The sequence below is a fragment of the Barbus barbus genome (genome assembly GCF_936440315.1).
Source record: "Barbus barbus genome assembly, chromosome: 26".
Classification (NCBI taxonomy): Eukaryota; Metazoa; Chordata; class Actinopteri; order Cypriniformes; family Cyprinidae; genus Barbus; species Barbus barbus.
Window position 1 is genome coordinate 29,307,784 of NC_136754.1, and position 68,103 is coordinate 29,375,886.

At 40.3% G+C, this 68,103-nt stretch overlaps 1 protein-coding gene across 1 annotated transcript; it reads right to left on the reverse strand.

The window, feature by feature from the left end:
• Window positions 1–8,201: 8,201 nt before the first annotated feature.
• Window positions 8,202–55,024, reverse strand: LOC306846020 (desmoglein-2-like protein). The gene is made up of 15 exons (XM_079379078.1): window positions 54,947–55,024; window positions 53,945–54,067; window positions 44,419–44,574; window positions 43,278–43,416; window positions 33,794–33,954; window positions 32,940–33,074; window positions 30,547–30,732; window positions 22,252–22,517; window positions 22,022–22,164; window positions 21,142–21,363; window positions 19,097–19,318; window positions 16,349–16,476; window positions 12,796–13,089; window positions 10,755–11,617; window positions 8,202–8,925 (listed from the first exon to the last, which is right to left on the reverse strand). The coding sequence occupies exons 1-15, from the start codon at window positions 54,992–54,994 to the stop codon at window positions 8,841–8,843; spliced, it is 3,171 nt and encodes a 1,056-aa protein (XP_079235204.1). The 5' UTR covers window positions 54,995–55,024; the 3' UTR covers window positions 8,202–8,840.
• Between the last annotated feature and the right edge of the window lie 13,079 nt (window positions 55,025–68,103).

The window sequence follows — 68,103 nt, forward strand, 5'->3', positions numbered from 1 at the left end:
AGCCTGTAGACAATAATATCCTTTTTGACAACACAACTTCCATCTCTGAACGCAATTACTTCTTGGAACTGTTGATTGAAAGAAACGATGGCAATCTGAGCCTGATATTTTCTAATCTAATATGGTTCTTGTTCCTCCAGGGAAGCTTTAAACTCCTTTAGTTTTGCATCTACAGTAGATACAACAATGTTGTTAGTCTGTTTAAAAACCTCCTTCCTTTTATGGCTCAATACTGTCATCTGCTTCAAGTACCGAGCAACTGCAGCTCTCATCTACTTCCGTTCTGAGAAGTAATTGATATTCCGACTAATGGCTTTCTGGGGAATATGGGGGATGTGTGTCAGCTTCCACACAAACCACTGAAGACACAAAGCTCTCTCAACTGGCAATCATCTTACACTGCATGCAGCTGCTTTACGACCATCATGATGCAGGACGACTGACTGTGTGACGAAGCCGAATGCAGTTTGATGCCTCTAAAATTAACTGTGGTATAACTATCGGGGGGTGTGTACTTTCTAGTTTTGGTTATTGGGGGGGTTACAAGTGTGAGTATCCCCTAGAACAATTTTTTTAACTTTATATCTTTATTATTAGCATTATAGTTATCTTTGTCTTGGGGTACACACACACAGACAGCTGCTTATTACTCATTTATCCATGTTTCTTTATCGCTCTGACGTGACTTTTGGCCACTAAAAGCTCCACAGATATATTTGCATACCATGACGATATATAAATGATATAGAAAACGTCCAATCGATTTACACTTTATATCATCGCCAACATATATATTGTTGTGTTGGCATAGCAACCAGTAATGCTTAAAGTTTAATGAACACATTTGACTTGCTAGGTGATAAAAAACAAAAAACAAACTATCAAGACCGACTAGTGCTAATGGTGTTTCTCTTGCTAGTGCTCTTTTTTCCCTTCATGCTAAGTGCTAATCTGAATGCTGTTCCATTTTAACCTTAATCAAGTACAACCGGCCGTGAAATCCTCACCTTATCTTATACTGCCTTCACAGGCAATCAATTTTTTATTCTTTGTAAATATGAATTTTCTTGGAAATTGGACATGACTGCCTTTGTCATATTTTCTACAGGGAAACCAAATATATATTTTATATACATGTATTTGAAATACTGCCCACCCCTGTTTGTAAGCTATTAGAGACCCACCACATTAAGAAAAGTGTATCAATTGTACAATCAATTATCAGTCAAGCTTATAGCTTAAGCAAACTTGGAATCTAAGTAACAGAGGAAACATTAACATAAAAGGCACAGACTGAGCAACTCGTTCAACTAATTTCTTGGCATTTCAAGACTAGACTGCTGCAGTGCTCTTTTGGCTGCCAGCACGACTTTGCCGATGATTCAGAAAGCAGTCTTGTATTCAATCAGACAGAGAGAGCTGGCAACTGAATCCAAGGCTTTGACACTGGCCATAGAAATACATCACCCTTTAATTAACCTGGAACAACAGAAAAAGTCCTGCTGCAGAAATCTTTGGTATCTTAAGCTTGCTCACCACTTCCCTCTCCTGTTTCTGGAGGTCATAGATCATCTTCAGTTCTTCCTTCAGCTGTGTCTTCCTGTCCTCCAGCATCTCCACAGTCTCCTGCGTGTTACGGCACAAGGCTTTGACCGTCTGAAGGGTCTCCTGTTCCATGTGCACCTCATCCTGCAGACCCTGAGGATACATTCATAAGCATATGTTAACTTGATGTCCTTGCAGCTCTTTGCAAACTTAAAGCAAGTCTAACTAAAACTCGGATACACCCAGAATCTTGTTAAAAACCAGCTTATATTTTTCCTCATCAGACCTGGCTGAAAAGTGCAAAACCAGTCTGAGCTGTTGTGCAACCCATCTGCATTTGGCACAATTTTATGACCCGCTGTTTTGCTGCTTAATATTTTTGTGAACCTGAAATTTCAGAATTTTTTGATAAATAAGTTTAAAATAGCATTTATTAATTTTTTTTCCGAAATTTAGATTTACATGATCATCTGAAAGCCGAATAAATAATCTTTCCATTGATGTATGGTTTGTTAGGACAATATTTGGTCGAGATACAACTATTTGAAAATCTGGAATCTGAGGGTGCAAAAAAAACTAAATATTGAGAAAATCTCCTTTAAAGTTGTTCAAATGAAGTTCTTAGCAATGCATATTACTAATCCAAAATGAAGTTTTGATATATTTATGGTAGGAAATTTACAAAATATCTTCATGGAACATGATCTTTACTTAATATCCTAATGATTTTTGACAAAAGAAAAATGGATAATTTTGATACAATGTATTGTTGGCTATTGCTACAAATATACCCCAGCGACTTAAGACTGGTTTTGTTCTCCAGGGTCACATAAAGGTATTTTTAAAAATATAAGTACAATGTAAACAAATGCATGTACACAATAAGTGCATTGTACTAAATAATTAATTTAAATGTAAGTACACAGTAGTTAAGGCCACCTAATATAAAGTGGGACCTATTTAAAATGAGTAAAAACACTAAAACTGGTCTAAATTCTACGATGTATTGGTGTGTTTCTTTACTGAACCGAGGGCTTCAGACAAAATGGGCTTTTACTGCCAGACAAACAAACAAAACCACAATCAAACCACATCATTAGAGAGTGATGGGTGCTTTGGAGCATTGCAGATTGCAAACACAGTTGTATTTCACATTTAAAAGACTTCTTATTATTTCTGTAAGTTTCACCATTTACTGTAATGATAGGAGGTTTAGGTCATTTTACTATCTCTCTGGCTTGATCTTGTTCAACAAAATCAATGCATCTTTATTCAAGTCATTTTAAAGTTAAAATGTTATTTTTAATAGCCAGATTCACCATACACAATCCCAGTCACAATTTTTGATCACTCCAGATTAGAAAATCACTATGATGCAGCCAAACACAATGATTAGATCACATCCTCGAGTCTTTCCTTCATTTGTCACGTGAGCGTCCCATCATTAGTTTACACAAAAGCATGATGGGGCGTCACGATCCTGTCAATAATGACTAGAAATAAACTCGCTCGCAGTATTCTCACCATTTGTATGCAGAAGAAAATAATTTCTAATCATAGGTTGCACATCACAGCAGCTGAATGTTTCCATCCTAAATCAAACTGAGTGCTGCAGACATGACGTCAAGACTAATTCACCAAACCCTCAAGATGGGTTTTTATAATGGAGTTTTCAATTTATGAGTAAAACAAGGTCTGTGGTGAATACAAATTGACAATACTTGAATGTTTTGCTCTACAATGAAAATACATTTGTCTTTTGTCTGATTTTCATTCACTTTTTTGCTTCAAATCAAAGTTTGTAATGTTGTGATTCTCCTTGTAGCTGCGTGGGTTGGTTAATGGCTTACGATGCTTAAAGCCTTTTTTTAAAATTGCGATGGGAAAAATTAATGGGAAAACTGTTGGGCACTAACACATGTAATAGATTTATATATAGCTGATTTATATGAGAATCTGTACAATATATATATATATATATATATATATATATTTTTTTTTTTTTTTTTAACAATTCATGCACTAGGCCATATGGGAGGAGTACAAAAGCTAATTTTCTAGGTGCCTTTAGCCTCGTTGTACAATGCAATTACTACTATTGCATCTATTATCTCTATGCTATCACACATGTTGCTGATTTCCAACACACACACACACACAAGCACGCGCATAAACCGTGTTTTGAGAAAACCATATCACGGATAATAAAAGTAGGCTATAGAAACAAAAGGCCATGTCACACCAAACGTGATGCAACAATGCAAAAACAAATTGTGACAAATGACCAATTCACTCCAAGAATGAAAATAATACGGGCTGAAAAATCACTAGATAGGCTACAGTGGGACACACGATGTTCACAGCGAAAGGCAACACGACGTTCTGCTTTGATTGAAAAAATAAAATAAAATAAAAACTAGCGCTCATGGGTGCGGCCAGTTTTTCTGTGCATATGATCAAGCGTAGAAAATAACACAGTACCTTGATTTCATTAACATCTGAAGTGTTGACCTGAGCCTCGAGCTCCGTGTCCCTGAAACAGCATAAAACGTAAAGAAAATATATCATGAATAGTCTACATCTCAAAATGATGCAACCCGAAATGCCAATACTTCTGCAAGATTTCAGCACGATTCTCTCATTTGAGCGCATGCAAACACGAGATTACTGCAGAGATGTGTAGAGTGAAATTACGCAACCCATGTGTCAGATGATGACAGGATGATGAATCACTCCTCTACAGCGCATGCAAATCTTATGGCATTGCTTCAGCGCATGAATAACCTCGATGATGATTTTTGAAGGATGTCGGTTAAATGGCATTATGGCATGCAGCTACTTAGATGCGTAAAGATAAGGCTGCGCGCGATTGTGTACCTGGCCGCGGCTGCAGCGCGCGCTCGTGCCGGCCGCAGACAGTCCAGAATAAAGCGCAGCATATTCACGCGTGACACACGAGCGGGTTTACGCACAGCCTTCAGAAATGTGTCCCACTCTCTGTGAAATGCATGCTGTCAAATAACGATGCGCGAACAAGACGTTCTCAGTAAGTCGCTCTCCGCTCTCCTTCTGCGGCGGGAATCACGTGATCACGGACACTGAACCAGAACCGGCCCCACGGTCCTCGAGGAACAAACCGGCTCAACACACCGCCAGCGGTCAATAACATGCATACAATATGTGCGGTTGCAGTAGGAAAGATGCAAACTGCCCAAGAATACAAACAGTGTCGGTTAATGAGACACAGCCTGACTCGTTTAGTGAAGTGGAAAATAGGATCTGCCTGCCCTGGAGGGGATTTACTGATTTAATGTTTCTTCAAGACACTTTATTTGCTGACCGCTGGAAGTCGCTCTCGGACAGCAGGGCATCTTACTGTATTACAGGTTTTTCAGCTGCTTTTTTTTTTTTTCAAAACTTTACACACAAATCCAAGAATTGCACGCACAAAATGCAAAATGCCTCACATCTCTTACAAAATGAAGCACTGCATTTAAAATACCACAAACACATCTCAAAAGCAAGCATTTGTCTTACGGTGCAAACACATTTTGCCATAATATTATAGGCCTATTTTTGAATATATGATATACACACAGTAATTCAAAACCTAAAGCTCTTCTTTCATGAGCTATGTACATTTCTATAAATGATTGAAAGTAATTGGCAGAGAAATGTTGAAAAATTCACGGTAAACACAAAAGCAAGATTGAAACCAAACTTTTTTTTTTACTGTAAGCATTTGTGTTGTGAATGCAGTATTACCAGGCCGATCTCACAGCAATTCGTACATATTTTACGAGGTGGCTAATTCATATGACCTCACTCGTACAAATTCATACGATTTTTGCTAAGTCGTACGTATTTTATGAGTTGCCAATTCATATGAATTTGTAGTATTATTGGGATGATTCAGATCTGCAATCACGGCTGCTCATGGTGCGGTTAGCCAGAAATAAATACATTTCTGTAGCACTCTCTTCACTTTACAGAAGAAGAGGGCTCTGGGTTCGTAAAATAATTCTATAAACTCAGTTATGTTCAACCAGCTCTACGAAGAGATTACTTCATCCTTCTCTTTGACTGGAATTAAACACAAAAGGAATCCTTTAATTCTCTTCTAGCCTGATGAAATGTGTGAAATTTAAATGAATAAGAAGAAAGAGAAACAAATAAAAAGGCACTTCAGAAAGTTAATAACTTTCTGTTTTTCTCTAGAGATTCAGCTTCATGCTAAGGCTAACCTTGTTCGTCCTATAGTGGCAAAACGAACTAAAGACTTAACAACTCAAATGTGTTCCAGTGTAAGGCATGATAATAACAGAAGAATGTTCAGGTAACTAGCTACTCTTTGTACAGTTGAACAGCTTGTCTTTTATAAATGGTGATTTTTAATAATATTGTTCTATAGGTGATGTTTCAATGTTAAATTCTTTCTCTGATCCCAGACACAATTAGGCTACAAGTAAAAATGATTCCCTCCAAACATCGCTTACTCAGAGACGCTTGTCATTTGATCACTATAAACAGAGAAAAGCAAATCAAAGGTTTTTCTACTTATATTCTTGAATTACACCAGGTAAAACATTATTCTGTCTGGATGTTTAACGCTCAGAAAAAAAGGTAGCTACAAAAGCTGTCACTCCGGTGGTACCCTTTAAAAAGGTAATATGAACCATTATAATGCACTTGAGGTTCTAATATGTACCTTTAATGAGTTAATATATGCATTAATATTTAGGGGTAAATTCAGAGGTACCGCCACTGACAACTTGTGTACCTTTTTACTGAGTGCTGGATTCAAACACAAGAGGGCAAGCAGAGCATCACATACTGCGCTCATCACTGAAAAATAAAAGACCCCCAAAACGTAATTTTGTTAGAATTTAAAAAAATACTATTAACAACAGTTCAAGTAAAAAATATTTATTGGATTCAAGCACCAGTGAATACACCAATGGTTTCAATTGTACGTGTTTATGCCTGTGTGTGTGTGTACCTACTTAACCATATTTTGGGGACAAATTTGATCTGACAGTATATCTTGATATGACAGTATAACCACTATACCTCAGTGATACAATACAATAAGGTGAAAGTCTTCTTTAAATATTATTTTCAATTGAGACAACTTTTAAGAAGACACTCCACCACTGCTTCGGGGCAAATGCAATTCATCATTTATACAGTGTCTGTCCCTTCTTTCACAGTTGACATTATATAGGCTAACCATTTTTTTGGTTTATTCTGGACAAATTAGATCTATTCCCATCCATAAATGTGTTTAAACAAATAAATGGAGTTCAAATGTGAACTGAATGATATTTACAGTAGACTATTAATTCACCAAAAACAGCTCATCAACAGCAGTAATAAAAAAAGTCCAATCTGGGTCATTTCGATCCATATAAAAATTCTGAAGATCAAAATCTTCACAAACATTCTGATGCCATTTTTACAGATCATTATATTTACATTTATTCATATAACAGATGCTTTTATCCAAAGTAACTTATAAATGAGCAAAAAACTTCACACTTAAAAAAAATAGCAAAAATATGTGCAGTGCCACAATGCCAAATATGTAAACCAGAGAAGCACACAGCTAAGAAGCAATGTAAATGCAAAACAGAACAGAGATAATAAGAATTTATTTATAGTTATTGATCAAGCGCTCATACAGGAGGTGTGCGTCATGGCTCAGAGGGTTTTTGTTGAAGGCTCAAAAATCATTCCACCATTTAATGTCACTTACTAGAAATGACTGTGGGAGTGTAAATTTTCTAATAAGTGACATTAAATCTGGTCACTGAGCCCAGAGAGCCTGTTAGACGGTCCAGAATCAGTCCAGAATGCAAGAGTCTTGAATTTGTTAAGGGAAGCTATAGATATCCAATGGAGAGAAACCACTGCTGAGGCTTAATTGTGAGGAAGGGCTTGAATATAATCCTTATAGGTCAAGAGCAAGTGGAGGTGGATTCGCAGATGTGGGATGAAGTCGATTATGACTTTACAAGACTGCTTACTAGGGATGCACCAATGTATCGGCCAATAATCGGTATCAGTAATCAAAACTCTTCTGCTGTCAGTCCTCTGTTGAGTGTGTCATGTGTTCACGCCTCTTGTGTCCATATTTGGTTTGTTTCCTGTCCTTGTGATGTGATTATTAGTTAATTCTTGTCCAGCTGTGTTCGTCTCATTATCTATGATTATCCTGTGTATTTATAGTCCTGTTCAGTTTGAGTTCGTCTGGTCTACTCGTTACTCCCCGGTGTTCCTGTCTGGGTCTGCTTTGCCTTGTCTTGCCCTGCCTTATTTGTAGTAAAGACTGTTATTTTGAGTTACATCCTCATCTGCGTGTTCCTCGTTCCTCCCTGCTGTGTGCATCGTGACATCTGCGCTATCAGAAATCCAATAAAAAGAGCCATGATCCGGACTAATTATATACTGTCAAACAAAAGAGCACAGAAAAACCTGTCGGCCTGTAAATGCCTCTAATGTAGACTGTAGGGCTGTCGATAAAAAAATAAAAAAAACACAATCCTATTTTTTTTTAAATAGCGTTTGTTACCAACCCCAGTTAGTCTAGAGGAAATAAGGCGTGTAACATTAAAATATTGAATGCGTACTGGAAAACATCACACACAAGCCAACCTAGTGTAAGAAAAATGATGATTTATTACAATGAAAATCAATATAACCAGGACACCTCAAAGTAATTGATTACATAAACAATTTATACAACCCCCACCCCAAAAAAAGGTTCACAAAAAGGAAAAAGAGAAAAGAACTAGACCGTGCCAAATCAAAAACAAAGTAAAACCAAAACCAATCCTACTAAAAAAAAAAAAAAAAAAAAAATCTCATCTAACTAAATTAACATTCAGCAAAGACAAAAACAAAAGATCTTCAGCGTCAAAGACGCCCTAAAAAACTACACTCACTAACCAAAACGAAAAATACAAAAAATGGCACAGGTCACTAAACTAGTGTCCTAGACATAATTGATAACTCAGTGTAGCACATGTATATCACGTGATATCTCAGCTGTTCTTTTCTCTTCCCCGTTTAATAACAGATCAACCCGCCAGAACAAAATAAACGGCGAAATACTCACAGAGAAAAGTCAGCCCAAATGAGCCTCAATTACCAAGCTCTCAAAGAACACATTTCTCAAAACACTATAACAGTACAGGTCAAGCAAACATGCATCACAAAAGGATCAAGTGCTCTAGCGTGCAAATCATCTCCCACTTCCCACGCAGGTGCACTCTTTAAAGGCACATGGCGCGCCCTCATTGGAGAAGCCGTGTTGTATCGTCACCCGGCATCTTGATGATGGACAGATGGATCAACCAATCAGATAGCCGCTTCGTCCTGCTAAAAATGAAAGTACAGGGAAAAAAAAAGAAAGAGGGAAAAAAAACAACTCCAAACAAATAACATAGGACGTAACAGTGTTGTTAATGCTAGTTCTATTTGACCCTATAATCACCCTTAGTTCAAGCCGGGGTTGCCATGTCCATGGTTTCTCCCTTCACCAAATATTATTTGTAGCATCTCTCATCCAATAATCACAAAAAGCTTTGTTACTTCTCATAAGAAATACAGTCTTAGCTCTCAAATAATGTCTATTACTGTATCGCAAAATTCAAACAATAAATCCAGTTTTTGCTTCAGTTAAAGCAGCAGTCTCTTCCACGTTAATTCAAGTTACAGCACAAAATAAACATGAATGAACATCAGAAGATAAAGTTCAACTTACTGAAATGTATCAGGTCTATGTAATCGCTCAATCAGCATTTCAACCACAGAAAGATGCTTACAAAACAGCTTGTGAACAATCTGCATTCATGGCCATAGCCAGGGTTTGAAAATTAGTGAGGTCTGGGGTGGGGTTAAGCTAATCTTACATCTACAAATACAGCTCATTATATACACTAAACACTTTAAAAGAGACAGAGATGTAGATGTTTGTGAAAGATGTTTTCTCTGTTTTGGAGGGATGAACAAATTAAATTATACCATAGTTATTGTGTACAAATTTGTGAATATTTTACTACAGGTTAGGGGTGGATCATTTTATCAGATATTTATTAATCATGCAACAATATACTACTATACTTTAATACTATATTGAATGAAATGGACTTCTTCATGGCTAGTGTTTGCATATAGTTCATTTAATTCTGTAACTTGATAACGACAGATAATATCATGATATTTTTTGTGTTTGCCTTACCGAATGTGCTATCCTGTCAGCAATAACCTGTCCGTGGGCTTTTTTGATTACTGTCAGTTTAACTGTCAATGATGCAGTGTTGCCAGATATTGCTATAAAAATGAATAAAAACAAAAAATAATAATAATAAACCAAAATTATTTCAAATCCTTTGCAAATAAGATAAGATAAAGATATCGCTGACCCTAAACTGAAACGTCCCACTTTATTAACTTTCTAAAGTGTCAAATTAAGAGTAAAAGAAAATTCTCTGAAGCCTTGTTCGCTCCGGCAGCATCTGGCAAAGATCATTTCATTCCGCTGACACTAAACATTCTCGCAAACTGTCTAAACTGAATTATACATGCAGACACTCTTATGAGGACTTTTAATTAGCAAACTAGTCATTCAGAGAACAAATGTTATTTTTGAATGTGCTGCATTTACCACAATTCATTAGTTAGCGATAAAAAACAGAGGGAGCCTATTTATTGATATTTATATATGTATATATACAAACATTTCAGTTTTTATTTGATTATATCTGAAAATAAACAGCAGTTGAATAAAACAGTTCAGGCTTTGTTGTAAATTTTAACGTCTTCTATTATAGCAATGTGCCAAATAATAGGGTTCCATGCCCAGTATTAGCTGCGAGAGATTTTTTCATTAAAATGTACACTATTTACTTTGTTAGCACACATTGCTTAAGGTCTTGAGGTGAGCAATTAGGCAAAGAATATTCTGAACCACCCCTTTAGTTTGCTGTGAGTAAAAGACGGAGAGGAGGAGCATTAAAATAAAACCCTGCCCTCTGTTCAGTATTCCGTTTCAGTTAGAAATATGTCACACTACTGAAGTAAAGTCGGCAGCAATTTCCAGTTCACCTGGACTTTAAGAAAACCAGGGCATAGGTATCAGCAGATGTTATTCTGAATAATCGGTTATCGGCTGAGAAATGTAGTATCGGTGCATCCCGAGTGCTTACAGACTCTGAGGAACCCTCATATCCAACGAAGCATAAACTTCTGTCTCTCTGGCCTCTCCTGCCATCACCCTTCTGGCTGGATACACCGCCCGTCTAACCTCATGAACCTCAGTGGACTGCATTATTTCAGTGTTAACCATCTGGGTGGATGGATGGAGTGCCTGTTTAACCCTTTGAGCCTCCATGGACTGCATTATTTCAGTGTTAACCATCTGCATCGCTCCTTGAGTTTGCAAAGACCGTTTTGGAGGCTGCTTCTCAACAAGAACTACACTCTGGTAGTGCTGCGTTTCGTGTTTGGCAGAAGCACCAGAGCCCTTCTTCTCCTCTATAAACCGGTTCTCCTGAAGGCCTAGGACTGGGCCGGACGTCACCAGCAGAGTAGGCTGGGCTTCCATCACATAAACAGGGGTGGTCGGGGAATAGTACAGTGTAGGCTGCTGGACTAACAGGATTTGGTTAGGAACCACTACTTTATCTTGGACATAGACTCCTGTTGAAGACATACTGCTGGTCTGCTGCGCTCCTGCGGTGTGAATGACGGCGGACGAACTTGCTTTCTGCTGAGACTGTAAATGACTAGCTGTCCCTAGTATGGTGACATCTTTGTGTGTGGCGGACAGGACCGGTTTGGAGGTCACAGGGACAGTCGTGCTGATTTCAGCCTCTATTGTAGAACCACTACAGATCTCAGCCAGAGTCTTGAACTTCAGATCAAGGTCATCAAGAAAAGAAAAGTCATTGTCTTCGTGTAAGAGACCGCAGATATCTTCAAATGAGCCCTTGTATGATTCCTGACCCTCGTAGTCGTAGATCTTTAGACTGTCTCCCTTGTCTTGCTTCTTAGCCACATGAATTGCTCTCTGTAGTAACACAGGAAATTATGTTGCATTTATTGATTTAGAAACCCTTGACCCATTCATATACACCAGTGACCCAAAAATACATAAAAAATATATTTTTAAAAAATATTTCTAACCGTACATACTGTATTACATAATTTTCTATTTGTGTTTTACTGGTTTTTTTTGTTTGTTTTTTTAAGTTTAAACGTCAAGTTTAAACATATCATTCTGGTCTTTAATCTTCATAATGCATTCAAAATCTGTCTATTTTCACATTACGTTTCCGTTTGGACCTGAACAATTGTTATAAATGGGTTATAAAATAGTCATAGTATTTTCCAATGAAAACCATATTGTACCTGATTAGCAACTTGTAATTAATGAGTGAATGTGGAAAAAAAAATCTGTTTTGAATGTTACCATGTTATTACTGCATTTACCTATATATATTATATAAACAGTATTACTGTGGATTAGAATTAATACAATTGAATTAAATTCCTTTGAATTTATAACTCATGATTGCTCAAAACATTCAAAAATAAATAAATAAATATTAGACTGAAAAGTATTCAAACAAAATAAATTAATTTTACTTCCATAAACTTTTACTTTCAGATGACAGAATTGTTCATGCTACAATGGTTCATCAATTGGCATAAATATTCATATACATATGCATGTGTACATATTTAAAATTCAGTTCCAAAAGTGTGTGAGATATGGGGAAAAACATATTTTACACTAATATAACTTCATACATAATTTTACAAAAAAAAAGATTTGACACCTAATGGTGCTCCATACATACCTGGGTCCAACATTACCTGCATATGAAACATGTAGCTTTTGTGTGTGTGTGTGTGTGTGTTGGAATGGTTATATATTTTAAGAGATAACTGTCAAAAAGTTTTGGTCGCTTACTAAAAGTTATGTATGATTTAGAAATATTTTTAATAATCCAGGTCAAAATGAACTTAAATGCATTATGAGAGTTAAAGCGTTCTGTTCTAGTGCTTTTTTATGGCATGGTATCCAAAAGCATGTTATGTGCACCTGGTATTTGGAGTCTTCCATATGCATTTTGCAATATTAATATTAATACACAGTCGATTCATTTATTTTGATTAATGATCGATTAATTGTTAGTTTGCATTTAGCTATGAAGACTTGTGCTGTGTAAAACTGATACTTACTTGAGAATAGTAGTTGCCTAAGAAAGCCTCAGACAGTGCAAGCCCATCAAATGTATAGTCTTCAAATCTGCCGCGTTCTTCTTTTCTTTGTCCATACCTGTACCGCCCGTCAATCTGACTCCTGTGGTGATGAAATGCACTGTCATGCTGGTTGTAGAACGAGGTCCAGTGTGAGCCTTCTGCTCCAACTCCACCATCCTTTACTCCACCCCACACCTGAGCTCCTCCTACAGCGCCCACATTACTGCGCTTGTTGTCCTCCAGCTCCTTTGTCATCTGTAAAACAGCCATATCCTGGGGGACAGAGTACAGCATGTTTTTATGTCTGCAGGGCCATAGACTAATGCTCAGTCAAGTGCAAAATACATGTAATCATCTTTGGAAAGTAAATAATTTTAGCAAATTACTTCAACTTGATAAGCAACTTCAACACCATACATTAAAGTTCAGCAGTAAGAATGATAGTTTGACCAATACAGATTTAAACAACATGCATGATAGAAATGAAAGACAATAAAACTACTACTATCTACTAAAAAAAATTAATGAATCAAGACTTTAGACCATCAGAACCAAAAAGCACATTAGTGATATTTTTTCCAGAACAGCATCTAGGGCCTGTTTCATAAAGCAATTTTACCAAATAAGCCAAGCTTATTTCAGTTAGTCTGACTTATTTTGAACCAAATCAACTGACAATAAGTCAGACTAACTGAAATAAGCTTGGTTTATTTGGTAAACTTGTTTTAAGAAACAGGCCCCTGGTCACACATGTGCAAGAATCCTTACATAAAGCCACCACAATGGAAGAAAATCTGAACATCAACAGAACGTCTGTGGAGGTAACCGAAGAAAACTCATGCTTCTTGAGCACCTTTTTATCCCCCAAAAGATTTACATCACCAACAGAAACTGTGTTTTGATTATAAAGTCTCTGAACACAGACATTTGTGACCCTGGACCAGTCTTAAGTCGCTGGGGTATATTTGTAGCAATAGCCAAAAATACATTGTATGGGTCAAAATTATCCACTTTTCTTTTATGCCAAAAATCATTAGGATATTAAGTAAAGATCATGTTCCATAAAGATATTTTGTAAATTTCTTACTGTAAATATATGAAAAGTTAATTTTTGATTAGTAATATGCAGACAAATATTGTCCTATCCTAACAAACCATACATCAATGGAAAGCTCATTTATTCAGCTTTCAGATCCAGGGTCACATTTGGTTAATTGTCCTTGCGATGAACCTCAACATTGCAGCTGAAAAATACCTATAGAAATTTGCTTTAAATATTTGAATAAAGACTATTTGCATAAATTTGTCTGAGTGCCATTTAATTAAAAAATATATATGTGTCAAAGACGAGACGTGTATTGAATTACATTTTATACAAAAGTGATTTTATATACATAGAAAACATTAAATTCAAGTAATGTTTCAGGGTCCCACTTTATATTAGGTGGCCTTAACTACTATATACTTACATTTAAATTAATAATTTGGTACAATGCACTTATTGTGTACATAAATGTTTTTACATTGTACTTATATTGTTAAAAATACCTATATGTAGTTACATCTGTCATTAATTTCTGTAATTACATTTATAATTACACTGTTGACCCATCCCTTACACCTTAACCCACTCTTAAACCCACCCATACCACCAAACCTGTCCCTAACCTCACCCGTATCCCACCTCAATAACAGCAAAAGTGTTTTACAATACAATATGAACACAATAAATACATTGTACTTATTTTTTGTTTCAAGTACATAGTAGTTAAGGCCACCTAATATAAAGTCTGACCTGTTTCAGTAATGTTTCAAATAACTTTAAAATAAAATGCATATACATACATAAGTGATTGTACTAAATGTTATGGTATTTTAAATTATTAAAACATCTTGCTGATAAATGGGTAAATGTGGTTTGAAGGACAGTGACAAAGATTAATGGAAAAAAGACTGATGCGGGAAAAAAATTAAAGCAGCATTAACCTTTAATAGTTTTGATACTTAAAAACTCATTTTTGTCTTGGTCCCATAAATAAATACACAGCCTATAGGCAGGTGTGTAATAATAGTTGTAGCAGTTTGTGTGCTTGACAGTGTAGTTTTCTGCAGCACTCTTTACTCGTCTAACACAAAAACACACAAGAAATGTAAACATAATATAATAAATAATAAATGAGTGTAATAATTATGTCACGAATCCGGTCTGTGGCCTTCCGCCCGATAGCCACCAGAGGTCGCCTCTCCATCATATTGACTCTCACACCACGCAGCACACTGAACTACAATTCCCATCATCCATTGCACTGACGACACATATACAGCTGATTGCACTAATCACGCTCACACCTGCGAACTATCACACAATCACACACTCTACTTAAACCATGGACTTCCGTATGCTGTTCACCCGTCTGTGTTTTGATCTCTCTTGTGTCTTGCCTGTGCCATTTGTTTACCAGTGTTTGCTCCTGCCTGTGTATTGTCCTGTGTTTTCTGTTAACCTTTCTGTGTGTATGTCTAGCTTTGAGTCTGGTCCTGCGTTTAACACTCTCCACATGTTAGCTGCCTCACCGAGCCATTCTGTGTTTTGTAAGTCTAAGTTTAGTTTGTTTTGTTTATAGTCTTGTTTCCTGTTTTCTGCCCGTGTTTCCTGGGTTAACCCTTTGCTTTGGACTCTGTTTGTACCCCTCTGGACTACTGCTCGTGTACCTGGATTATCTCTCTGCCTTGCCCCTTTGGACTCTGTTTGTATAATTAAAAGTTTGCACATGGATCCGCACGTCTCACGTCTTGTTCACATCATTACAAAATAATAAACAACAACAGTTAAAAGGGTCCAAGTTTAGAATTTGCCAAAACTGAAAATACAAATGCTGCTGATTCTGTCTGTTAAATATAAACAGAGTTAAAAAGTTTCTAAATTTTCAGTAACATTTGAAATATTTGATATTTTCCATGTGTCCTCAGAATGCTTGTGTTGTTTTGATGCTGTACTGACAAGATACAGGCTAATTAGTCGTTATGGGCCACGTCCAAAAACAAACTGATAAAGATTTAAATGCATCCAAATTCCTTAGAAAATATTTTGCCAGAGGCATTTCTAGATGATACACACCAAAATACATGTAGATCAGAAAAAGGATGACAATCATGTTCTGGCATAAATGTTACTATCAAGAAGGTTGTGTTAAACATTTAACCAACCGCTGGGTCAAAACAAACCAATAGCTGGGTTTGACCATATTTGACCCAGCGCTGGGTTGTATTTAACCCAGCATTTCTTAGAGTGTAATGTACACATTCTAGGTATCCACCATAATGACCAGCTATTAAAAATTCAAAAGTTTAGGCACTTTAGCTACTAAACTTTAGCTTCTAGACTGCTGCTCTTCAAAAACACTCTAAGAACACAATAGGCAAAGCCAAAAGAAGAAAGAAAGGGCCTCTGGAAGATGTGACATATAACATAATATCAGATTCTGAACTTCCAAATTTGTTAATTTCTGCCTTGTACTGTAGTGTCACATACCTTGTCTTCCCCCTGTCCTTCAGTGTTATATGCGATGAGATGCTCTCTAGTATCAAACGGTATGACCTTGAAATCTCCTGCAACTCCTGCGCCTCCACAAAGACAGAAGAGCAGCAGAAGCAGCAACACTGCAAACACAGTCAACATTCATTCAGCATAAACACCTTCCACAACCGCACACGATTCATATAAAGCCATGCAACAGCAGTCAACAGTAATTCAAACATACTAACATGCTTTACTTGTAATATGTAAACTGTATCGATATGTATATTTAGATTTCAAAATCCATAATCTTTACATGGAGGACCAGATCTGCATAATGAAGATAATACTATATATATTTCTCTGGGAAAAAATAATTATTTTAAATACATGTTGTAAACAATTTCAACCTTCATATACCAGAATGCATTTCAAAATTAATTTCAGGGGCAAGAAAATAAATTTTTAATCTTACAGCAGAATACATTTTGGCTGAAATTAGATTTTTAATATTCATTACTGTTAATTCATTTTTTAAATAAAATTCTTCAAATGTGTTACACTGTATGTTCACACGTTATAGAAAACAATTATTTTTTTCTTGTTTGGAAATATATTAAGGGCAAAATACATTTTAAATGCTTTTAAAAAAAATAAGTGACCCTGGAGTACAAAACCAGGCATAAGTCACTGGGGTATATTTGTAGCAATAGCCAAAAATACATTGTATAAAATACACTGTAAAATTATAGATTTTTCCTTTATGCCAAAAATCATTAGGATATTAAGTAAAGATCATGTTCCATGAAGATATTTAGTAAATTTCCTACCATAAATATATTCAAACTTATTTTTTGATTAGTGATATGCATTGCTAAGAACTTCATTTGAACAACTTTAAAGGCGATTTTTTTCTCAATATTTAGATTTTTTTGCACTCTCAGATTCCAGATTTTCAAATAGCTGTATCTCAGCCAAATATTATCCTATCATAACAAACCATACATCAATGGAAAGATTATTTTTTCAGCTTTCAGATGATGTATAAATCTCAATTTTAAAAAAAATGTACCCTTAATACTGGTTTTGTGCTCCAGGGTCACATATTTCAATAAATATATTTTCAAGAATATACAAAATGGCCAAAAATATATTGGTGAAAAATACATTCATGCAAATATATTTAAAATTATATTTTATAAAAAAAATGTTTGTTTTTTTGTTAGTTTTTTTTACAATTTTTTTGAAAATGTATTTTACAGTAAAATATATATTTATAATATACATTATAAATTATAAATGCAACACTTTTGTTTTTGCCCCCATTTTTCATGAGCTGAACTCAAAGATCTAAGACTTTTTCTATGTACACAAAAGGCCTATTTCTCTCAAATATTGTTCACAGATCTGTGTAAATCTGTGTTAGTGAGCACTTCTCCTTTGCAGAGACAATCCATCCTGACTCGAATTGAGGAGGGATGGCATCCCCCTGGTCGAAAAAAAAATTACAAAAAGCATCCCCTCTGTAAAACCACCATCCCCCACACCATCCACTTTGGATTATTAATTTTGTGTATTACGTAAAACTTACCATGCACATGAAACGTTAAAAATTCTCTACTTATGATCATTTACGAACTAATTAATGGCGATTGGCCAATCAGAACTTGGTACTATAACAAGCTGTGCACAAGTGGAAGCAATTTCTTTATTTTTCGCGCAAAATGGTTCAAGCGCAACTTTTGAAGTTTTTGAAGACAACAAGGTATGATTTTTCCTTGATTAGAATTTAAAGACATTCTCCTGACATAATGTATGTGTGACTGTGAGGGACTGAGAGACGATAGGAGAGCTGACATTATCCAACTTTGAAAGAAAAAAAAAACGCGTCTTGGGAGTCCAAAAAGCATTCACTGCACGATGAAGCCCATTAGAATTCAGTTAGAATGCCCTTATAATTCCAGCAATGAAACAAAAAATACCCATGTATGAGTTTTTACGTTTTTATATTCATTGCACAAGCAATATACTTTTCTGTATATCACTACATGTGCGTGAGGCCGCGAGCACAAATGTGCTATTAGTTTTATACAAAAGTGCATACCAACACAGTGTTTCATTCCATGAATGAATCAGTTTTTGAACGAATCGAGTGAGCCAGTGATTCAACGATCCATTCAGATGGTCTGTGTCCCAATATGCATACTATACTATGCATCCTAAATTTTATGTGATATTAGTAATTTTCAATACTATTTAGGGCGGAAGGTATGCACATTGGGACGCAGGGATGGTCTCACTTGTTTTGTTTCTATTGAATCCATTTTGAACAGATCATTTGATTTGAGTGATTCAGAAAGTCATTTATTAAAACAGGGACTTGCTGCCACCCACTGGTGGTTTTATTGTCATATTTATTTATCCATGATGGACATAAATCAGCCAAGGTGTCAGTACAAAAACTAATTCAGCAAAATATTTTTTAATTATCAATATTAAAATTCCTCTATTTCAGGCCCCAGAAGGAAAAAAAAAACTTATAAATAATAGTTCATTTAAATTGGCTGTTTTTTTTTCATGAAATAGAAACCTTTTTAAAAATTAGACACATTTTGTAATCATTGTGTAAATTTAACCAGTTACACTACTTTAAAGTATTGAAAAAGCATTTTAAGAACACACATTTGACTTTTTAATGCAAGCATTTCTATTTTGGTAAACAGCACATCCTGACAGAAAGAGAGCTTCAGTGTTTGCACTCACACAGGAGCAGCAGCAGTCCCAGCAGCATTAGAAGAACACCAGATGCTCCAAACGTGGAGGAGATCTTTTTGGGCAGGCAAACTTTAGCTGCGTCACACGTGCAGACGTCTATCTGAAGCTCCTGACCAGCGCAGATCTTCCCCTGCTGGTCCCACACGTCCACAAACACACGGTACATGCCAGGCCACAGTGTCCTCTGAGACCTAAATAGCGCCGTAGTGCCTGAAAATACGATTTTAAAGATGACATAAGACTGACACATGATGAATGACCTGTTTTCAAGACATAAATCCAATCCTAAAATCGAATAGAACTATTTTTTTTTTTGACTCAACTTGCTGTAGTAACTAATTGCACAGCCTCATTAACGTTGCCATCTTAAGCCCTATTTAAGGGGTAATGTGATAATTACCAGAGCTTCTCCAGGATTGTAATACTGTCTAAAACTGTGCATTCATGTGCTCAAAGATTAGTGTATTTCACTTTCAATAAAACATCCTGAAAAAAATAACCCCAGGCTGGTAAACAATCTAAGTGGTTGATGTTCAGCCTGTCAGACCTTTAATATCTCTGTGTCTCAACTGCTCCGATTGTTTGGAGCAGAAGTTTGTAAAAAAAAGACACCAGAAAATCAAATGGGGTATAAAAATATAGTAAAGCATTAAAACGTGAATATGTTTTAAGCAAAATGCATTAAAAAGTGCATTCTTATGCACTGGATGCTGAATCCAGTTACTTATTCACTAGTCTAACATGTTTCTAAACATGTATGTTACGGAAAATGCACAAAAATACTATTTTCAACTTTTACATGAAACATATATTTTCCGAAACATATTTTACTCTAAAACTGTGAGGAAATCAAAAAGCTGTTTTCCAAATTTGAGGTTGATATCTCAAAAAATGAACTTTCAGTATGATTTTGTTTGGACAAATTAAGTAAAAAAAGGGGTTAATTGTGCATGCAAGTCATGTCGAAAAGATCAAATTTATGAACTGAACACATGAATGCCACCACAAAATTGTGAGAAAACATGTCAGACATTTTTGTTGCAAATAAAAAAAATAATTATTTTGTTGTTGCTGTTATTGTTTGGGGCAGAAGTTGGTAAAAGAAAAGACACCAGAAAATTAAATGGGGTATAAAAATATAGAAAAGCATTAAAACATGAGTATGTTATAAGCAAAATGCATTAAAAGGGCATTCTTATGCTACGCTGATTTCTCTATATTACCTTTGTTTCTGTAACTAGGAATTACACAAGCTTCAGTCTGGATCCAGCCCTTACAAAGACCTGAGATGACCGAACACCTGAGAAGAGATGATGCCAAACCCCACAAGACCTAAGATTATGCCAACCCTCAAACAACATACAAAACTACCAAATTTTGCATTGCATGATATGACATTAACTAACTGCTTGATTTTTACTGTACATTTCTGCCATATGGACACCACTGATAAGCTATTACTAAATATAATGTAGAAACTTTAATTTTCTGTAAAGCTGCTTTGCAACGATTTGCATCGTGAAAAGCGCTACACAAATAAACTTTCAATGAATAGAATTATTATTATAATTAAATAAAAGTTTAATTTGCATTTGAAACATCTTTCCCTCGTGTCTGAGTTCACCTGGCTTTACAGCCAGTTACTTACTGATGCTTTCTATTACACCTAAATGCAATGCTTACGTGACACTTCCTTCATGCATCAGTATCTACAGCATTATTCTCCTGAAGTGATTATGAAGTGGTGTGTCTCGGTTAACAAGCTCAATTCTGTAGCAAAGTCCTAGTCCATTTTTCACTGTACCGTATTTTTATGGATCCTTGAGCTTCAAATATGGGACAAAACAGATATATGAGCCAAGCATGAATGTCAGTTATGCTTATTTCAAGTCTGTATTTCTCAGTCATTCTCTAATATCTCATGGCCATGACATATTATCACATCCCCATGAGTTCACATATCTTGGCTGAAACAGTCTATGACGTTTCCACAAGTTAATATGATGTGGCCACAAGAAGTTACAATTAATTACCGTTGAGAGGCTCGATGCTCCATGACTCCTTTGTGCTTATGGTGTTCACTTTGAAACCAAAGGGTGCTCCATTGGGGAACTGATCTTTGTCCACAGCCGTGACATAAACCACCTGATCCTCATAGCACAGCGTTTGAGACTGATGGGTCAGCACAGGACAGTGGTCATTAAAGTCCTTTACTTGAATGGCAATGGTTCCTGTTGCAGTTTTAGCTGGGACATCTATAACAGAAATTGCAGCACATAAAACTATAATAGTTTGAAACTCTTTTATAAGTGCTTTTAATAATAACCGTTGCCAATTATAACTGATTTACATACAAGTCATCAGTGCAGGGTAGATTAAGTCTGTTACTGATTACAAATTACATGATAAAAACTGTAGTTCGTAACATAATTTGGACTACACAAATGTAGTCTAACTATTTTTAGATATACCATATTGATTAAAAACAACAACAAAAAACATGACATTGCATGGCCAAAGTCTTCCAGGTCTGAAATATTTTTGTCCAGACTTTCAATATCAATAATTAGTGAAGTTATAATGAAGACAAAGTACTTCACAGCTATGCATTGGCAGTGTTTAATAACTTGCATAAATATTAGTGTATATAAGAGGTAGGTTCATTTAGAAAGTAATATTTAAAAGACAAAAAAGAACTTGGGTGAAACGGTATGAATAATTGTGTGACTAATATTTAATCATATAATCCATAAAAACTAATTGTAATCTGATTACAAGCATTTTAAAATGTAATATAATTTAATTACAAGTACAGTACTTAATTTTTGGAATCTGATTACATGATCCAGATTACGTAATCAGTTACTACCAGCACTGCATCATAAAATGTAGTATCAGCACAGGCTCACTCACCATTAGTGATGCAGATTATATGAGCATAATATGTGCCATTGATCAGAAACTTGGACTCATAATCTGGTATTTTATTGAGTCTTATATCAGCCGTCCTCTCATCTATGATCAGCCAGTTGTCAATGTCTCCTCCTTTTGCATACCTAAAATTAATTAAACAAATAGTTTTATTTCAACATCTGAACAAAACCACATTCTTGAGTATGTTTGTAGAATGTCTGTAGTCTCACCTCACGTTATTAGCTATTAGTAGCGTGTCGCTGTCTATTGCTGCGTAAGTGGTTATGACTTTATTTAAAGTAGTGCTTGTGCTTTCTTCAGAGATGGTGATGACTTTGACGGCGGGTTTGAAGCGAGGGCCCTCAGGCTGGTTGACCACACTGATGTGGACGGTGTACGTCTTGCTCTCTGTTACGACGACTGAAGAGTGATACTGTGCCTTGTTAGCGACAGACACCTGCAGCTTGATTTCCTTCAGCTCTTCGTAGTCCAGCTCCTGTAAAAGCAAACAAAGGGTGAGAAGCAGGAAACGGGGGATGCAGGAATGCAGGAGACTTCCTGCTGGAAGTTTTAAGTATCAAACACACATTTATTCCTGTTCCTTGAGGTCCACTTATAAAGAATTTTACATCAAAAGTAATCATCATTTAGAAATAAAGGGTCATTTTCTACCCTGTTTTTGAATCTTTGTTTTGAACACTATTTAAAAGGGCATGTTACTTTTAATCTTTAAAGTAGTCATATCACCTTTCTCTTTGGAGTGTTACAAGCTGTTTGTGCATAGATAAGATCCCTGAAGTTGCAAAGACTAAAGTCTCAAAACCAAAAATATATTCTATATAAAAGTTAAGACTCTGCCATGCCCCCCTAAAACAGCTCATTCAAACATGCCCCAATATGTCTACGTCACTGTGTGGGAAGATTTGCAAAACACCGCCCAAACGTATATGCAATGAAAGAGGGCGGAACTATTAGTCTGGCTGTAGTATTGTTGCCGCCGGCACCATGTCCTGGAGACACTGTGTTTCGTTGTGATAGTGAAACTACTTTGTTTAGGTTTCCAAAAGAGGACACAACTAGAAATCAGTGGTTAAGTTGTATTTGCAACACTGTTCCAGAACAGTTCAACCCAAATATTAGCGTGTGTGCAGCGCATTTAACGGAGGACTATTTGCTGAACCTGGGAGAGTAACGTTAGCCTACAATGCTGGCTTGCACACAGGCTGTTTCTATAAAGTGGGGTAATTCCAACTTTGCAAGGAGAGTCGACACTTCTGACTCACAGCCGGTAAGTACGTTTTTGCTACTGACTATTCAAACGAGAGTTTTGAGCAGTGTAGAGTAGTGCTTGTTGTTGGTCGTTTCTCCGATCACAAATGCAGACATGGTAATGTTTACGCGGCTTGATGCAACACGATGCATAAAAAGACAGTATAAGTAATTCTAATCAGTAATTATGTCCACACTATATGCAACAAATACCTCGTTAATAATAAGTTTTATTGTTTTTGTGTCGTCGCGCCGGGACATGGCATCACAATTCAGTAAGGGGCCTCGCTTCTCAGAAAGATGAGCTTTGTAAAAATCTATGCGTTTCAGAAAGGCAGGGCATAGAGGAGCAACAATAATGTACAGTATGTAGAAAATAATGTGTTTTTTTTAACCTTAAACCGCCTAAACACATTGTATTACACCAAATACACAAAATAATGTTCTTTTTAGCAACGTCATATGACCCCTTTAAATATAAACGCCCATTGCAATGATTGGGTAACATGTTTGCTTATGTAATAATAAAACTATTGAACCACGATTAAGATTACAGATTCTCAGATCAATTAATTATGATATAATACTTTCAAAAAATGAAACACGTTTAGGGCCAGATTTACTAACAGCTTGCGCCAGCGCAAACCGTCTTTTGTTGTTAAAATAGTACTGTCAGGATTTAGGCTACTAAAGACGTGCAGTGAAGAATTAGGACACAGTTATTTTTGCACCTGACTTTATTGAATATGCATTTGTATGAGTTTCCCTTTCAGACACAAAATTTATAGGAAAAGATTATTAAAACGAATCAAGCAAAGCGATTTACTAACATTTGCGCTTGTGTAATTACTGGTATTTGTCATTATATAATGCCCAAAAAAACTGTATTAAACTGTTTTGTGCTTGAAATGGCTGCATTTGTTGTTTCTAGCAGGAAGCAGAGAACAGAGAGTGTGTGGAAGAAGGAAGAGGAATTTTTACACATGTATTAACGGAGCACATTATCCAAATCCAAACATATCCTTACGCTAATTTGCACTGTGCTTGGTAAATTGCGTTAGTCATTATAAAAATGAGATGTTGCATTTGTGTTCTTTAATTTTCGTGTTGTCAGTAAATCACCGGCAGATATTTACACGCCCATCGGCGCTTTATTGAAATTGCACTCTCAGGCTAAATTACCCTGTTTAGTAAATCTGGCCATTAGTATTCGGGTCATTTTGGACCAGGTATGGAGTACCATTAGGTATCAAAATACTTTTTGTAAAATTATCTAAAGTTATATCATTTTGTAAAGTTATATTAGTGTCAAAAACTTTGAAAAATCTATTTAGCCGTTTCCGCATATCTCACACACTTTTCAATTAAATTTAATTCAAGTTTTTGTGTATAGCGCTTTTCACGATACAAATAGTTGCAAAACAGCTTTTACAGAAAATGTTATGTTTCTATAATATATTTAGGAGTAGGTTATTAGTGATGACTATGACTGAAATGTACAGTAAAAATCACGCAGTTAGTTACAAATTGCATGTACTCAAACAGATGGTGAACACTATTAACCGCAATGATTATGGGACTGAGTTTTGTTGATGAACATGAATATGTACATCTATTGACAAACCACTGCAGCATGAAAAACTGAATGTTTATGCAACTATTTATTTAACTTTAATATTTATGTTGTTTTGATAGAAATACATATGATTCATACATTTGGACTGTTTTTGAGCAATCGCAAATTATAAATTCAAAATGATTTAATTTAATTGAAATGGGGTTAATACTGGTAATTTTCAGATTATATGTTCGTATGATTTATACAAAAAAGATTTCTCATCAATATCATCTATCTATCCATTTTTTATTTAGGTTTACAGTATGTGTGCCAGAGAATCACAGTCACCTGCACCCTCGTTACCCAGATCTCAATCACCTGTGTACTGATTCCCCGCACCTATCACCTGCTAATTAACAGCACTATATACACTCACCGCCAGCACTCCTTCCTCGTCCGGTCTACCGTTCACTACCCGAACCTAGCCAGACTACTAACCTTGTGTTGCTTACCTGCAGAACTCCTGATCTCCACCGCTCGAAGTCTCCACCGCTCCTGGACCTCCCTAGTCCTGATCCTCCCCGCGGCAGTGCGCACCGCCGACTTCCCTTCCTGGATCCTGCCCCCGCTCCTCCACTCAGCATTCACCCTTGCACCTATTCCAATAAACCTTTGTATTGACTTTACTCCTCCGTGTCTCCTAGCCTGTTCGTGACAGAAGACCGGACCACAACTGCACCGTGTGTCATGGAGTCCCGGTCGACAACGGCCGTCGACACGCTGGAGGAGTTGGTCAATACTCTCCGGGCTTCCCTTCTTCCACCACCTGCCTCTGAGAGTCCCGTGGCCATTCCATCAAAGTACGCGGGTGATGCGGCTGGGTGTGGCGGATTCCTACTGCAAGCGTCCTTGTACATCGAGGCACAACCTCGTAAGTTCGCCACCGAGAGGTCGAAGGTGGCCTTTCTTACCACCCTCCTGTCCGGCAAGGCGTTGCTTTGGGCGCAGGCTATCTGGGACGCGCAGAGCACCATCAACTCCTACGAGGCGTTCACCAACCACTTCAAGGAGGTCTTTGGAGTCGCTGCGGGACGAATCTCTGTGCAGGATCGTCTTCTGCGCCAAGGAGAGGCGTCCGTGGATGACTACACCTTGGAGTTTCGCACTCTAGCGGCCACAAGTGGCTGGAACGAAGCTGCTTTACTGAGTGCCTACCGCCTTGGCTTGAATCTACGATGACAGCGTCGGACTTGAAACCTTCATGCAACGCGCCTCTCGCATTTCTCAACGCCTCACCGCCTGTCTCGAGGACGAGTCCGCCCCCCGTCAGCCTCACCCACTGCAAGCTCTCCAGTACCAGAATCCATTCTTGTAGACACTGCCCGCCTTTCCCGCACGGAGCGTGCGTGCCGCCTCGCGGCCAACCTGTGCCTCTACTGTGCGAAACCAGGACACTTAATCCGGGAATGCCCCGTTCGACCTCCACGCCCCGCGGTGAGTACCCTTCAAATTGAACCAGATATTTCCTCATTATCACTGATGCCAGTACAACTCCTCACCCCAGACTCCTCTCTTGCAGTCTCTGCCCTGGTCGACTCGGGCTCCTCGGGGAACTTCATTTCCCAAGCCCTACTAACCCACCTCAATCTCCACCGGAGGCGGCAACCCCAGGAGCTCCGAGTCAAGACCATCCAGGGAAAGCCGCTGGGGCGTGGTAGAGTGAAGTATCGCTCTCCTCCCGTGACACTCAGGGCCGGCTGTCTACATGAGGAGTCCATCACCTTTCTGGTACTTGAGGGGCCCACGGTGGATATCATCCTGGGACGCCCATGGCTCAATTTACACTCTCCAGTAGTCAGATGGGATCCATGCGAAGTCACTCGCTGGAGCGAGTTCTGTACCGAGTCCTGCCTTCAGTCAGTGCAGAAGATTCCCAAGAACCCCGCACCCCTGACAGTCTGTTCCACTCTGGTAGAAAGTCCTGAGCCCCAGGTGAAGTGTACCGTCCCATCTGACTACCAGGCGTTCCAGGATGTATTCAGCAAACAGGCAGCCACTCGCCTACCACCGCACCGGCCATGGGACTGTGCCATCGACCTGCTGCCTGGAGCGAAACTTCCAAAGGGTAAGGTCTACCCTCTGTCCATCCCGGAGCGCAAGGCAATGGAGGAGTACATCAAGGAGGCTCTTCAACAAGGCTTTATTCGGCAATCGACATCCCCCGCCGCCTCGAGCTTCTTCTTCGTGGGCAAAAAGGACGGAGGCTTGAGGCCCTGCATAGATTACCGCGCACTCAACGATGAGACAGTAAAGCTCCCGTACCCGCTTCCCCTGGTCCCGGCTGCCCTCGAGGAACTCCGTGGGGCCCGCATCTTCTCCAAGTTGGACCTGCGAAGCGCATATAACCTCGTGAGGATAAGGATGGGCGATGAGTGGAAGACGGCGTTCCTCACTCCATCAGGTCACTACGAGTACCGGGTTATGCCGTACGGCCTCTCCAACTCACCGTCCGTCTTTCAAAGCTTCATGAACGAGGTGTTCCGGGAGTTCCTCCACCAGTTCGTGATCGTCTATATAGATGACATCCTGATTTACTCCCGGAACTTGGCCGAACATCGCCACCACGTTGAGCAGGTCCTTCAGCGGCTCAGGGAACACCGGCTCTACCTGAAACTGGAGAAGTGCGAGTTCCATCGCCCCACGGTACAGTTCCTCGGCTATACCATCAGTCCCGAAGGAATCCAGATGGACCAGGGGAAAGTCCAAGCCATCCTGGACTGGCCCTTACCACAAACGGTCAAGGAACTACAGCGCTTTCTGGGCTTCTCCAACTTTTACAGACGGTTCATCCATCAATTCAGTCGACTTTCGTCACCCCTCACCTCCATGCTCCGAGGTAAGCCCAAGTCTCTGTCCTGGAGCCCCGAAGCCCACGAAGCGTTCCAACAGCTCAAGGAAGCCTTCAGCACGGCCCCCATCCTACGTCACCCAGATCCCCAGATACCCTTCATCGTGGAAGTCGACGCCTCCACCACGGGTGTCGGGGCTGTGCTGTCCCAACACCGCGAGGAGCCTCCCAGCCTCCATCCTTGTGCTTACTTCTCTCGGAAGCTGTCCCCTGCGGAGGTAAACTACGACATCGGCAATCGAGAGCTGCTGGCCATCAAACTAGCCCTGGAGGAGTGGCGTCACTGGCTGGAGGGAGCCGCCTGCCCCTTCACTGTCATCACGGACCATAAAAACCTCCAGTGTCTAAGAGATGCCAAACGCTTAAATCCCCGTCAGGCACGTTGGGCCCTCTTCTTCACTCGGTTCTCCTTCACTATCACCTACCGCCCCGGAATCCGCAACACCAAGGCTGATGCTCTCTCCCGCCTGCATGCACCAGAAACACCCACAGACCCCGAGCCTATTCTCCCTCCAGCCCTCATAGTCAGCCCCATCCAGTGGGAGCTCAACGACAACATCCGTGACGCCACTCTCACCGAACCCGCCCCGCAGGGAGGCCCAGAAGGGAAAACTTATGTGCCCCGCTCCCAGCGCCTCACCCTTCTGGGCTCAGCTCATGAAGTACCGGGCTCTGGACATCCAGGCAGCCAACGAACCCTCTCACTTCTCCAAGCTCGGTATTGGTGGCCCGGTATGACCGCGGATGTCATCAGGTACGTCTGAGGTTGCTCAGTCTGTGCCATGTCCCAGTCCCCTCGCCATCTGCCCGCAGGCAAACTGGTTCCCCTTCCAGTTCCCCAGAGGCCCTGGTCCCATCTCGGTGTGGATTTCGTGACCGACCTCCCGGAGTCTGAGGGCCACACCTGTGTCCTAGTTGTGGTGGACCGTTTCTCCAAGGCCTGCAAACTCATCCCCCTCAGGGGCTTGCCCACGGTGTTGGAGACCGCCGAATGCCTATTCCACCATGTGTTCCGCAACTTCGGCCTACCGGAGGACATTGTGTCGGACCGTGGCCCTCAGTTTGTGTCCCGGGTCTGGAGATCCTTCTTCCGCCTCTTGGGAATCACTGTCAGCCTGTTCTCGGGCTATCACCCCCAAACCAACGGCCAGACTGAGCGTAAGATCCAGGAGCTCGGACGCTACCTCCGGTCATACTGCTCCCCCGATTAGCACAGCTGGAGCCGTTTTCTCCCATGGGCCGAGTAAGCACAGAACTCCCTTCGTCAGGTCACCACCGGTCTCACCCCGTTCCAGTGCATGCTCTGCTACCCCCCTAATACCAGCCAGGAGATCGGGTCTGGCTGTCGACCAGGGATATCCGTCTCTGCCTGCCCTGCAAAAAGCTGAGTCCCCGCTTCATTGGTCCGTTCAAGATCCAGAGGCAGGTGAACGACGTCACCTATGAGCTTCAGCTCCCCCCCAGGTATCGCATCCACCCCACCTTCCACGTCTCACTACTCAAACCCTTCTCCCCCTCTACCCCAGGAACCACAGGACCAGACGCACCCCCTTCTCCGGAGATGATCGATGGGGCTGAGGTCTACCGAGTCCGCAACATCCTGGACTCGCGGCGACGGGGCGCCCGGCTCGAGTACCTGGTGGACTGGGAGGGGTATGGCCCAGAGGAAAGATCCTGGGTGGCCAGGGACGACATCCTCGACCCCTTGCTCCTCGAAGAGTTCCATCGCAACCACCCTAGTCGTCCCGCACCCAGAGGCCGAGGCCGCCCCCGTCGCCGTGGTAGGGCGTCAGGAGCCGCCCCTGGAGGGGGGGGGGGGGGGGTAATGTCAGAGAATCACAGTCACCTGCACCCTCGTTACCCAGATCTCAATCACCAGTGTACTGATTCCCCGCACCTATCACCTGCTAATTAACAGCACTATATCCACTCACCGCCAGCACTCCTTCCTCGTCCGGTCTACCGTTCACTACCCGAACCTAGCCAGACTACTAACCTTGTGTTGCTTACCTGCAGAACTCCTGATCTCCACCGCTCCAAGTCTCCACCGCTAGCCTGTTCGTGACAATGTGCAACATTTAAAACTGTTCTCTTTTTTCATATTCACTCATTAATGAGAAGTTGCTGATCAGATACAATATGGTTGTAGTTGAAAAATATTAAGTTGTTACTGTTTTATAAAATAATGATTCTCTGGGTCCAAACGGACCCGGAATGCAGAAATAATACACGTTAATGAATGAACACATCATTATTGATAATGAATGCATTTTGAGGCTTAAGTATGTTATTTTTTTTGTTGTTGCTGTGGAACATTTTTAAATGTGGGTACAACAGAGACTAAAAATGTCAGTGAAAACTTGTTCTAATTGCAGTTTCCATATTTGATTCTGCTATTTTCCTGTGTTTCTCTGTGAAGCTGCTTTGACACAATCTGTACTGTATATATCTCTATGAAAATAAAGATGACTTGACTTGCACTCTCAGAAGAAAAGGTACATGAAGCAATCCATGAAAAGGTACAAGAAAACAATCCACAACTGAAGTAGGTGTTACTGCATTCAAAATCAAAGGTATTAAGTAAGAAAAAAATCCAAACCGCTTTCTGTTATGAATCATCTCAGTGCAGATTGTTTGTTTAATCTGTCAGAATGTAATGCAGATTTTGCAGAGATGCTGTTGAAGGATATAGCAGTCAGGCTATTGAATGAAGGTGCAGTTAAAACTATATTCATCTTGACAGCTGGTGTGCAAAAAAAACAAAGCAAAATGACAGACTGATCAGTCTACCTTATTGACAATCAGGATGCCTTCGTTGGTCTTGTTGTCTGTGGTTATGGAGAAATAACCAGCTTCGTTTCCTGACACGATTGTGAAGACGGCCAGCCAGTTTTCAGTATAGATCAGATCTGCGTCGATCGCTTGAATCCTCACCACTTCCACATTTCTAGTGTTTTCCTCCACACGGCACTCATACTAAAAACCAAAGTGATTTCACATATATTAAACAGATGCACTTTCATAAACAGCTAACTTAACTATTTTCTTAAATGACAAAACATTTCATATCAATTAAATGTGTAATATCAAATAATAATGCATGTGTTTTACAAGTACAGTGGTGTGAAAAAGTGTTGGCCCCCTTCCTGATTTTTTATTTTAATGCATGTTTGTCACACTTAAATGTTTCAGATCAATCAAACTAATTTAAATATTAATCAAAGATAACACAAGTAAACAAAACATGCATTTTTTGAATGAATTTTTTTATTATGAAGGGAAAACAAAATGCAAACCCACATGGCCCTGTGTGAAAAAGTGCTTGCCCTCTAAACCTAATAACTGGTTGGGCCACCCTTAGCAGCAACAACTGCAATCAAGCGTTTGCGATAACTTGCAATGAGTCTGTTACAGCACTGTGGAGGAATTTTGGCCCACTCATCCAATTGTGGTAATTCAGCCACACTGGAGGGTTTGCGAGCATGAACCGCCTTTTTAAGGTCATGCCACATCATCTCAATAGGATTCAGGTCAGGACTTTGACTAGGCCACTCCAAAGTCTTCATTTTGTTTTTCTTCAGCCATTCAGAGGTGGATTTGCTGGTGTGTTTTGGATCATTGTCCTGCTGCAAAACCCAAGTTCGCTTCAGCTTGAGGTCACGAACAGATGGCTGGACATTGTCCTTGAGGATTTTTTGGTAGACAGCTGAAATTTATGGTTCCATTTATCACAGAACGTCTTCCAGGTCCTGAAGCAGCAAAACAGCCCCAGACCATCACACTACCACCACCATATTTTACTGTTGATATGATGTCCTTTTTCTGAAATGCTGTGTTACTTTTACACCAGATGTAATGGGACACACACCTTCCAAAAAGTTCAACTTTTGTCTCGTCAGTCCACAGAGTATTTTTCCAAAAGTCTTGGGGATCATCAAGATGTTTTCTGGCAAAACTGAGACGAGCCTTTATGTTTTTTTTTGCTCAGCAGCGGTTTTCGTCTTGGAACTCTGCCATGCAGGCCATTTTTGCCCAGTCTCTTTCTTATGGTGGAGTCATGAACACTGACCTTAATTGAGGCAAGCGAGGCCTGCAGTTATTTAGATGTTGTTGTGGGGTCTTTTGTGACCTCTTGGATGAGTCGTCGCTGCGCTCTTGGGATCATTTTGGTCGGCCAGTCACTCCTGGGAAGGTTCACCACTGTTACATGTTTTCTCCATTTGTGGATAATGGATCTCACTGTGGTTCACTGGAGTCCAAAAGCTTTAGAAATGGCTTTATAACCTTTTCCAGACTGATAGATCTCAATTACTTTCTGTCTCATTTGTTCCTGAATTTCTTTGGATCTCAACATGATGTGTAGCTTTTGAGGATCTTTTGGTCTACTTCACTGTCAGGCAGGTCCTATTTAAGTTATTTCTTGATTGCGAACAGGTATGGCAGTAATCAGGCCTAGGTGTGGCTACAGAAACTGAACTCAGGTGTGATAAACCACAGTTATGTTTTAACGGGGGGGGGGGGGGGGGGGGGGGGGTTGGGGAACACTTTTTCACACAGGGCCATGTGGGTTTGGATTTTGTTTTCCCTTCATAAAAAAAAACCCTTCATTTAAAAACTGCATGTTGTGTTTACTTCTGTTATCTTTGATTCATATTTAAATTTGTTTGATGATCTGAAACATTAAAGTGTGACAAACATGCAATTAAATAAAAAATCAGGAAGGGGGCCAACACTTTTTCACACCACTGTATGTGCATAATTGTTTTTCCCAACAACTCATAATAAACTAAAGATGTGTTAAGTCTAGTGCTGTCAAATGATTAATCGCGATTAATTGTATCCAAAATAAAAGTTTTTGTTTACATAATTATATGCTTGTGTAGTGTGTATATTTATTATGTATATATAAATACACACTCATAAAGTATATATTTTGAAAATATTTATATGTATATATTTTTATGTAATTTATATTGTATAAATTACATAAATGTGCAATTACAAATATAATATATTTTTCTTAAATATATATATGCATGTGTGTGTATTTATATATATATATACATATACACAGTACACACATATATTATGTAAACGAAAACTTTTATTTTGGATGCGTTTGACAGCACTAGTTAAGTCATTTGGTATGTTGGTGTGGTAATACTCAAAAAATTAAATCTTACAAAGTTTTTCTCCAAAGTAGGAATGTTGTCATTGACGTCAAGTATCTTGATGACAGCAGTTCCTGTTCCTGTATTTCCGTTCACATGTCCATCCAAATCGGTCCCTTTAATAATCAACGTGTATGTTTCATGTTTCTGTGATGAGAAAAGCACAAACATCAGTCACACGTGGAAGTATATGTGCAATACAATTTGGATTGGTAGCACTTGGGTTTTGTGGACCAGATCTCAATATTAACTAGCATGCACATTACTAGCATATTAACTGTTACTTATATAGCACATATTAATGCATTATTCTGAATGAACATATTCTAGATTTATTCCTATGCCATACCTAAATTTAACAACTACCTTGCTAACTATAAATAAGCAGCAGATTAGGGTTTTGTTGAGACAAAAGTCATAGTTAATAGTGAGAGTTGCACCTTAAAATAAAGTGTGATCTTATAAACGCTGAACCAGAAATCTGGTAGAATCAATCAACAACAACCTATAAAACATCATGCAACATCAATTACGTTTCTGTAAAAACTTTATTTGCATTTCCTGATGGAAAAATAAATGCATGCAGTGCAGCAATGAATGAATGAATTATTAATGAATTAATTAAGTCAAGTCTGTGGAAAAAACAAAAAAAAACATAAACGTAGAAGAAATCAATGTTCAGAATGTCAGGAAATGGGACATTTTCAATCTTTAATCAAGAGTAAATAAAAAAATAAATAAAAAATACTAAGGCTGAAATTAACTACAAAACTCAATTTGAAATGGTTCTGCCAACTGAGTGATTCAAGCTAAATTAATTACTGTTTGCAAATGCAGTAATAACTGAAATATTAGCGACTGCATACCTCTCTGTCGAGCGTGTTGTACATGACGTGTATCCCACCAGTTTCTCGATTAATGAAGAACATGTTCTCGGGATGCTGTTTGACAATGCTGTAGGCGATTTTTGTATGCAGAGTTCCTTCTTGATCTGCGTCTGTTGCGGTGACCGTTGTTGCAAACTCGGCTGAAAAATGAAATGCGGTAGATTTAATACAAATAAACTTCATTAAATGTTTAACTGTATTCAATAGTGTCCAAACAATCTGTAGAGCTGATTTTGTCTATATTGGGAAATGTGTTTTGTTTGTTTTCCTTTAGATTAGGAAACACATACTCATTATTTAGAGTTTTCCCTTAATAAACTCACGATTTGCTGCTTATTGAGTAAATAAGGTGCATTACATATTAAACCTTGATGGACAAACCAAGCTTATTGGAAAAACTTGCCTTTACCTATATTTGTGCAAAACTTCAAAAGCACACCTACACAATTCACAGCAGTTTCCATCTGAAATGAACACTAGTGGCAGTAAAACACCAACAACATTATTCCTATTGTCACAAATTATGATAACGGGGCAGATTATCTGATGTGTAAACTAATGTATTTTGACATTTGCATCACTTTAACAGTTCTATATGTACAGTATGTGCTTTTTTGTCTGTATTAATGTCTCTATTCTTGTTCACCTGGAACAGCATTGCACGGGAACGAGTCACGATAAGAAAACTCATCGGCTTGTCAAAGCATGCTAAAATGGCATGTTTGCTATAGCAAAAGTGTTTTCATCTCATTTGTTTTTTCTAACATCTATAGGTTGTGTGTTATTTTTAACAATACGATACGACACGACACGACACAATAGAGCGCCACTCACCCAACCTTTTATTATCCAAACGGCCACAATACATACAGCAACCAATCTCTCAACAATCTCTCTTCTATTCATTATTGATTCAGTATTGTCTCATGTCATCAACATGCTATAGGTGAAATGTCCACTCCTAACAAAAACTCTGTTAAAATGTCAATTAGAAAATACACTGGAGCAGATAGGCTTCATCTTCTGTAATAATGACATACTACACTAGATTTACTACTAGGGATGTCCCGATCGGGGTTTTTTGTGCCCCTGATCCAATCCAAGTCATTGAATATTGAGTATCTGCCGAGTCCTGATCCGATACTTGTGTATTCCTAGTATTTGATGCACAATTCAAATGATTAACATCAATGTTAATCTACTATTTCTACTAATTGTTACTATTGTTCTATTTTTGTCATTGAAAACAGGAGGTTAACACTATTAGGAACTGCTTTGTTCTACCTGATTCTTATCCCTATTTGTGAATAAATATACATAGGACCTCCAGTAGAAACAAGTACATAAGGCACTGTTTTAAGATGAGTTTCATTCAATCCAATCACAAGTGGTTGGGCAACAAGACACATTTACACTCTGTGATCAGATTTCATGAGGATGGTCTCTGGTTTCATGACTGCATGCATCATGCAATATGCTGTGTGTTTGATACTGTGCATTGAAAAAGTGAAAATGAAAATGAAGTGTGAAAAACTCTACTGAATTCGTAGTTTCTTCCAAATACAAATTTCAACCAGATTCGATAAGCAAATTAATTTGAATGTTCTTATACGCTCTGCTTAGGCGTCTGTTGTGAAATAAGCATTTGAATGAAAGTGCCATCGGCGCATGAAAATGAGAGTTTTATCTGTGTGACTGTCCTTACATGCCCAGAGCATGACGATTCCTGCCTTACAACCTCAAAAAATAGTTTATTAATTGTGTTTCACAGTGCATGTTCTGATGATTAACGTGTACAGTACAGAACATGTGAAAATGCTAGTTGTTGTTGCATTGAACTAAAATGTACTGATTTATAGGGTATAATAACGTCACAAAAAAACTTATTGTACTTATGGGGGATTTTCCCCCACCTTTCTTGTGTTCCTCAAAAATGTCCTGCAAAAAAAGCTTATACATTTCTTGGGGTTTTTTTTTTGTAACCGACTGATCACAGACCTCACTGATCTGTACTTCACAGATCACAGACCTCAGAAATAATGCTTTTTGCACTTAAAAACTGAGGTGCATAAGCTCAGATCAGTAAGGCTTATATTAATCAGTTAAAAAAGCAACATATAACCTGTGCTCTTTGAAATACAAGTCGATAAAAAGATTGAGTCAACCAAGATTTGATAATATTATAGGATGATGAGAGTGTCAGACCTCTGTCGTGTGTGTCTTGTGTTCCCGCCTCATGTTTCCATATTTGGTTTGTTTCCTGTCCTCGTCTAGTGTGATTATTAGTTAATTCTGTCCAGCTGTGTTTGTCTTATTATATATGCTTATCCTGTGTATTTATAGTCCTGTCTATTCAGTTTGATTTCGTCTGGTCTACTCGTTACACACCGGTGTTCCTGTCTGTGTCAGCCTTGTCTTGTCTTGTCCTGCTTTGTTTGGAATCATTAAAGACTGTTATTTTGAGTTTACTCCTCGTCTCGTGTTCCTCCCTGCTGTGTGCACCGTGACAGAGAGATTTACAAGCAGTTTTTAAAAGTCTGATCATTTTTGACAAAGAACACCAAATTAGCACAAGGATTAATTACTTTTCGAGTTGTTTTAGTGGTTGCTTATCTGACAGTATTTACTTGCCTAGCATATTATTCATGGATATTCTGAAATGTACCATATTTATATATGATTTGACATTATTTGATCTTTATGTGGTGTTGCTTATTCTTTCCCAATAGTTGTCACAAAGCCCTGCTTACACGTATAATTGCTGTTTGTCAGAATTCATGAAAATTATTAAGAAAAGTACCACTTCTCTGGCCGAAGCTAGGTTTGCCTTTGATTGCAATTAAAGACAGTTGACTAAGACCATGCATCGGCAATTGGGGGTAAAATAAACTACATTAAATCCCGCCTGCTGACCTTTGAGTTTGACTATGGACTGGAGTCAAAGTCTTCGGCCTCACTAACAGCCCGGCAGTTTTTCAAGTCCTGGTTAATGCTATTCTTGACATGCTTTACTGTTATGTACACTATGTGTGTGCCTCGATGATATCTTCATTTTTTTTTCCAGAGCTGAGGCTGAATATATTCAACATGTGAGAAGAGTGCAGCAATGTCTCCTAGCCGTGTCTGCAATATCCGGTTATGAGCAAAATTACACAGGTGCAACCATCAGGCTTGCACTCAATGCAACTTTTAAACATTACATTTGAAAATGATCAAATCACTTTGCATTAGTTTAAAGAGATATATGTATAAACAGTATGTATGAATTGCCAATTAATGTGTTTGTGATAACGTGTGTGTGTGTGTGTGTGTGTGTGCAACACAATTACAACAACTACCCATGTAGAAATGTGGCCTCATCTGCATTTCACATGCTAATATAGAATTAACTAAAAACCCAACTTGTTCTTTGCAATTGTGACCCAACACAAGTTAATCAGCTACTAAAGAATCACTTTACCGAAAGATTACCAAGTCAGCATCTAGATTTTAACTCGGTTTGCATGACCTGGAGAGAGCTGTGCAATCAAAATTATCCTTAAATATAGATGAACACATTTGGGTAAAACTTTAGAGTACTGTTCCATCATTACTAAATAACTACAAATGAACAAATCAAGAAGACAATAATATCATTCTAGTAACTACGATTAACTAACAAGAAACTAGTCTTTATTAGTTATTTAGTAGTTAGTAATAATTAGCTAATCAGTAACTACAATTACTAAGAAACTATACAGTTTAACTAATAACTATAACAGGTTAAAATAAACATCTTAACATTTAACCATGTACTTAATCCAGTAATATCAGATTTATGATTTGGGTAAGCGTGACATCATTATTACAAAACATTTCTAATCATCATTCATCCCAAATTCTAAAGCAATTCCTATACAACATCTTACAGAAAAATCTTACAGAAACTCGTTACTAGGGAGTGATCAGGTATTGTCTTTGTTATAGTGCTCTACGTAATTAGCTATTTCTTTTGAACTGTTTTTTGGACATGATTGACTCTTTTAACCTCATACAGCACATATGTAGACCTATTCATGATGACGGGGATACCTTGAACTTAATCAGAGTGTAGGTGGAAGAAGGACATGTTACAGGTTTCATGTCACATCTTGCGTGACAGCTATTTAGATGATTTATTCTTAAAGCACACAAGTAATTATAATGTTTTGTTCAATATTAATTCAACTCTTTAACGTCCTGATCTGCCTACAGAAAACTGATGATAACGGTTCTAGGGTCTAGAAGTGTTCCGTAAGAATCCATTCTTGGCCCAATCTTGTTTTCATTATATATGTGTTACATGTTGATCTGTTTTAGTTTAGTTTCTCTGTCTTCCTTTGGCCTGGTTTTCCTTAGTTGCCCTGAGGAATAATCTGAAGAACCTTAATTAGTTCCACGTCTGTTTTCTGTTCCTCCCTGATTACGTTTAGTATTTAAAGTCTGTGTTCATCATTCTTCCTTGGACTGCTGTTGTTTGATTCACATTTTGGATTTGTGTTTTGTTGTGCAGTTTTCATTCTGTGGATTATTAAAACTCTTCTGATTGTACTCCTTTGTCGTGCGCTTTGTTTAGCACACCAGCACGTAACAGAATAGCAGTGAGTAAAATAAGCAGCGTTTTTCTTTCTATTTATTTATTTTTTTGTTTCTCTCCCGGAATGGACATCCCAGCCGTCCAACTCCTGTGCCTGGAGCAACAGGACTGTTCGCTGGAGAACCATACACTCTTAAAAATAAAGGTGCTTCACGATGCCATAGAAAAACCTTTTTGTCTAAATGGTTCCATAAAGAACCTTTCACATATGAAGAACCTTTCTGTTTTACAAAAGGTTATTTGTGGTGAAAGAAGGTTCTTCAGATTATAAAAAGATAAGGAAGAGATGGATCTTTAAAGAACCTTTGACTGATTTTTTCTTTATGGAACCAAAAATGGTTCCTCTATAGCATTGCTTGAAGAACCTTTTGAAGCACCTTTATTTTTAAGAGTGTACCAGGGACTTTTTAGATCTGGCGTGCCTTACACACTTCCCGGACCACTTGCTCTGCATATTCTACATCACCACACTGAGCGAGCGGTGTAAGGCACACCTGCCAGCTGTAAGGAATGGTCTGAACGCACACACAGCTAACACCAGACTTCTTGACGCCGCATAGAAACCCCCCCCCCCCCCCCCCCTGACTTCATGCAATAAATTCAAGGACATATCGCAAAGGATGACGTTTTACGGTCGACTCGAAATAAAAGACAATTTCCAGACTTTTCGAACCAAAGACCTTATGACCCTGCATATCACGCACATTCCTGAAAACGCGCGCCTTTTCTCTGTTGCGCTCTCTAAAACAGACAAAGGAATTCAACTGGTCCATGGTGCTATCTAACAAAGAGAGCCACACCCTGAAGGATTTCGTTTTAAAGAACAAAGTTAAACAAATTATACCCTGAAACAAAACACTATAGACAATATAGTTTATACATTAAAGGGTGTTTTTGGTTTGTGACATTTATAAGCTGGTTGTGTGAACTTATGTAATCTTTTTCATGTAATCGTTTTTATATTCCTGATCACTAGTTGTTCATTATCACATGCTCTGATTATTTAGGATCGTTTAATCAATGCCTTAACTACGAAATCGAATATAAAGGATATTTGTATTTTGGTGCCTGTTAAACGGCTACTGTTTGGTCTCGGATGAAAGCTGATTTAATGAATAATAATATTGTGGTATGAATTAAATCTTATCTGTTTTTCATTAACGCCTATTTACAAGATGAATGGAAGTCTGCTGTTATAAGTTTTTATGTGATAAAATACTTGCGCAGATAATGTATGCAACACGCAGCTACGCAGGGCGGGGCTCCGCTCACAGAGACGCTTGCGATTGGATCACGCGCCCAAAAGGGCGGACCCCAAATCGTCCCGTTAAAAACGGATACTCAACCATGAAAGTTTGAGTTGGAGTTGAAAACAACAGGAGGACACGCACGCCTGCGAGTCTCTCGTTCTGCTCACGTTGCAAGCGCTTCAGGCCTCGAACATCACGGCGAAGGCATTGCACAGCGATCGAAGTTAAACTTCTAAGATCTGAATAAGCTTCCTGAAACTTCTTCACGTCAGAACGAAGCCCGCCAACCACTGAAGAGCAACCGCGTCACACGACCAATCTGCACGCGATCCGTCTCAAGCTGAGCAAAGAACGGACTTCACCTTTGAAGAAAGCCTGAACTGAGTCCGATCGAAACAACGCATAAGGCAAAGTAAGGCAAAATCTCTTTACTGACTGAAAACCGGGATTCCTCTCTGTTGCTGTTTAAATATAGCATAGTTCTGTCCATGAGTTTCCTCAGGTCGAAAAGCTAGCATTAAAACCTAAGTCTCTCTCTCTTCAGATATAAACAACTCGCTCCCATTTGTATGTTAAATTGTCTGTTAATGTTGTGTTAGAATAGTGAATAAAACTTTGACTTTATTAAGAAATCTTTGTCTGTGTTATGTGATTTAACATGTCGTAACTATTTGCCAAAAAGATCGCGTTTTACCTATACGCTCAGGAGCTAACTAAGTTGACTCAATTTAACTATTTGATTTATTTTAATCGTTGGCCACGAATGAAATAAACAACGTGTTAAAGACAACTTGCCGTTATTAATGCTTGCTGGACAAGTCGTTAACAAGGCATAAGTTGTACATTATGATTGATAACAATGAATCATATGAAGATCAACTCTTAAGAGTGATTCCCTAAAAGCTAAATAATAAAATAAATATATTTTTGTAGGATTAATGTCTTACACAGCGAATGGTCCCGAAGAGGATTTCGTTGCTTTCGTGGAGTGGGTGCTGGAGAGAAATGGACTGTATTTCTCCATCTGCCCCACTGAGGAAGTCATCTCCAGCCCTGCTCACGAACCAGAGACCAGTCAGCCGTCATCCCGCTGCACGGAGCTACTGCATGAGCCCACCGCAGATGGAGAGCCTGAGCCTGCCACGACTGAGCTGATCATCGCCACGAAGCCTGAGCCTCGAGCATCGTCTGACCAAGTGCGTGAGCTGACAACATTGCTCGTCCCCGAGGGAGTTTTGGTGGAGATTGAGGGCTTGGAGGAAAGCCCCGCCCACACTCCCGCGACTGAGGGTGAGCTGCAACTGGTTTCTGGGAACTATATGGAGGAACTTAAAGACATTTTTGTAATGGACCTGATAGACTGGTTTGGAGAAGTATTACCCTGTGCTCCTGAATCTCCTGCGTCTCCGCTGGTTCCGCCCTGCTCATGTCCTCCTGTGCTCCCTCCCAACCTCCCTCTCCCTCCTCCTCTTAAACCAGCTAGTTCCTCATCTCCATCTCTGCTGGTGCCTGTCAGTCCCTCAGCTCACCCTCAGTCAGCGCCAGCTGAGTGCTCTGATCCATCGCCTCGGGACTTCCAACCTCCAGCTCCACCCAGGCGTGTGGATCCCCTGTTTCCACCTCCAGCCTCCTAGCCCTGGACTACCCTTCGGTCCTTCGGTCCTTCGACCCATAGGCTCCGCCTTGGCTCCTAGCTCCCTTGACTCTGCCGTGGCCCGTCATCTCACTGGGTCCACCGGGCTCCCTCATCCCTCCGGCTCCGCCTTGGTCAGTCGTCGACCATCCACCGCCTCGGGACTCCACTCCTCTGGCTTCGCCTCATCACTCCATCTCTCCGGGTCTGTCAGGCTCCTCTTTCCCTTCGGCTCCACCATCATCCTCAGTCGCACCGGCTCCACTGTGGTCTTCCAGATCCCCGTCTCGGTCACCTGAGCCTTCAGCTCCACCTAAGCCCTCTGGATCCTCAGTTTCGCCCTGGCTCTCTGTCTGCTCGGCTCCATCCTGGGCTCCTCGTCCATCGGCTCAGTCTCCGTCAGTCGGTCCCCTGGTGTCGTCGGTCCCATCTCCACCATGGCTCCTTCCGCCGTCGACTCCACCTTGGACCGCTATCTTGGGTGGCCTCTGGATTTCCACCTGGCTCCTCCTATTACGTTCACGAGCCATTATGTATTTGCTTGCAGCATATATTGAGAAACAGCCAGTGATTCATCAAATGGAGGCTCTGTTTGTGTTCCACAGAAGAAATCATATACACCTGGCATTTTTAGGTGGAGTTTCCCCTTAGAGAAGCATGGCAGCGTGTCGTGCCTCTTTAAAAAAAAAAAAAAAAAAAAAAAAAAAAAGAGTATCTACATGTTATTGTTTAAGGATTTTTAAATATAGTATGTTAGACATTTGTGACTTAAAAAAACATTTTAAAATAATAAATGGGTCATTTTTTTTCTGTCCATCAACAAATTTTTACACCTCTGTAATTGACAATTTAATTAACTACTTAGAATATTGAAATTTTTTTACAGCCTTTCATTTTGGAAAAAATTATTTATGATTTTTTAAAACTTTTACAGCACCTGCCGAATCATAATGTCAAGCCATGGAAATGTTATGGTACATGTTTGTAGTTATAGGGCCTGTTTACACCTGGTCACTTCATACGTTTTCTCCGATCGGATAGCTGTTCGATCGTGAAAAGACCAGGTGTAAATGCACTCTGAAATATTTAGAACACATATATGCAGATTTTACTCCTCCCAAAATGTTAAATAATAAACGTGTGAGGGAATGAGTAGCTGAGTATCTCTTCAGCAAGCCGACACGCAAACTGACGCAGATGTTGTGTGCTCAACACACAATCATCTTCATTAAAAGTAGTGAGGCTGACTTATCTTTCCAGTGCTGATGCCGTGCTCTTTCCTATTGAGGTGTTTGATCTTAAAATTACTGATAATTAATAAAATGCAGCGCTTATCTGTTGCATTCGTTGATGTGAACTCTGGTAAATTTGCATGCAGCGTGGGAATTGAACATTAGATTTATATCCGTTTTGCAAAGACACATTTACGTGGCCAAGTGTAAACGGAAATGTTTTAACAAATAAAATAGATATCTGGTCAGAGAAAACACATGAAGTGACCAAGTGTAAACAGGCCCATAATGTCAAGCCATGGAAATGTTGTTACATATTTATACTTTAGATTCTTTTTGGCTGATGATACACGGGCAACATTTTGAGCAATGTTGCCGTCAACGGGCAACTGATCTAAATTATCCAGATAGAAATTTGTTACCCATTCTCAATGGGAATGTGCACAAGCAACATTGCTCAAAAGTTGTATCATCAGCCTAATAAATGTGTATCACTGTCCATCATGTTCTCTGAAGCTCTTGCTGTGTTTTTATTACGTTGCTTCAGATACGTACAGTACTACAGCGGTTCAGAATTCAAATGTTAGGGGAGTGTCGCTAAAAGGTTAATGATTTATTGTGTTGCAAATATCCCCTACAACAAAGATTTGCAGAAATATAGGTAGTGATTGCAATGAGCCTGGGTAGGCTTATATCATGATTGTATCAAAAGTATGATGAATGATGGCAGTACCTATTGCGCTCTTCTCATAAACAGCTCCGGTTGTCAGGTTAAACACAGGAGGACAATCGTTCTCATCCTCCACCTTGATTATCAAATCAATATCTTTCTCTGCATTATTGCCATTCCGAAACTTGGCAACCCCTCGGAGCTGGAATACAAGAAAATCCCCAAACATTTCACAGATTACATAAAAGTCATAACAGCCATTTACTACTTTCAGTATAAATTCTTAAAGTCACAGCATAGATTTATATATTTTTTATTATTTAATGTGTATTTTATGACAGATATCCATATTTCCCCTCCCTTAACCTTTTCACATAACCCTTAATTTTCTCCTTGTGATGTTTTCTAAAACTGTATTCAAGGAAAACAATGCAATACGAAGTACACCAAACACCCGTTCAACTAAACACAAATGGGAAATAAGTATTCCTGATAGAGAGGATAAGCCAGGCTGTGCTAGAAATATCATGAAACCATGTCAGAACTCTTCTGTACGACTCAATGCTGTTTCTCTGCTCGGTCTAAGCATGGGAACTCTGATCAACAAGCACAAACTCTCTCTATTCATTCTTGTAAGCTTGCTACACTCTTTTTAAAGTCTGATAAGTTTGTTTTTGTCGTCTAGTGATGGTCATGTTCATGCAAGCCTGATCTGTGCAGGTGATATGCAAATCAACCAACATTTACGAAACATTCTGGCTCCATTCCATTTTTGGGTGAACTATTCCTTTAACACATGCCATGTTTCTAAATCCACCGAGATTTCTGAATGTGCGTGGAGCTGGTTTTAAATTTAATTTGAAATTTAGAGAAAATGTGAGTGCAAAGTTATTAATGAATCATGATTTCTCTGTGAAAACAACACACACACCAACTCAAGGACATTGCCTCTATTTAAGCATGTGCTATGGCTAAGAAAATACAAGTTACAGGTTTTTAGTATGAGCTGCACCTCATTTAGTAATCGAGTCATTCAGGCAGAATGTATGACATTCATGGCTTCATGACAATCCCACATCCAGCTCTCCTGTGAAAAGTTGCTGCTAGATGCTATCTCGAGTTCTTACCGACTCATCGGTATACTTCCAGACACCCATGCAATGAATGTTTATAATCGTGTGTAAAAGATGAAAGAGCTGCTCACACAAAACGTGGGAGTTTTCTCTCTGTCTAACACTCCATGGATCCTGACCAAGCCAGTCTTATTATTAACAGTGAACAAGTGGATGGGTGGCTGGTCAGCACCAGATCCAGTCAGTGAATATATTATACACGACCTGGTCTCCTCATCTGAACGGATCTGCAAACAAATACATTTTACACTTTAATACAGTTTAAAAGGAAGCATCTGTTAAACAATTTCTTTTTTTTAACCATGCAGTATTACATTACCAGAGTTTATTCATACTAGTAAATGATAATTCATTGCAGAACATTGGGAAAAGTGCTTAAAATGTTTCAATCTGGAGAGATTGACTAAATGTCACCTTATTTGCTCTATTTATTCATTTTCAGTTCAACTGTTCATTGAAACATCACTCACTAATGTTCAGAAAGGTACTGTTGCGTGTAAAATAATATATTTACAGTATTTAAAGTGCCCTATTATGCCATTTTTAAGGTTGCTAATATTTTTTATGAATCTCCTAAAACAGGTTTACATGCATCCAAGGTCAAAAACAGTTTAGCTTTCTCAAAAAATAGCTTTAATTTGACCTCATTTCTAAATGATTCCTAAACGACTCGTGCGAAGCAGTTCGAAGAATCAGTCTCTCTAATGTGTTACGACTCTTTTTTTTGATAGACAATAACGTCTTGGGTTACTTGTGTAACCCCAGTTCCTCGAGGGAACGAGACGCTGCGTCAACGACGCTTTGGGGAACGCCAACAGCGTAACCGGCTCTGAATACCAATCAAATCTGTCCAGAAATGGGAAGGGACGTCACGGGCGAGGTGACGTAATGACCAGCTGGTATAAAAGCACGTGCGGTGAAACCGGCATCAGCTTCTAGAATGAACCAAGCTCTGGTAGTGTGGCCCCGTGACGCAGCGTCTCGTTCCCTCGAGGAACTGGGGTTACACAAGTAACCCAAGACGTTCCTCTTCAGGAACTCGAGCTGCGTCAACGACGCTTTGGGGAACGAGATGCCAACGGCTCCAGACTTCCGCACCACTGCCCTGTGTATCCAAAAGAGGCGCACAGCTAGGGCAAGAGAACGGAAGAACCTGGAGTGGCTCGCATGTCCAGGCCAAGAATCTGACGAAGGTCAGAGGCGTGGACCAACCCGCAGCGTTGCAGATGTCCTGAATAGGGACAACTGCGAGAAAGGCCTTGGAGGCCGCCACACTCCTAGTGGAATGAGCCCTGACTCCCATCGGCGAGGGGAGGTCAGAAGACTCATAAGCCATGTGAATGGCATCCACAATCCACCGACCGAGGGTCTGCTTGGAAGCAGGCAGACCTCTCTTTGGAGGACCATAGCACACTAGCAACTGGTCCGTCCTTCTCCACATGGCAGCTCTGTGGACGTACGCGTCCAGTGCTCGCACTGGACACGTATGGTTTAGCTTCAGCTGGTCAGGCTCCCGAAAGGGAGGAGGACTAAGCCTCAGTGCACCACGGAGGAAACATGTAGCTAGGGGTTATGCGCCCACTGTCAATCCACGAAGAGGGGTGTGGTAAGCAGAAATTGACGCCACATAGACCTTCAAGGTGGAGTGGGCTAACCCTGCGGAGAGTCGAGCCTGCAGGAACTCCAGCACTGTACCTACTGGGCAGTTAACTGGGTCGAGCTGGCGATCTCCGCACCATGAAGTGAAGAGTCTCCACTTCAGGGCATACAGTTTCCTCGTAGAGGGAGCTCTGGACTGGAGAATGGTCTCAACAACCTCGGTTGAGAGACCAGAAGCTATTAGCTGTGCCCCCTCAGGGGCCACACCCACAGCTTCCTAACTCCAGGCAGGGGTGCACAAGGGTGCCTCCTGCCTGTGAGAGGAGATCCCTCCTGACTGGAATCTCCCATGTAGAGCCGTCGAGGAGGAAAATCAGGTCCGAGAACCATACTCGGCCCGCCAGAACGGGGCTACCAATAGCACTCTCTCCAGAACTCCGGGGAGTAGAGCAATCGGGGGAAAGGCATAAAGACGAAGCCTCGGCCACGTCTGTACCACGGCATCCAGCCCCTCGGAGCTGGATGACGTAGAGAGTACCAGAGGGGACTTTGCGCTGCCTGAGTAGCGAAGAGGTCCACTTGAGCCTGGCCAAACACTCTCTAGATCTGCTTCCCCACCTCGGTGTGAAGCATTCATTCCCCGGATAACAGCCCCTGCCTCGACAGGGTGTCTGCTCCCCATGAGGTACTAACTCAGATGCTCAGAAGGGAGCGGCATGCTCAAGGTGACCCTCTTAGTTGAGGGGAACAGTGCCAGCTCGACCAGCAGGAGAGCCGGGAGGGAGCAGCATGCTCGTAGGAGACCTCATAGAGAGGGGAGCAATGCTAGCTCTACCAAGGCAGAGCTCTGGAGAGTGGAGCAGTTAACTCTCTGCATGAGAGGGAACTCAAGACACTCAGAAGGGAGCGGCATGCTCAAAGGTGACCCTCAAAGTTGAGGGGAGCAATGCCAGCTCGCCCAACCAGGAGAGCTCGGCCTCATAGCCCACACGAGGATCTGGTGTGCCAGCCTGTACAGGGGGCGCGAACCGCAGACCTCCTTGGTGGTTGCTATAAGTGTTGTCGGTGCGAACTAACACATGGCAACCTCTTAGGTCTAGGAGAAGTATTTCAGAGCCTGAAACACGGCCAGCATCTCGAGCCTGTTGATGTGCCAGGCGAGATGATGACCCCTCCACCGACCGTGGGCAGGGTGGCCACGCATGACCGCTCCCCAACCGGTGAGGGATGCGTCCGTCGCTAGCGTACGCGGCGACAAGGAGCTCCCAATACCAGGCCCTGGGACAAGAACCAAGGTTGTCTCCACATGTCCAAGGCATGTAGGGACCGCCGCGTGACCTTGATCATGCGAAGCGGGTTTCTCCTCGGGGAGAACCCCTTGGTCTTGAGCCACCACTGTAGGGGTCTCATGTACAGCAGGCCAAAAGGTATCCTGTTGGACGCAGATGCCACCAGACCCAGCAGTATCTAAACTGCTTGACAGTGAGTGACTGGCCTTCTTTCACCCTCCTGACTTCCGTGAGGATTGACTCGATCCGAGCAGGAGACATACGTGCCTGCACCGTGGTCAAATCCCCACCACCCCCAGATAAGTGGTTCTCTGTAATGGAGAAGGCACAATTTCCTTGGGGTTCAGTCTTAACCCCAACACTTTTAAGTGAGCGAGAACAACACCTCAATGTTGAGCCGCCCTCCGCTCTGATAGAGGTCGATGTAATTACAAGGTCGATGTAATTGAGTATGCGGGCGCCCCGTAGCTAACGCGGCGCCCACACACTCGTAAAAGTGTGGGGTGAGAGTGCTAGGCCGAAGGGAAGTACCCGATATTGGTAAGCTTTTGCCCCCAAAAGCCAACCTCAGGAACTTCCTGTGAGTGGGAAGGACGGAGACATCGAAGTATGCGTCTTTTAGATCTACGTGTCAAACCAGTCCTCGGACTTGATCTGAGATACTTACCTGCTATCAGACCAGTCCTCGTACTTGATCTGAGTACTTACCTGAGCATCTTGAACGTCAGTCTTGCAGACTGAGTGGTTCAATTGATGCAGATCTAAAAAGGGACGCAAACCTCCATCCTCCTTGGAACTATGAAGTACCGGCTGTAGTACCCGGACTCTCTTCGTAAGGAAGACCCACCTCGATGGCATCTTTCCTTAAGAGAGTATCTACCTCTTGTTCCATTACCAGAGCCTGCTCGGGGCCCACAACGTGGAATTCACCCCATTGACTTGAGGCGGACGAGAATCGAACTGGATTCTGTAGCCTCTCTCTACAGTGCGCAGGACCCATCGAGACACATTTGGCAGTAGTATCCACGCTGCGAAATAGTCTACTAAGGGAACCAGTCTCTCGAGACTGGCCTCTGGTGTAACCGGAGCGGCTAGTTCGGCTTGACAGCTTGACAGGCTAATGACTGCGCATGCGCTGATTTGTGACTACGTGTTTTGAGTTTGAGCTCTGTCAAGTTGATTCTTTATCGTCTATTTTTTTATCTTAAAACTATTTTATACACTATCTTTTTCGTTTTTATAACGTGTGAATATATCCACAATAGCATTCTAAAACAAAAACAATCGGAGCGCCTTGTTATCACTAGTTTTATTTTGATTTCTCGTGTTTGCTATTAGCTTATAGCCCGTTAGCATAGGCAGCGTGCCTGCCGCTAATCTAGCTTACACTGCTAATACTCTATTCACACACATTGCCTTTGTCTCACTCTTATTTGCTTAAATGGCGGATTTGTGTCTACCTTTGAGTGCAGGTGAGGACACGTTCGAGCTGCATTCGGTGCATCTGGAGCTGGAGGCCGTGGAGAAGCAGATCCGCGACCTGGTGGAGAAGCAGGCCCAGCTGAAAGAGAGGAGAGCCGCGCTGGAAACATCCCGGGCTGAAGCTCACAAGTCCGGGGTAAGTATACAGCACGCTGCTAACACTCCCACCACCTCTACTCCGTGCGTTTCTCTATACAGACACTGTGCACCCAGGACGCGGTCTTCACAGATGTCCTTCACTCCGGCGCCGGGACGCCACGGACCCTGGGTGCAACAACAGCAGCGGAAGACGCGAGCCAGGCCCTGGGGGACAACCTCGCCGCCTCCGGTCTTCGAGATCTCCACCCGGAACCGCTTCGCTCCCCTCCGCGAGACGGAACGCGACGCTGTGATCGTCGGAAGCTCCATCGTCCGGCACGTCCGTGCTACGCTAGCTGAAGGTAAAGTGCACACACACTGTTTACCCGGTGCTCGTGTTCTCGATGTTTCTGCGCAGATACCCGCGATCCTGAAGGGCGATGAGAGCATCGGGGCTGTCGTGCTGCACGTGGGGACTAACGACATCAAGCTGCGGCAGACGGAGACACTGAAGAGGGACTACAGGAGCCTGATCGAGACGGTACGCAGCACATCGCCCGCGGCGAAGATCATCGTGTCAGGTCCACTTCCGACGTATCGACGAGGACACGAAAGGTTCAGTAGACTGTTTGCTTTAAACGAATGGTTATTGTCATGGTGTAAAGAACAGAAACTGCTCTTTGTAAATAATTGGAATCTTTTCTGGGAGCGTCCTAGGCTTTTCCGTGCTGATGGCCTGCACCCCAGCAGAGTCGGAGCGGAACTCCTGTCGGACAACATCTCCAGGACGCTACGCTCCATCTGACTAGTAAGCCAATTCTCAAATGACTTTTGTTCTACCCACTTAAATGATAGAAGTACCCGCGTTGTCCAATCTATACAGACTGTGTCTGTCCCCCGAATAGCGAGGTCAAAATATAAATTTAATGCAGGATCTAGAAAAAATCTGATCGTGATTAAACCAGAAAAACACAAAATAAATGAACAAAAACAATTTTTGAAGCTTGGGCTCCTAAATATTAGATCACTTGCACCCAAAGCAGTTATTGTAAATGAAATGATCACAGATAATAATTTTGATGTACTCTGCCTGACTGAAACCTGGCTGAAACCAAATGAATATTTTGGTCTAAATGAGTCTACTCCACCGAGCTACTGTTATAAACATGAGCCCCGTCAGACTGGCCGTGGCGGCGGTGTGGCAACAATATATAGTGATATTCTCAATGTTACTCAGAAAACAGGATACAGGAGGTTTAAGTCATTCTAAATACTTCTGCTTAATGTTACACTGTTAGATATGCAAAATAAATCTCTCTTATCTCTTGCTCTGGCTACTGTGTATAGACCGCCAGGGCCATATACAGATTTCCTAAAAGAATTTGCAGATTTCCTCTCAGATCTATTGGTTAATGTTGATAAACTGCTAATTGTCGGAGATTTTAACATTCACGTTGATAATACAAATGATGTGCTAGGACTTGCGTTTACTGACCTAATAAACTCTTTTGGAGTCAAGCAAAACGTCACCGGGCCCACTCATCGTTTTAATCATACGCTAGATTTAATTATATCGCATGGACTTGATCTTACCGATATAGATATCATACCTCAAAGTGATGATGTTACTGATCATTTCCTTGTATCGTGCATGCTGCGTATTACTGATATTAATTATATGGCTCCGCGTTATCGTCTGGGCAGAACTATTGTTCCAGCCACCAAAGACAGATTCACAAATAACCTGCCTAATTTATCTCAACTGCTCTGTGTACCCATAAATACACATGAACTAGACGAAATAACTAGCAACATGGGCACTATCTTCTCTAATACATTAGAAGCTGTTGCCCCCCTCAAATTGAAAAAGATTAGAGAAAAATGTACTGCGCCATGGTACAACAGTTATACCCATTCTCTCAAGAAAGAAACTCGTATTCTTGAGCGCAAATGGAGAAAAACTAACTTGGAAGTTTTTAGAATTGCGTGGAAAAACAGTATGTCCAGCTATAGACAGGCTCTAAAAGCTGCCAGGGTAGAGCATATCCGCAAACTCATAGATAATAACCAAAACAATCCAAGGTTCTTATTTAGCACAGTGGCTAGACTAACAAATAAACAGACACCGCCCGATCTAAATATTCCCTCACAATTTAATAGTAATGATTTTATGAATTTCTTTACTGATAAAATAGATAACATCAGAAATACAATAACAAATGTAGATTCTACTGCGTCTAGTATTTCAGCTTCATTCATCGCACCTAAAGAAAAACTGCAGTGCTTTACAACTATAGGACAGGAAGAGCTAAACAAACTTATCAGTACATCTAAACCAACAACGTGTTTATTAGATCCTGTACCCACTAAACTACTGAAAGAGTTGTTACCCGTAGCAGAAGAACCGCTTCTCAATATTATTAACTCATCGTTAGCCTTAGGTCACGTCCCAAAACCATTCAAGCTGGCGGTTATTAAGCCTCTTATTAAGAAACCACAACTAGATTCTAATGAACTGGCAAATTACAGACCCATTTCAAATCTTCCGTTTATGTCAAAAATTTTAGAAAAAGTTGTGTCTGCTCAATTGTGCTCCTTCTTGCAAAAAAATGATCTCTATGAAGAATTTCAGTCAGGTTTCAGGCCTCACCATAGCACAGAAACTGCACTTGTTAAAATTACAAATGACTTGCTTCTTGCTTCAGATCAAGGCTGCATCTCATTGCTAGTATTACTTGATCTTAGTGCTGCGTTTGACACTATAGACCATGATATACTCATAGATCGACTACAAAACCATATTGGTATTCAAGGGCAGGCTTTAAGGTGGTTTAAATCATACCTGTCCGATCGCTACCACTTTGTTCATTTAAATGGAGAGTCATCACAATTATCACCAGTAAAGTATGGAGTACCACAAGGATCAGTCCTAGGTCCTCTTCTATTTTCAATATACATGTTGCCTCTTGGTAATATTATTAGAAAATACGGGATTAGTTTTCATTGCTATGCTGATGATACTCAACTATATATCTCAACAAAACCAGGTGAAACTTCTAAACTATCTAAGATAATAGATTGTGTAAAAAATTTAAAAGATTGGATGACCAATAATTTCCTCCTATTAAATTCAGATAAGACAGAGATATTACTTATTGGACCAAAAAACAATACACAGAATCTCTTGGATTACAATTTACAACTTGACGGATGCACTGTCACATCCTCTAAAGTCAAAAATCTGGGTGTTATATTAGACAGCAACTTGTCCTTTAAAAATCATATTTCCCATGTTACAAAAACAGCATTCTTCCATCTTAGAAACATTGCCAAGCTTCGAAACATGCTACCTGTTTCTGATGCAGAAAAGCTAGTCCATGCATTCATGACCTCTAGACTGGACTATTGTAATGCACTGCTAGCTGGTTGTCCTGCATCTTCAATAAACAAGCTACAGATAGTCCAAAATGCAGCGGCTAGAGTTCTTACAAGGTCAAGAAAATATGATCATATTACCCCAATTTTACAGTCTCTGCACTGGCTACCTATTCAGTTCCGTATCATTTACAAAATATTATTACTTGCCTATAAGGCCCTAAATGGTTTAGCTCCTGCGTACCTAACTTGTCTTCTACCACGCTACAATCCAACCCGCTCCCTAAGGTCGCAAAACTCTGGACTTTTGGTAGTACCTAGGATAGCAAAGTCCACTAAAGGAGGGAGAGCTTTTTCACATTTGGCTCCTAAACTTTGGAATAGCCTTCCTGATAACGTTCGGGGTTCAGACACACTCTCTATGTTTAAATCTAGATTAAAGACACATCTCTTTAGCCAAGCATTCACATAATGCATTTTATAATCTTGTACTGTAGTATATCTGATCAAATGTACATTATTATTATTCTTTAGCTTGGGATGGAACAGCAGCTACGCTAATTATGTTTCTATTTGTCTCTGTTTCTGCCACGGGATTAACATCCCGTGGTAATTAGGAATGACAGAAGCTTCAGTCTGGATCCAACCCCTAAATGATCTGAGATGACCGAACACCTGAGAAAAGATAATGCCAACCCCTCAGAGGATGCCAACGCTCAGACAACATACAGAATTACCAAATGACCACTGGAACTAGTTGAGACCTTACAATCTGACTTTGCTGCAGTTAAATTGAACTGCTGGTTTGTTGGCCAGAGGCCAATGTTTGATATTGATATTGTGATATGTTTGATATTGATATTGTGATATGTTTGATATTGTGCAGTTGCTTTGACACAATTTACATTGTTAAAAGCGCTATATAAATAAAGGTGACTTGACTTGACTTGACTCCGCTACGATACCGGGCGGAAGAGACTGAGATATGCGCTCGCTGGAGACCGCTGCGCCCTGAAGCACCATAGGTGGCAGGGTTGGCAGAACGATCTCCTGAGGGCGCTGGGGGGCGACAACCGCTGTGCGAACGTCGCTCTACCCCAGCGGGGGCTACCCTCATAAGCCCTGATCCCACTCACATCAGGGCTTCTTGGCCGAAGACGTCTTCGCCTGCTTGGCTGGGAGGTCTTTTCCGGAGAAAAGAGCCTTTCGGGAGCGAAGCACACGCAGAGGAAAACCCTCGCAGTGTGGACAGTCAGCCCCCTCACAGACTGTGTGTATCCTCAGCACACAAATACCGTTTGCATGGAGGAACACACAGCCCGTATTGCGCCTCACTCCTTCTCCCACTTCGCTTTGACATGTTTACAAACAGACAGACAACGGTAAATAGGACTCACAAGACACAGAGCGCTTAGCTGAATGACAGAAAGCTGATGCCGGTTTCACCGCACGTGCTTTTATACCAGCTGGTCATTACGTCACCTCGCCCGTGACGTCCCTTCCCATTTCTGGACAGATTTGATTGGTATTCAGAGCCGGTTACGCTGTTGGCGTTCCCCAAAGCGTCGTTGACGCAGCTCGAGTTCCTGAAGAGGAACTTTATATATCGTGCACTTTCCGCTTCACAAGTTTATGTTCACATACTGATACATGACACACTGCATGAAAGGTAATATTCAAAAAGGCATAATAGGGACACTAATAATAATAAACAAAATATTTTCCCACAATAACACTGCAGAGAAAACAAAAACTAAAAAAATGAAGATTTTACTTTGGCTATGTATTCCTGATGTGTATAATCGTAATTTTCCCTCAGTTTGTGTGGTGGGATGATCCAGTCTCTCTTCTGTCTGATTTTCTTCTGTTGTCCTTCAGACGCTGAAGTGTTCAGTATCTACACAAACACAAAAGCACTAAATAATGTGATAAACCGAACTGGAGAGCAGTAAAACAGGTAATAACACTCATATAATATGACAAATTTACAGCTTGATTGCAGGATGAAATTTTCTGCTCACAAGACAATTATTACAATGACTTTCCCCATAAATCCAGTTTCACGTTCATCTCAACCATGCTCTCGAATTACTCTGTTGTCTTCTTGTAAACAAGTATAGCTACTTATTTTTGGAAAAAAGACAACAACAACAAAAAACATTGTTTGGCTAAATTGTTTGTGATGTTGAAAATAAAGCCATGACTGTAGGAAAGATGACATTATAAAGTAGCTGCTAAAGCATAACAAAAAGAATAAAAGTGTTAATAAAGTTTGTGTTAGTTTTAATAAAATTAATTCCCTGATAAATGCCTAAAGTTGAAGAATCACCAGCATATGAAAAGAATTAGGCTACTTTTAAAGACTTCCTCTGTAATTCCCACCCTGTGTAAAACTATGCTCTCTTCCTCTGGTAATATCGTAATGCAATAACTGAACCAATAATATCCATATGAAAAAAGAGTCAGTATTAAGTGCATCTAGCCTGTATATACAGTTCTTTAATTAATATGATCCCAGAGTTGATTAAACCGCTGACTATCACACATGAGTGTGAGCATGAGCAGCAGAGAGCGCAAACATGAACACAAAACAGCACTTTACACACCTAAAGCAGACTGAATTATCATCTTTAACACGCACTGATGAACAAGTGCTCAGAGAGGGTTTAGAAAACAATCATATGAAAGAAACGAAACTTTGAGGATGCAGACAAAAGTTTAAAGATTATATACAAGTCAATATGAACACTGGAAACTTTTCAGTGTTTTCGCTCACCGCCAGAATCAGCGCTCCGAACAGTAAAATACCGCAGATCTTCGCCATTCTGCTGCCGTTACTCGCGGAACTCTGACACGGACTGAAGAGCGGTCAGCGGCGGGCGGAGCTTCTGAGGAGCGCGGAGGGGCGGGAGACACTGATAATAACACCACAAACAATGCAGTGCATTCACACAATGACTCTAAACCTACTATAAATACAGCCTAAAACATCTACTAGTATTTCAGAAAAAATGCATTGTAATAAATTAGACTTGCTGCATTACATGCAGTCACATGCACACACACACACACACACAGGGGGAGAGAGAGACTCACTCTTACACAGGCATGTACTCTCTCTCACACACACACACACACGATTCTGATGCTCTTGTGAACCAATGTTCTTAAGATAATGTTACGTTTGATGGTTCTGTGGCAGACTTGTGATTACCGAAAGTTGGGCTTTGATTCTTCATTGTTTATGACCAGTGTTGGGTGTAACACGTTACTAAGTAACGCGTTACTGTAATTAAATTACTTATCCACTGAAAAAGTAAAGTAAGGGATTACTGTTCATTTTTAGGTAATTTAATTACAGTTACTTATAAAGTACTTGCGTTACATACAGTAAATAATTTCAACAGTTCTAAAAGCAATATTGAATTTGAAATCTAAATTTACCGTCTAAAGATATTGAATGCAGCGGCTTTAACCCTCCGCGTGCGGGTGCGTTCACTTTCAGATTTTCCTGATTCACAGAGAAACCTTAAATACTCAAATCAGGGCCGGCACCAAGAGGGGGCATTCGCGGGCAGAGTTACGGTGCCCCCCACTTTCCATCCTCTCCCCTTCTTGCTGAACGTGATCGTTTCGAAAGCGAAAGTGAAACCGGTAAAACAGCGCCCCCCCCCCCAGAAATTCAAATGCCCCACTGATGGAGGTGCCCTGGCGCCGGCTCTGACTCAGATACATATAAGACTAAAATCAATAGAATCTAAAAATCTTGAAGTGTCTACTTGACACTTGAACAAATTCAAATTAAAAACTAATGTTTCTGATTATGCAATCCGTATGAAACTAAAGCAAGGTACAGTCTTTCCCGTGTCTGAGCTCATTATATGCAGTCACCTGCGCGCATATGCCCATAGATACAAAAAAAAATGTAAAATATTAAGAAAAAAAAAATCATCTAATATTCATCATTTTTGAAAGAAGACCTGCTATGAGAAATTTACCTCATAAGAACAGCGCGATCTGACATTATGCAGCAGAGAAGATCATTTCTGTAATTTATTCTTTCCTACATTAGTTAACGTGTTATTTTGACATAAACCTGTACAGATTTTACTAGTTGGGCTTTTCCTGAACATCTTGCCAAACTGAAATGTATTGTTTAACTTTTAAGCCTTTTTGTTATTCAGATATTTTGCAGAGTATTTCTATTTGTTAACCAAAGGTGGTTACATTTTTTTTCATAAAAATGTTTAAGTATTACAGTTGTTTTAAAGCTAAAAGGCTAAACTATTCTATGTTTGACTCGAATTGAAAGAATATAGAGTTTAATTTCTATTAAGGTTTATAGGGATTTTAAGATGTAGCCTAATTAGCGATTTGAATAATTAAGTTACTTATTGAGTAACTAAGTTACTTTTCAGATAGAGTAATTAGTAAAGTAATTTAAATACAATATTGATTAAGTAATTAGTAACTGTAATTAATTACTTTTTGAAAGTAACTTACCCAACACTGTTTATGACAATGTCTCACACACACGAGACGTGTTTATACACACACTTAGACAAACTCACTTTCTCTCTCTCAACACACACAGAGAGAGAGAGAGAGAGAGAGACTCACTCTAACACAGACATATACTCTCACACACGAAACATGTTTTATTCTGATGCTGTGTGAACATGTTTCATTCTGAGTGAACCAATGTTCTTGATATAATATGTTTGACGGTTCTGTGGCAGCCTTGTGGTTAACAAAAGTTGGGCTTTGTTTTTACAATAAAGTCTGTGTGGTTAACAGAATATCTGTGACATGCCTTTATTTCTGTTCCAATATAGTAGTCCTATAATAATGGTGATTTCGTAGTAAAATACTGTGTATGTTTTAGTGAAATCAAATGGTTCCCTATCAAGGGAACTTCGAACTGCGTCCTCTAGAGGTCGCTATGGGGAACTCCATCTAAGTGACCCGTGTCTGAAGCATATATACAAAAACACCAAATATTGGCCGGCGACAGCCTATGACGTCACTCCCGGTGCGCCACAGTATAAACTGGACCGTTCTTCTGCGCGGGATCCATGGATGGGTGAGTACGATCCAATTTTATCAGATTCGCTGGTATACATACTTTATTTTAGTGTGTGTTTATTTCACATGTGTGTTTTATACCATTCGAACTAACCTAAAATAAACCAGTACTACAGGCTGGTATCAGGTGTAGTGCTGAGCAACTTTATTACAATGCTTTGGCTCTGAGGAGCAGCATTTTCTAGTCTGGCCCTTTTGTTCTTCAAACGAGGCCATGATAGGTGCATAGAGGTTTAGGTTAGAACTGCTCACCCTTATTAGGGTTTTAAGTAGCAGTTTCCCTGACCCCTTGTTGCCTTCTGTTCAGCTACCTATTACCCTGATACTGTTTCCAGCAGCTTGTTGTACTATTTCCGCTCCCAGAGCTTTGTTACTTAACAACCTGATCCTGGTTGCTGCTGTACCCCTATCAAGCTCTACCCTGTTGGTCAAGCTGGCACTGCTCCCCTCACTTAGAGGGTTGCCTATGAGCATGCCGCTCCCTGCTGAGCGTCCGAGTTTCATCTCATATGAGAGTCGAGTCTCCGCTCTCAGAGCTCCGTATTCAGAAACCTCAGCCCGTCAGGCCTTTCTCTAGGCCTCCTTGTCAGGTTGCTCTCATAGTTGGTCGAGCTAGCATTGCTCTCCTCACTTTAGAGGGTTATTTATGAGCATGTTGCTCCCTTTCTGAGCTCTCTTTGTTGGGTGAGCTGGCATCGCTCCCCTTATTTAGAGGGTCTTTTATGAGCGTGTCACTCCCTTCTGAGTGTCTGAGTTCCCTCTCATGTTGAGAGTTGAGTTCTCCGCTCTCCAGAGCTCTTTCTTGGTAGAGTTAGCATTGTTCCCCTCATTTAGAGGGTCATCTATGAACATGCTGCTCCCTCCAGAGAGCATCTGACAATACGGTTTCTAAAATCCATATTTGGTAAGTGCGCACGCTAGTCTCTATGCACTTTTCTAAGAATCACGCTGTGGTAAGATCGCACACCAAGTGTTTTGCAGTCTTTTCTAAAATCCTGTATGGTATGGGTTACGCGCTGCGGCTTCGTGCCCATTCTTTGGTGCCCATTCTTTGTGTTGGTTAGGCCCGTTTTCTCCTTGGGCCCCACTCTACTTATATATGTGCTGAGTATCCTCTCTGTCTTGGTAGAGCTAGCATTGCTCCCCTCATTTTAGAGGGTCGCCTATGAGCATGCTGCTCCCTCAGGAGCTCTCTTTGCTGGTCGAGATAGCATTGCTCCCCTCTCTTAGAGGGTCACTTTGACTATGAACATGCTGCTCCCTCCAGAGAGCATCTGATAGAGAGTAACGTTATTAAAGCTAGAGCATTTGGAGAATAGAAATTTCAAATCCATGATTATGGTAAGTGCGCACGCTAGTCTCTGGGCACTTTCTGAAAGCCACGCTGTGGTAAGATCGCACACCAAGTGTTTTGCAGTCTTTTTCTAAAAATCCTGTATGGTATGGGTTACGCGCTGAGACTTCGTCCCATTCTTTGAGTTGGTTAGGCCTCGGTTTTTACCTTAAGCCCCACTCTACTTATGTATGTGCTGAGTATCCTCTCATGCTGAGAGTTGAGTTCTCCGCTATCTAGAGCTCTGTCTTGGTAGAGCTGGCAGCGCTCCCCTCGCTATAGAAGGTTACTTTTGAGCATGCTGCTCCCTCACAAGCTCTCCTTGTTGGTTGAGCTGGCATTGCTCCCCTCTCTATAGAGGGTCACCTATGAGCATGCCGCTCCCTTTTGAGCGTCTGAGTTTCCTCTCATGCTGAGAGTTGAGTGCTCCGCTCTCCAGAGCTCTGCCTTGGTATAGCTAGCATTGCTCCCCTTCTTCTTCTTCTTTCGGAGTTTTATGGCGGTTGGCAAACCAGCTAAATGGTGCATTTACCGCCACCAACTGGACAGGAGTGTGAAGCGTTAACCGAGTGAAGCAAAAGTCAACTAATTATATATATAAAAAAAAATAAAAAATAAAAATAAAAATTCTATCTATATACAAAAAAAGTCTATCTATATACATAAACTATATTCTGTTAAGCAATTCTGTTTCTCTTAGATACCTCATTAGAGCACTATAAACCCTTGTCTCTTTCTGTGCGTTTTGAAATATGCTATTTACTGACAGTGCATTAATACCTATGTATCTTAATGATTCTATAAAGCATTGCTCCCCTCATTTAGAGGGTCACCTATGAGCATGCTGCTCCCTCACGAGCTGTCCTGGTTGGTCGAGCTAGCATTGCTCCCCTCACTATAAAGGGTCACCTTTGAGCATGCTGCTCTCTCCAGAGCATTTGAAAAGAACGATGTTTACAAATCCATGTTATGGTAAGTGCGCACGCTAGTCTTTGTGCACTTTCTGAAAGCCACGCTGTGGTAAGATCGCACACCGAGTGTCTTGTGGTCTTTTCTAAAAATCCTGTATGGTATGGGTTATGCGCTGAGGCTTTGTCCCATTTTTTGAGTTGGTTAGGCCCCGGTCTCCTTGGGCCCCACTCTACTCATGTATGTGCTAGTATCCTCTCATGAACTGAGAGTTAAGTTCTCCGCTCTCTGGAGCTCTGTCTTGGTAGAGCTGGCATTGCTCCCCTCGCTATTGAGGGTTACTTTGAGCATGCTGCTCCCTCACGAGCTCTCCTTGTTGGTCGAGCCGGCACTGCTCCCCTCGCTATAGAGGGTTATCTATGAGCTTGCTGCTCCCTCCAGAGCTTATGAAAAGAACAATGTTTATAAATCCATGTTATGGTAAGTGCGCACGCTAGTCTTTGTGCACTTTCTGAAAGCCACGCTGTGGTAAGATTGCACACCGAGTGTCTTGTGGTCTTTTCTAAAAATCCTGTATGGTATGGGTTACGCGCTGAGGCTTCGTCCCATTCTTTGAGTCGGTTAGGCCCCGGTCTCCTTGGGCCCCACTCTACCTATGTATCCCCAGTGATACTATTTGCATGGGGGCTACTACTAAGGATCTGTTGATACAGTTCCTTCAGCGAGCTCTTGTAGGAGCAAGCAGTAGCCCCTGGGTGACAGGCCAGGCTTAGTTGCTATCCTAAGCGCTTGGTCGTATCCCCTTAAAGGAATCCTTCTTTCTGATTCCAAGCCATGAGTTTTACCCTAGTTCCAGGAGGTCCGGCCTCTATCAGGTAAGTCCGGGGTATGAAACTCAGGCCTTTGGCCGACGGGGATAATGTCACTGACAGCCGTCAATTCATCCCATGGATAACTCCTTTATCGTTGATAAGAGTTGATGCTTAGTGCTCGCCTTTGGAATGGCATGCAGTTCCCTCAGCATGGCGGCGTGGGTATATCGTTCCCCATAGCGACCTCTAGAGGACGCAGTTCGAAGTTCCCTTGATAGGGAACGTCTCAGGTTACGTATGTAACCATGGTTCCCTGAGAGGGAACGAGACACTGCGTCCTCTAGACTTTAGGCCATGCTTCAGACGAAGAAGTGGATGATGCTTTCTCCCGGCGCCCTTTTATACTGTGGCGCACCGGGAGTGACGTCATAGGCTGTCGCCGACCAGTATTTGGTGTTTTTGTATATATGCTTCAGACACGGGTCACGTAGATGGAGTTCCCCATAGCGACCTCTAGAGGACGCAGTGTCTCGTTCCCTCTCAGGGAACCATGGTTACATACATAACCTGAGATGGTTTTGATGTACAATGTAAAAAAAAGTCCCGTAGTTTTTACGGAAAAAAACTGGCAGCTGGGGTTACCAGAACAATTCTGAAAAATATACAACAAATACATTATACTGTAAAATTAACATGTTGTTCAGAATAGCTAGTACATTTTACAGTTTAAACCAGTAAATATAACAGAAGTCCAGTGTGTTATATGCTGGTTTAAACTGTAAAATGTACATGTTATTCGGTAAAAGCAATTACTGTTTTGTTGTATATTTTTCGGAATTGTTCTGGTAACCCCAGCTGCCAGTTTTTTTCCGTAAAAACTACGGGATTTTTTTTACATTGTACAATAAACGTTCTCAGAACTAACTGGCCCTCAAAGTTATGAAAAACGATTTTTTAATAGTCAGACTTATAGCTATAGGCTACTAAAACATCGTTTCTTAAACGTTTTATGTTTTAAACGTAGCCTATTAGTTGGATGTTCATCTAACGTTTTTGTTTCAGAAAACATTACAAAGTAACATTCCCATGTTTGCAAAATTCTAAACTGGAATGTTCTCATAACGTTCTCATTTTTGAACATTAATGGACATTTGGAATGTTCATTCAACACTGAATGGGAACGATAGCAAAACATGATCAGAACATATTTTGTTAGCTCATCTGAGTGCAGCATGATTTTAAATAATTAGCCTATAAAGATTTCAGCAGGTATTTTTATTTTTTACAATTCGTGGTTTTAGTTCGGCTATTCATTGCTTTTCGTTGACATTCTTATGTCCTTGGTACTAAATTACTAAAACAAATGACTAACTTTAGGCATTCGTGTGGAATGCGGGGTTTAATAAGAATTGGACAGTCTTTTCCCCTCATTTTTGCTTCAGGAATGTCTAAAGCTGATGAATCACTCCTCTACAGCGCATGCAAATCGTACGGCATGATTTTTGAAGGATGTCGGTTAAATGGCATTATGGCATGCAGCTACTTAGATGCGTAAAGATAGGGCTGCTCGCGTGTGTGTACCTGGCCGCGGCTGCAGCGCGCGCTCGTGCCGGCCGCAGACAGTCCAGAATAAAGCGCAGCATATTCACGCGTGACACACGAGCGGGTTAACGCACAGCCTTCAGAAATGTGTCCCACTCTCTGTGAAATGCATGCTGTCAAATAACGATGCACGAACAAGCCGTTCTCCGTGAGTCGCTCTCTGCTCTCCTTCTGCGGCGGGAATCACGCGATCACGGACACTGAACCAGAACCGGCCCCACGGTCCTCGAGGAACAAACCGGCTCAGCACACCGCCAGTGGTCAATAACATGCATATGCATAGAATATGTGCGGTTGCAGTTGGAAAGATGCAAACTTCATTCCCAAATGCCCAAGAATACAAACAGTGTCGGTTAATGAGACACAGCCTGACTCGTTCAGTGAAGTGGAAAATATGATCTGCCTGCCCTGGAGGGGATTTACTGTAGCCTATAATGTTTCTTCAAGACACTTTATTTACTGACCGCTGGAAGTCGCTCTCGGACAGCAGGGCATCTTATTGTATTACAGTTTTTTCAACTGCTTACACACATTTTCAAAACGTTGCCTCTTTTTTTTCAAAATTTTACACACAAATCCAAGAATTGCACGCACAAAATGCAAAATGCCTCACATCTCTTGCAAAATTAAGCACTGCATTTAAAATATCACAAACACATCTCAAAAGCAAGCATTTGTCTTACGCTGCAAACATCTTTTGCCATAATATTATAGGCCTATTTTTTAATATATGATATACACACAGTAATTCAAAACCTAAAGCTCTTCTTTCATGAGCTATGTACATTTCTATACGAGATTGAAAGTAATTGGCAGAGAGATGTTGAAAAATTCACGGTAAACACAAAAGCAAGATTGAAACCAAACTTTTTTTTACTGTAAGCATTTGTGTTGTGAATGCAGTATTACCAGGCCGATCTCACGGCAATTCGTACATATTTTACGAGGTGGCTAATTCATATGACCTCACTCGTACAAATTCATACGATTTTTGCTAAGTCGTACGTATTTTAGTGTATGGTTTTGCAGATTTGGTGTGTGCTTCTGCTGTTTGAGTGTCAAGTTTCAGAAATTGTGTGGCAAGTAAAGATTTTGTGTGTAAGCAGTTGAAAAAAAACTATTATAATCACAGGCGTGTGCATGTGCATCGATCTGTTTCCTTCTGAACCTGAACACATCATTATTCTCCTGATTCCTGGTGTCATTTAATTTGATGTACAGTGCCTTCCATAAGTATTGGAACAGTAAAGACAAAATTGCTCTGTTGGCTGTGGGATCAAGACATTTACAAATATGATTAAAAGATGAATATGAGACAAAACTACAGAATTTCACATTTTATTATTGGGTGATTCAACACATAGATGTTTTACCAGCTAAGAAGTTCAGCACTTTTTTAGTTTCATCCCTCTATCTGATGAGAGCATAAGTATTGGAGCAGTTGCCTCACAGGTCTTTACTAAGTGATCAGTCCTGTTGCATTCATTCTTCAGATATTAAAAGCAGGGAATGTGTCGTATCAGTTATATCCATTACTTCTGTATTCTGAATCCTGCAATTGATGATGACACACACAAACCAGGATGAAGACGAGGGAGCTGACTTTGAGAGAAAAGCAAGCAATATGGATGCTAAAAGAAAAGAGGAAGTCAGTTAGAACTCTAGCAAAAACAAAGGGCATGGAGAAATCAAGAGTTTGGAAACCACCAGCGACACCAGCAACCAACAACGACCTGATCGGCTGAGAAAACAACAGTAGTTGATGACAGACAAATCATAAAAGCTGTGAAAATGAATCCTAAAAGATGTGTCTGTAAAATCACCAACAACTTCCAGAAAGCTGGGGTGATGCTCTGACAATCTACTGTCCTCAGGAGACTTTGACACAGAATTACAGATGCTACACAGCAAGATGCAAACCTCTGACCAGCACCAAAAATAGAAAGGCAAGATTAGAGTTTGCGAAAAAGCACAAAGGTGAGCCAGAAGAGTTTTGGAACTGTGTTTATGGACCGATGAGACAAAGATGAACCTTTATCTAAGTGATGGGAAAGCAAAAATGTGGAGAAAAAAAGGGAACTGCAATGATCCCAAGCATACAGCCTCATCTGTAAAGCATGGTGGAGGTGGTGTCATGGCATGGGCATGCATGGCTGTCTCTGGAACAGGCCCTCTCAACTTTACTGATGACTTAATGTATGATGACAGTAGCAGAATGAATTTGGAAGGGTACAAAACCATCTTGCCTACCAATATTCAAGAAAATGCCACCAGATTCATTGGGAAGTGCTTCATATTGCATCAGGACAATGACCCAAAACACCCTGCCAGTTCAGTCAAGGAATTTATAAGAGCAAAGAAATGGAAAGTCTTAGATTGCTCAAGTCAATCTCCAGATTTAAGTCTGATTGAACATGAATTTCAGCAGCTGAAGAGGAGAGTAAAGGCAGAAACTCCCCAAAACAAGCAACAATTGGAATTGGCTGCATTAAAGGCTGGGAAAGTATTTCAGAGGATGAGAGCAAGAGTCTGGTGATGTCTATGGGTCACAGACTCACTGCTGTGATTGTGTGCAAGGGATCTGCAACTAAATAATAGCTTTTAATCTTTTATATCTGCCTTATGTTCAACTGTCCCAATACTTATGCTCACATCAATGAGTGGGATGAACTCTAAAAGTGCTGTTCTTTTTCTTTGATAAAACATGCATGTGTTGAAACGGCTAATAATAAAATGTGACATTCTGTAGTTTTGTCTCATATTCATCTTTTGATCATATTTGTAAATGTCTTGACTCCACAGCCAACAGAGCGATTTTGTCTTCACTGTTCCAATACTTATGGAGGGCACTGTAGTTATCAGGAGCTGGTTTTGTAGAACTACAACCAAGTAATGCTTTGATAAATATAAATATATTATCAGCTCAAAAGGGTGAACAACTTTTGCGTGCGTGTGTGTGTGTGTTTTTAATATGTAAAATGCAGAATGTTTTCTGTGATGGTTGTGTTTAGGGTTATATATAGTTTGTACAGTATAATCATTAGGTCTGGAATGTCCCCATAAAACACTTTTATGGTACCTAAAACCCAGGAATGGTGCAAACTAAACTGAAACTTACCTGGATAGCCAGCTAATCCGGCTTCAACTTGCCTACTTAAATAAAGGTTAAATTAAATTAAATGACATTGTGGGGACATTTTTTTGGTCCTTATAAGGAAAACAGCAGATAAATCATACCAATGAAGGTTTTGGAAAATCTAAGAATGTACCCCCGGACCTCACTAAATTTCAAAGCCTGGCTACGGCCATGCCTTGAGGTGTTCATTCAGGTAAGAGCGTTGGAGTGATATCTGAGGAGGGTGTAGGGTCCATGGACAGCTGGTTGGAAGGTTTGAGAGAGAATGAGACGAGATTACTAAGGGCAGTGGCTGTAGGAGCTGTAAAGAACAGCTTATTAGCAGAAAAAGTGCATGATATTCATAGCATCTGTTGATTGTAGAGAAAGGTGAATTTACACGTGTTGGAAATGAGCAAACCTGTTTGGATGCAGAGTAACCGCAAGTCCAGACACCTTCTCTTCGTCACTGTTTAGCTCCAGATCATCCAGCAAAAAATATATACTTGCACTATTTTACCACTGATCTGTATTGAAATACTGAGGTCAGTAAAGTGCATGCATGATTTAGGTTTTGAAACTAAATGTAGGTTTACTGAGTTAATGTTTTCACATGACCCGTCTTGACACATTTTGCATTGTGTCAGCTCAAACAGTGACATGTAGATGGAGTAAGAAATAAACAGAAGAGCAGTATCAGTGATTCAGTGACAAAAGATTCATGCTGCATTTTACATAGCACACATTAATACAATTTTCTCATGTTTATTTTTAATGCAACATCCAGATTATAGAATACAAATCTAGTAGGCTATACTGAACTCACTGTGTTCATTGGGGCACTGTTCACAGGGGCAGTCGTGACCTAATGGATAGAGAGTCGGACTTGTAACCCGAAGGTTGTGGGTTCGAGGCTCAGGTCCGGCAGGGATTGTAGGTGGGGGGAGTGAATAACAAGCACTCTCTCCACCCTCAATACCACGACTGAGGTGAGACCCTTGAGCAAGACACTGAACCCCCAACTGCTCCCCGGGCGCCGCAGCATTGGCTGCCCACTGCTCCGGGTGTGTGTTCACTACTGAGTGTACACTTGGATGGGTTAAATGCAGAGCACAAATTCTGAGTATGGGTCACCATACTTGGCCACACACCACTTCCCTTACTTCCTCATTGCTGTTTGACTTGCTTGCCATTTTGAGACTCAAGCAGTATGTGTCAGGCTGTGTGGCGGGAAGGACGCAGGAGACTTGGGGTAAGTACTTTTTTCTTTGTTTTAATAAATCAATAGTCAAACAGGAAATACAACGTCAACGGACGAGTGAACGGACAAAGACTCAGGGAGATCTCAGGACTTATAAACACATAGAACGTAAGCAAGGAGAACTGAAACAGGTGCTAGGAATAATCAAATCAACTTAACTAGAACAGGAAAATAACCATATGTGACCCTGGAGCACAAAAGCAGTCTTAAGTCGCTGAGCTACAAAAGCTGTCACTCGGGTGGTACCCTTTAAAAAGGTAATATGAACCATTATAATGCACTTGAGGTTCTAATATTTACCTTTAATGAGTTAATATATGCATTAATATTTAGGGGTAAATTCAGAGGTACCGCCAGTGACAACTTGTGTACGTTTTTACTGAGTGCTGGATTCAAACACAAGAGGGCAAGCAGAGCATCACATACTGCGCTCATCACTGAAAAATAAAAGACCCCCAAAACGTAATTTTGTTAGAATTTTCAAAAATACTATTAACAACAGTTCAAGTAAAAAATAAAACAATAAAAACAAAAAATAATTTATTGGATTCAAGCACCAGTGGATACACCAATGGTTTCAAATGTAAGTGTTTATGCCTGTGTGTGTGTGTGTGTGTGTGTGTGTATGTGTATACATGTTTATATATCCTGGCTGGGCCTTAAACCTGAATACACACAGACACATGGGGACTCGTGTCACGTGGGGAACTAAATTGTGGTCCCCATGGATACGAAAAGCTTATAAATCATACAGAATGAGTGTTTTTGAGAAAGTAAAAATGCAGAAAGTTTTCTGTAAGGGTAGGTTTAGGTGTAGGGTGATAGAAAATATAGTTTGTTCAGTATAAAAACCATTATGCCTATGGAGAGTCCCTACAAGAATAGCTGACCAGACTGTGTGTGTGTGTTTATATTTAAAATATAATATATATACATATACAGAAACTGACTCATAATCACTGCTTTTGCCATCCGTGCCAAAGTCTCTCAAATTGAAAAGCCTGTTTGAAGTGTTTCGTAGTTATTGGTCACATATTGCCTGTCAACTTAAATACATCTGGAGGTGTAATTGCATCCATGTCGGTGATAAATCTGTGTAATTGCTATCCAAGAATAAATGCAGATGTTAGTTTTGTCTTAGCTTCTTAAGACTATGATATGATGATTCATATTTTCAAAGTAAAAACTTACAGGCTAGTAAATTATTTAAAATCAAGATGGAATGGAAAAACACTTGAATGACATCGTTCTTTATTTATTATGTTCTGCTGAGGAAGCATTACATCGATGCTGTTGTTTTGATCTGACAGTATATCTTGATATGACAGTATAACCATACCTCAGTGATACAATACAATAAGCTGAAAGTCTTCTTTAAACATTATTTTCAATTGAGACAACGTTTAAGAAGACACTCCACCACTGCTTCGGGGAAAATGCAATTCATCATCTATACAGTGTCTGTTTACAGCATATAAGCTACCCATTTTTTTGGTTTATTCTGGACAAATTAGATGTATTCCCATCATGCATGGCATTGGTAAATGTGTTTAAACAAATAAATGGAGTTTAAATGTGAACTGAAGGATATTTACAGTAGACTATTGGTTCACCAAAAACAGCTCATCAACAGCAGTAATAAAAAAAGTCCAATCTGGGTCATTTCGATCCATATAAAAATTCTGAAGATCAAAATCTTCACAAACATTCTGATGCCATTTTTACAGATCATTATATTTACATTTACATTTATTCACGTAACAGATGCTTTTATCCCAAAAAAAAAAAAGAAACAAAAAAAAAAACTTCACACTTA

Excerpts from the sequence above, each read along its gene's own strand:
- LOC306846020 (XM_079379078.1), bottom strand. The coding sequence starts at position 54,994 with ATGGCGAAGATCTGCGGTATTTTACTGTTCGGAGCGCTGATTCTGGCG. Across the intron at positions 21,364-22,021 it reads TATAATCTGCATCACTAATG|ATGTCCCAGCTAAAACTGCA; the intron begins GTGAGTGAGCCT and ends TTTCTGTTATAG. Across the intron at positions 11,618-12,795 it reads TAGGCAACTACTATTCTCAA|AGAGCAATTCATGTGGCTAA; the intron begins GTAAGTATCAGT and ends GTGTTACTACAG.